General features: G+C 36.1%; 2 protein-coding genes across 4 annotated transcripts; one reads left to right on the top strand and one right to left on the bottom strand.

The window, feature by feature from the left end:
* Positions 1 to 758: 758 nt before the first annotated feature.
* LOC5572296 lies at positions 759 to 29,557 on the bottom strand. Of its 3 annotated transcripts, XR_002500144.1 has the most exons (3): positions 29,400 to 29,557; positions 29,185 to 29,321; positions 759 to 1,414 (listed from the first exon to the last, which is right to left on the bottom strand). XR_002500144.1 is itself a non-coding variant. In XM_001653934.2 (2 exons), the coding sequence occupies exons 1-2, from the start codon at positions 12,903 to 12,905 to the stop codon at positions 1,320 to 1,322; spliced, it is 378 nt and encodes a 125-aa protein (XP_001653984.2). In that variant the 5' UTR covers positions 12,906 to 13,035; the 3' UTR covers positions 759 to 1,319. The 3 variants fall into 3 exon arrangements, 2 of the variants coding, with proteins under 2 accessions (XP_001653984.2, XP_021698719.1); XM_001653934.2 differs by lacking the exons at positions 29,185 to 29,321; positions 29,400 to 29,557 and adding an exon at positions 12,623 to 13,035; XM_021843027.1 differs by lacking the exons at positions 29,185 to 29,321; positions 29,400 to 29,557 and adding an exon at positions 1,487 to 2,213.
* Positions 29,558 to 33,549: 3,992 nt separating this feature from the next.
* Positions 33,550 to 41,266, top strand: LOC5572298 (origin recognition complex subunit 4). The gene is made up of 4 exons (XM_001653936.2): positions 33,550 to 33,964; positions 35,459 to 35,804; positions 40,292 to 40,443; positions 40,510 to 41,266. Exons 1-4 carry the CDS (start codon positions 33,776 to 33,778, stop codon positions 41,194 to 41,196), a joined length of 1,374 nt encoding a protein of 457 aa, XP_001653986.2. The 5' UTR covers positions 33,550 to 33,775; the 3' UTR covers positions 41,197 to 41,266.
* Positions 41,267 to 60,948: the final 19,682 nt, after the last annotated feature.

The raw sequence follows: 60,948 nt of genomic DNA, 5'->3' as shown, positions 1-60,948 counted from the left end.
TAACTTAGATGGTTACAAGTTTCGAATTCAAATCCCAGATTCCAGACTGTTTACCTATCATACCATAAATCGCACTCGCTCACCGCGCGTGTCTAGTATATATGAGATGGATGGATATGGGTTATGAAAAAAATCTGCGTGATCTGGGAATTGAGTTATTGGGTCACCAAGTGGCTCGGAGGCTTAGTTGGTAAAGCGCTATTCAACAAAAACACAGTGAACACATTTTCGTCGAATAAATTTCGGATTTTAAGGGGGCAGGATCCATCATCAATTTCGGAGTTTTCAAAAACAGTTTTTTCGTTCAAAATCAAGAAAAATTACTAGAAAATGTGTTCAATGTATTCAATTCTCCAACCGCAACACAGTGAACACATTTTCATCGAATAATTTTCAGTTTTGAACAGAAAAACTGCTTTTGAAGTTTCGATGATAACGATGATTACGATGACGGAGCGTTGATCGTTAACGGCAGAACTGATGTTGAAGTTTCGGTGATGACGGTGGTCATTATTCTGGCAGCACTGTATCTATCTGTTCAGATATCGGTATAGAAGAGATAAATGACAAGCCTACGACTGCCCTGCCCAGGGTCATGCATAGGCATGTCCTTCGTGTCCAACACACTTCTCGCACCCTTGATGATGACCACATCTTTGTGACCATCCAAAGCAAAGTTACCTACACATATTTGTTTATATAGCGCTAGATTATGGGATGTTTCGGATTTACAGAACAATTTATAGAACAGAAGGGAATCTCCAGGTATATGATGTATTTCGTATCATTCGTCATTTCAAAGAAAACATACATTAATTGCAAAGTTAATATCATAAACAGATACCTTGTTTGTCTGGCATTACATAGTTGATTTTGATTACCGTCTTGTATTTAATATAGTTTTGTATATAGAACTCATCCGAATAAATTTGTTTAACATCTTTTGATTTAGTTATATTTTGTATAGTTTCATTCTGACCAAAAAAGTTCAAACTTAACAGACAAAAGAAATATGTAGTTTTGCAGTTCACCTAACCATTCGACAGATGCCCTTCAACATTGTTAGATCTTCGCTTGCTTATGATAAAATTGCAGACATTAAACGAAAAGTGGTTGTAGTAAAATAGCTATCATAAATATTACTATAAAGTCTCACTTGATTGCGCTTCGTAGAAGGAGGTGGTGGGCGAAAACATTTTAAACTTTCATCAAATTTAGAAGCTTGTGGTAGTTTTTCGCCCATGGAATGTTTTTGTGCTGATGGTGGCAAACCGTCCGACTGCCTCTGCTGATTGTCTGCCACGCGGGTTAACAACAGCTCACTTTTTCTTCTTGCTCTGCTTGGCTTTTTGTTTTTCCTGTAGTTTACGTTCTTTCTCCGTTAGAGAAAGATATAGTTTATAGCCGAAGAATACTGAAATGAAATAAAAAAAGATGTGTTAAGTCAGTAAGTATCAGAATTTTAACGGAAATATTTTCAACTGACCAACAAATAACAGTATCAACAATCCAAACGCAATCATCAAATAAAAATTAAGTTCTTCATGTAGGACTTCGTTTGCGCCAAATATAGGAATCGATTTCATATTTTCAGAATTTTCCTCGGACAACTTCTGTTGTTTTACCATCTCCGATAACCCTTTCAGTTGGTTTATGAATTGACCTTTGAACTCTTTGGTAAACTGTTGCTTCTCCTGATCGGATAGTTTACTGAACATATCCGACAATTTTCTCAAATTATCGGCCAAATTTTCTGCCATTTCTTGTTTATTCTTATCATTAAGAAGCTCGTTCAATGCATCGGACTGCAGAGCCTGTATGAACGGGTTTTCCTCTCCATCACCAACGTTCATGTTTGCGATTTAATATTCAATAAACAATAAAAAGGTGCTAATTCGATCTACGCTCGACGTAGGCCCGAGAATGACTGGATAGTTTCTAGTTGAATTCGCGGTTTGATGCCTCAATGGTCGCGCGCGCACATTTGGTGTGTGGGAATTCTATAAAAAAACAATTGCTTTTTCGGAATTTACTCAATTAGCGTGCGTGTCGCCCGTTAAAAGCTGAATAAACTCGCGGCATGAATAGCCCGCGATATCAAATTTGATACTGAACGCATCGTTTGTCGAATCAATCGGCCTCCCCGGGAGCGATAACTCGGCCGGGTTGGAGCTTGAAGGTGACGTGGTGGATTGCATGCTTTCATCGCTTGCCAAAGTGAATACGCTAGAAATGGCTTAACACTTGAATGGATTGTCGTGCACCTACCTACTCAATAGTACCCACTTATCTGTAGGTAGGTACTTTGATTAGATCTCGTGCCAACGTGGACTGGGTGATAAGAAATCCCTACTTCAGATAAGACGGGTGGTAAAATATCCGATCCACAGAAAAAATGTGTGTATTTTTTTGACGACAGGGGCCCAATCAAAAATTTGTGCCTATTATTTTTTGTACTCCTAATCTTAATATCTCCAAAATTATCAATTTTATTGAACATACATCCACGTCTCGAACCAAATGTTTTGTGCAGGTGAGACCAGGTAGACATGATCCCGAGAAAATTTGATCCCAGATCCCACCCTATTTTATTAGATATTAAAACAGTTTCATTCTAAGTAGTTTTGTTTAACATTTGTTCTATAAGGAAGACAATGTTAGAGATGAAATATATCAGTTGGTACAACGAATAATACCTTAGGAGTAGTTATCTGTAATCACACGACGCGACGCGAGGCAGGACATAACACTTGTGGTTCTTACCAACGTTAAAAAAACATATAAATCACCTTTACTACCCATATTCGCATAACAGTCCCATGTTCTATGGGATTTCCTATAAACGTGGGACTGTTATGCGAATATGGGCAGATTATATATTAGGTAATTTAGATGTCCTTCTATCGTTTGTAAAAACTAGGGCAAACGCTCCCTTAGTGGAGGTAGCTCCAATAGTGGAGGTAGTGTGTTTTGGCATGTTACGCAGTAATAAATGATTATGTGAAATTTTTCTGTGATGTACGATGCGAAAATGATATAAGTAATCGAATAATATTCATGAAATTTAACCGTAAAGCTGTTGAAAACAATCATTTTGCTTAACATTTTTGCTCCTTATCACCGATAGTGGTGCATAGTGGAGGGTCCCATTTGAAATCAATGGATTGCGCCACTAAAGGAACCATTCTTAAAACATACCTCCACTAAAGGAATAGTGTTCCTATTATTGGTGTAAGGCTTTTTGCAGGAAAATTTGAAATGAATCGTTATTTTTATACATTTGATTGACAGAAGGATTTGAAATCTATCGACTGATACGTTAAAATCATATATTTTATGATTTTATCACCGTGTTTTAGCAGTTTTCCCTTAGGTGCACCACTAATGGTACATTTGCCCTATAAGCGTTATGTGCTGTTTCGCGTCGCGTGATTGTGATACAGTTCTTACGTTGGCATATAACTCAAAATTATGAGCAGGTAATATGTACTAATTCAACATGTTAAAATTTCAGAAAAACCCTTGCAACCCGAACCTTCTGCCGTCTACAATAGGCGCATTTCAAATATTTTTATTCCAACTAATCACACAAGCAGATAAAGGGGAATCAAATCTACCTGTGATTCCGAGAATTTGTCGACAGAAGCACATGTTAGTACAGTAGCGTTTCGGTTTTAGTTCGGTTCGGTTTTCCTCGTATGAGTAAGCGAAGAGTTTTAGCCCAATCAAACTGACCTCTTTTCTTCTGAAATGTCTGGAACGCATTATCGTTCATCACATCCGTGATGTTTATTTGACAAACACGACTCTTCATGTGAATTAACATGCTTACCAATCTGGAAAGTTCGCAGTGACTCTTTTATACATAGTTGTAGACGATATCGAGAAAGTATTCGCTCAGAAGTAATCCTGCTTGGGTGTTTTCCTGGATATTGAGGGTGCCTTTGATAACATGTATTCCGATGCCGTATTGGAAGCCAAAAAAAGACACCGACATATTAATGCTTCCAGCCGACGATTTGCCCTTTGAAGGTAGCACCACACTAAACACCAGACTAGCATGCAACGCCCAGAGGCACAGTCGAAATACATTTCTGACAAAAAGTTTTCCGCACTGAAGCGGGAATCAAACTCGCACCCATTGACTCGATGCGGCTAAATGCTTGGTAACACTAACCGCACGGCCACGAAGCTGCACAAAACCATGGGCTACCTACAATGATTACCCAATTGGATTCATCAAATGCTCAAAACCCGACATCTCTTTTCGACATTGCGTCAAGCAGCGATTCGAAAACTGAGTGTTTGCGGATGCCCCCAAGGGGGAGTCTTATCACCACTTTTGTGGAATCTCGTAGCAGATACGCTATTGAGGCAACTCAATAAAAGCAGTTTTCCAACTTATGGATTTGACGACGACTATCTTTGATAGTTGGTATGTGCAAAAACACCTATTTTGACCTGATGCAAAGCGCTTTTCAGGTAGTCGGTGAACCCGAGTAAAACATCTATTGTTCTTTTTTCGGAAAGACAAAACCGTGATGGAATTCGATCTTAGTGTCTTTTTGGCTGTGAGATTAATGTGATTGATCAGGTAAAGCACGTTGGAATCATTGTAGAACGAACTTTCCACATTGACATTCACATTGATTTCAAAGTAAAAAAAACTTGCATTGCCTTCGGTGAATTTCGGTGAACCATAAGTAAAACTTGGGGCCTTAAGGTGATTATAGAACGAAGCCACACTTCAAATTTTCAAGAGCACAAGACTTGAGAACGAAACAGCGCTCCGCGTAGAAAATCCATCCCATTGGTCACCACCAGCAAGCAAGCAATGTGATTGGTTTTCAACGCGAACTGTTGTCAGATTCTCTCGTCTTGTGCTCTTGAAAATTTGAAGTTTGGCTTCGTTTTATAATAACCTTAAGCCCAAGTTTATCAAATGAATTTACACAACAGTTGTTCGACCAATATTGGCATATGGATGTCTTGTGTGGTGACAAATGGGCAAAGTGAGAACAATCCAAAGCAAATTGGGCCATCTCCAAAGAATGTGCTTGATTGCGATGTCTGGGGCGTTCTCTACGATTCCCATGTTTCGATGATGTGCCACTATACATACATCTTAAACAAGAAGCACTTTCTTGCTTTTACCGTTTATGGGTACTTTGAACTCATGTTTGAATTTTTCGAAAATTTTCGTGCTTCTCTCTTGAAGAATTCTGTCAAAAATCTCTTTAGGAACTCAAAAGGGCCAATTATCTGCCAAGTTATCTTGAGGCAAATTCATACAAGAATGCTTCGAAGAGTACGTCAAAAAATGTAAAAGTAGTAGCTCCACATATTCCCCAGGGATTCATCGTAGGATTTCAATATTTTTTTTTAGATTTTCCAAAGATTTCACCTATAGTCAATCCAGGTTTTATGGTAGAAATCGTTCCTCATACCTAGTAGTTGAAGATACTGCAACGAATCGTCAGCAATACCTTTTTTCCTTTAGAAATTGCACTTGATTCATGAATAACTCTATGATCTCCTCCAAAGATCTCTATGAAAATTCCTTTTCCTAAAATTCTATACAAATTTTGAATGACCTTCAAACTCAGATTAATGGAAAAATTTGATCAGGGATAGCACTGAACACATCTCCAATAGCTCTTATTTCTTCACAAAATTTACATCAAACTCAATTATCTATCTATGATTATTGAAGGATTCCTTCTGGAATTATTCCAGAAATTTTTTGGATAATTAGATCAGAAATTTCACTAGGAATATCTCCATCAAAAGATTATTCAATTTAATTTGCCTCAAATATTTTGTGTATACTATTGAAGGAATTTCTCCTGAAAAAAAATATCGAGATTCAAAGAAGTTTGTAGAATATCACCAACAATTGGAATATGTGTAGGGGTCCTCAAGCTATCATTCTCGGATTGTTCTAGGATTTACTCCAAGTTTTACATATAAAAATTCTATAACGATTCCTACAGGCATTTTTCGGGCAGTTCTTTGAAAAAAAAAACAATACTGTAAAAGCTTTCTAGAAAAGTTTATAGTACAGTTAACTCTCTCTTACTCGATATTCTTTAACTCGATATTTCCTCTAACTCGATGGAATGCGCGGTCCCTTCAATTAGCATACATTGATCCCTCTGTAAGTCGATACCTCTCTAACTCGATATTTTCATAAAAAAAATTAAATATCGTTCAAATGCTAATAAATTATTTAAATGTGTATGTTATGATTATGCTCATAGTAAAATTAGGGGGCTTAACTTGTTTCAGGGTAATTTTTTTTAATTTTTTGTTAACTGTTGAATATGTGTAAAGTAAGTGAATATGTCAAAATTTTACAATTTAACATTTTAAAATAACTGTTTTGAATGTATTCTGTAAAACTTACGAAAATTTAAAATTGTTAACAATATGTGTTCTGTATCTCGATACCTTCCTGGTCCTTTCGATATCGAGTTAGGGAGAGTTGACTGTATATATAGAAACTATCAAATAATTCAAGAATTTAACTAGAAGTACCTCAAACTAGAGATGGGCAAACGGCTCATTTTGGTGAACGGATCCGATCCGAGTCACTCATTTTACTGAACCGGATCTTTCGAACGGTTCAGTGGCTCAGCGACTCGCAATGGAGGAGCGAACTGAACCGAACGAATGGAAAAGAGCAGTCCTCTCCCTATTCCCCGACATGCGTCATACCTTTCGTTTCTTTCGCTCTCTCATTCTTCGTACCGTGATGAATCAATACCCGGACGCTTAAGCAGTGCCAAATAAATCATTTTCCGTTTGATTTTCGCAAATGTCGCGAATCGTTTGGACATTATTCTTCATGAAAATGACAAAAAATCTAGTTAAAATAAAGAATTTAATACTAAAAGAACGATATCACTTACACAAGTCTTGTTTTTAAATCCGGACGTATGAATCAAAAAGCCGGACACTTTTGAATCAAATTCCGGACAATCGTATTCTAGCTAGTTAATTACCGTGCTGCATCAATATCCGGACACTTAAGAGGCACCAAATGTTTCAACTCCATTTTCTCCACTTCATAGTCTCATCACATTATAGTGTGCTCTTCAAACAATTAGTTTAGACTTACAACTTCATAAAAACGACGAATATTTTTGCAAAAATTGCAAAAATACCATGAAAATCGCGGAAATAATGAAGCATATCGTGTCTGTAAACCCGGACACATGAATCGATATGCCGGACACCTAAGAATCAAAATCCGGACAGCTTTATAGAAATTGACAATATCTATAAAAAACTCATTAAACTCAATTTGTATACTATAGGAAATGACTTTTATGAGAACGTAGTACTTGCTTTTGCTAAATATTATACTATGAAAGCCCAACTTTGTGTGTAATTTATTTTTCTAACCTCCATTCCTTGCTTGCAGTTTGATTCGAAAACTGTGTTGATGTACTATTGAAAAAAATCACGTTTTTATCATTTTTCCTGTGAAGAATCATTGCCATATCACTGATTGTATTGATTTTCAACTCTAACTTTCAGTTTTCTACAAATATATTTGAAAAATATCCGTTTACACTGCAGATATATGACGATATCACCTTATGTCCGGCTATTGCACCCCTGGCTCACAAAATCGGACAGCATGTCTTTGCCCTTGAAATGAATAAGTTGCACATAAAATCACCATATTAACCCATTAAGCTTTATAATCTATCGTCTCATTCACTATTCTGGACAAAACAAGTAAAATAAATAACATTTATCAACACTTCCGCAAATGAACCAGTGCAGGTAAGCTCGTCCAAAACTACACAACTAAAACTTGCATTTCAAAAAATTTTGTTAGTATTAATTGCACTCGTCATATACGTCAAAATAGTGGAACATGATTTAGAAAATTGCTCATATCATAGGGTAAATACCATTGCTCATCTAGTTTTTGTAGCCTTTCTTACGCAATTTTTCCTCAGCTTTCTGATGGTGATCTCAGAATTCAAAACTAGCGGTGCGCTAATGGTGAAAAAGCGATTTTTCTAAAAAAAATCAAAATGGCGGCCAAATTCAAAATGGCCGCTAAAATTTTTTCAAGTTTAAATGAAAGCTATATCCTTTCTCTATACGATGCCACTAAGTTTGCTATGTGTTCCAAGCGAAATATGAGACATATCACGTGAAGAAATACCCAAGATTTATCAAAAAATGGGCTTTTTCGCAAACTGTTCAGCTAGCTGGCGTACAAGGGGTCCACCAATTCGAGAAAACCGAAAGGACCACCCTTAAGTTTTATCGAAAACTAGCGATCAGTGACATAAATTGGAATTCTAACGATGGGTGCCGATGGCGGCCTGGTTTCAGCGAGAATTGGGTTGTTTAGTGATAAAAAATTCGCAGTTTTTCGTAGCTTGATCGAAAGAGCACAGTTTTCCAAGTGTAACACGATTTTATAATATCTTAATTTTGATATAGTAAATGATTAAAATAGATTTAATTCCGTCGACTCAATGACATTTCCATTTACATAATGACAGCTCGTCCCGGAGTAAAATTTGCCGAGGGGTGATTCAAACGCGATTTCCATACGAAATTCAAACGTGTTTTAAAAATAGTTCCAGGGCACGGAAAATTATGAAACTTTGGATTCTGGCTCAGTTTTTAACGTAGAATCAGAATATGTAAAAAACAGGATACCCCTAAACAAGCCAATTGCTCCACTATGAAAATACGTTGTCAAACTGTTTTTATTTTGATTAATTTTCTGTCAATGATTACTAGATGAGAAATAGTAAAGTGACAAGCAATGTTACAAAAGTCAGATGTAAATATTTAAAATCACATTATTATTCAAATTTATATGAAAATCAATTAATGTTGTCGGTGTGTCCGGATATCGGTACCGTCCGGATTATGATTCATCACGGTATACTCTTCTCCAGAAACGCACGAACGGCTCCGTTTTTTTTTTTTTTGATCATCTCTACCTCAATCACATAATTTGTCCAGGAATTAATCCTGTGATTTTCCAAGAAAAAAGTCTAATGATTTTTTCTATGAATCCTCCAATATTCACACAGGAATTCTTACAAGGATTATAAGGAATAATTTCAAAACTTTTTGCCAGTTTTTCATTTTGTGAATACCTCTCAGAACATCAAAAATTCATCTGCAGAAATAAAGTAAATTTTTCAGACTATTTCTCCTTGTTTTCCATAACAAATTCATGCAAGATTTATGGCAGAGTTAAAAAAAAAGAACCAGAAAACCAAAGAAATGTTGAGGATATCTCAAGAAAAAATAAGAAACTGAACAGAGCTTGAATTGATTCCTAGAAAACATTGGCAATTCAGGAAATAATCTACTGCTGTGAAATTTTATGTATCATTATTTAAACAGTTGGAAAAACATTTAGAGGAATTCAGTAAAAAAGAAAATCATTAGAGTAGTTCACGAAGGAATTTCTGCAATAAATGTTAGTATAAAGCTCAGGAACGCATACCTTGTGTCTTTAAAGCAATCAATTCAATACAATACCCTGAGAAATATTCTGGGTGAATAAAAACGCAATACGCAGAAGAAAAACTTAAAAAAATCCAATAACTGGATAGGACCTTTAGCAATCGAATCTACAGACCTTCACTTTGCTCACTGTGGAAGGGGAAGGATGTGGATGACCTTCAGAGTTTACCTCTTCGAGCAAAAAGTGTGCAGAAGTTGCGTATGATGATCGTTTTGCGTGGATTCTTTAAATGATCTTTTGAGATGGCTCGTACAGCCCCCCCCCCCCTTGGACGAAATCCTGGCTACGCCCATGGACGTCTGCCTAATTGGAAAGAAGTATATCAAACAATATAGTATGTTACACTGATGGCAACTGCACGTAATGGACAAAGTCATATACTCAAGGTCGACGCTGTCGAACTCAAATTGAGGAACTGAATTCAGTCAACTCTGTAAATCTTATATGGGTACCTGGCCAATCTTCCATCGCTGGGAATTAATTGGTTGATCAGCTAGCTCGCAATGGAGCATCGCATGACTTCATTGGCCCTGAGCCAGCTATTCCGATTTCGAAGTGCTGGGATCTATTCTTGAGCGGCAGCAATATTGGAATAGTTTGGAGTCATGTCGTCAAACAAAATTGTGAATTGCAGTCTCTTGGTCAAAGCCTTTACTGGCCACTGCCGACTCAACTATCACATGGCAAATATTCAGCGTGCTGACTCATTTGTGTGTGATAGCTGTGGTACCGATTGCTGAACTTCGTATTACCAGGTATGTATCTATCCAGTTTTCGCACAATTGCAATTGCGATTCCGCTTGCTTGGTAAACACTTATTAAGTGAAACTGATTTCAGAAACCTGAATTTTCTGGACATTCTGTTTTTGCTAACCCGATGTGGTAATGAGCTATAGGCTATCTTTACGCTCATGCGTTTTGCAGTGCCATTTTAGGGCGCTGTTTGAACCCATTGTGGTATGGAGCTACATGCTCTCATTTCGCTTAACCCTCTAATACCCAAATTTTTATTTTAAATCTAAATATCATTTTTCGTTATCTAAAATCGTTCTAAACACGTTTTGGGCAATGATTTATTTTTATTTGCAAATTTATGAATTTCTATTTTTGATTTTTATAATTTTTGTTTTTGAACATCTCTATCCTTTTTCATTTTTTCTTGAAACCTCTCCTGATTACTGATTTTTGGCAATAATAAAAAATCAAATTTTTACGGTACTTTTAAAAATATATTTTTTTAAATATTTTTCTGGAGCATATTTTATTTTCCGTGTAACTAACGAAAAAACAGGTTTGAAATTATTTCAATACCATCAGGCTCTTCTTCCATGATAGGTTGATTGTAGAAAAATATTAGAGATACGATTTTTTATATGACACTTTAAATTAACCCCAGGCATTTGTAGGTTATATAAGAATACAATTTTTCAAACATTTTTCAAAAATACAAAATAGTTTCAAAAGTCATAAAAAACTTCTTTTATATGCGTGTTATGAGCCGAGGTTTAAGCCAAAAATAAAATCATTTTGATTTCCGAGCTACAAAATAATACACACAATTGCAAAGTGTACCCCGTCTAAAGGCGGGGTTGGGTATTAGAGGGTTAAGCGATATTCCCTCTTCAAGGGACCCCACTCCTATTTCCTCCCATCTTTCCCTTCCCTTTCCTCTCCCATCGGGTAGATGATGAAATAGGCTCAAACATTGCGATGGCACAAATCTCCCAAATGACGGGTAACGTGCTGTAAAAATTTTATTTGAAAAACTTTGTTTGTGAAATCAAATGTCTCTGTTTTGTTCTGAATGATTTTAAAAGTTTACGCATTAGAGGATAAGAACACATATTTACTAAAATATACATGTTTATTTTCCACTTCTCAAACTTGACCATGGTAGGTACCTAATAGAGAGAAGAATTTCAAAGCCGATTTATTGACACACAAATATTGCATGTTTGATAAAGTAAAATTTTATTTGAATATTTTTATTTCTTAGAAATGCGATGTCTCTGACGATAAACAGTATTATGGCATTATTGCTTCGCTTGACTTCAGTGCAACTCAAATCACCGGAAGTCGTGCGGCCTCCATTCACGGTGCATAAATGCACTGCCGTGTGATTCAGTCCCATCTGCATTTTCGTCAAAATTGATTTAATATCAGATTTCAACAAGTCTTCCATTGATCTTTTAGCTGCGCTAACAAGATAACATATTTTATTCGGCAAAGTTGAGAAAAACTACCACTATTCCATCACGAAAAGCACTCAAATGTCAGTCCCATTATAGATTTGTGAACTATGAAACACAAAAAGAACAATATTTTTGTAATTTTAACAATTGTTAAAAAAAAATCTTCAAAATAATGACGATTCCTTAGAAACGCAAAAAAAAAATCTTTTTTGACATGTTAACAATAAACTATCAAATTTTGCATAGTTTCGTTAGTGTTTTCACTGTATGGCCTTTCAAAAAGCTATACCTATTTCGAGTGCCATAGCGTGCGGTTGGCCTATATCTATCGACGCCCTTAGCAAAACTTTAAAGGAGACATACCTTCTTATCTAATTAGAGCGCCAGTTTCGATAGAAATTTCTACAATGAACAGAGGAAAATGGAAGAAATTACTGAAGCGTAAAGCTTCTCATATGAGTGTTCTAGAACTTATCAATATAAATTCGTTGAACTGTAAGGTATTAGTTTTTTAATTTCAAAATTTTGTACACGAGTATGTTAAACAGCTATATTCTACACACTCTTCTTCAGAGCTCTAATACCCGTTATAACTACTTTCCACATAAAGCTTGTTGATTGAAAACTTCTGAGGTTCAATCATATTTTTTTATTTTTTACCGAACTGCGGTAGCTGTCAGACCAATTCGACTTTAATATTGCAACATTACCGGACAGGCCGAAAACTCAGTAAAAATAATTACCGACTACCATCAGTGCACCAGTATCCCCTCATGCCCCTGGCCAAAACCGGTGCTTCTATCCTAGTTTCTAAAAATAGCCTAATTGGAGCCTAGAATGATATTCGTAGTATTTTTGTGTTTTACAAGTATTTAAGTCTGTAAAAGAAAACAAGATATTGATCAAAGCTTACCAAACACCGAAGCAATCAGTAGCACCATTACTAAAAACACCATATAGTCAGAGAAGCCGGTTTCAATCTTTCGTGATCCCATCGAATTTTTCATAACGTCGAGTTTCAGTTGTTCTTTTTCCTCATCGGACAAATTATCCATATTTTCTAGCATCTTGATGAATTCTTCCATGCTAGGCATTTTGAAGTTGCCGGCGCCACCAAATGGAGGCATTTTTGGCAAATCTTGACCCGCCTCGCCGCCCGTTGCTTCCGAGATGACCTCTTCAATCACATTTTCCATTATGTACGATTTTCAGTAATTGCTACCACTTTGGGACACGTTGGAGGTCCACGTCTACGTTCTGTTAAATTACGCGCGCTTCAGACTATCTCACTCGGCTATGAGCTGCAATGCACTGATCCAAAATACAAGTTGAAGAAATCGGACAAGCTTCCAATAGGTAACATTGGGGTGATAAGGAGTAGCCACCTTCATGGAATCCTTATCAATTCAATGAGGTTGTAAAAAATATGATGCCAGACCAATTCACCATTGGTTTTTAAAAGATGTTCGAAAAGCTCAGAAATAATTGAAATATGAATGTATTGTGTCCTGAGGTGGCAAATTACGTGTCCTAAATTTGTTTGTATTTTCTTTATAGTATTGATGAAAGTGGGTTTCGAATGACTTGAGGACTTCGTATAATGATGAAAAATTTACATAAAAAAAAATCTAATTTAATAATCAATAAAAAAAATCAAATATTATTGTAGGTAGGGGCATAAATAGTCGTAGCAGTAAATGCGCTGTTGTTCAGCAAGACCAAACTGAGGGTTGTGAGTTCGTATTTACACCATATGATGAACACATTAGTTGGACGATTTTGAATCGATGTTCCGAAAATCGATGTTTTCATTCCGATTAATCGATTTTTTGAATAGATGTTTGGAGCACCTAAAGTCGGGTGAATCGATTCTCTTCATTCGGTTTTTTCGATTCGATTCATTTTGTTAAAATCGATAAATATTTCTTATTGAGTTGGTGAAAAAGAAATCAAATTTTGAAGTAGTAAATCTGCTCGATTGATTTTCAAAACTGATTTGAATGAAAGACGTTGAAATCGAATGCAAATGCATTAATTTTCGAAAACTTATTCATATAGACTCAAGTAAAAAAAGTATACAAACTTACTTTATCGATCCTACGTGTTTCTCAAACGAAATTATACACGTTTCGCTCTGAACCAACTCGATTTTTTACGTTTAGAACGTTTAATTTTTGAAATTACAAAACGACGAAAGTAAGATTTTCAATTTTCGCAACCTAACCACTACTTTCGCCGCCCCGCTATATGGAGAGACAAAGTGACTTAACCACGAATCAAAACAAAACACTACTTGAGTCGATTTTACACTGGTAGAAAAACGTCGCAAGTAACTGAATAAAACGGCTTATCAATTTGTCATAAAATACTTGTGTGAAATAATAGAAACTCTATAGTACGCGAGCTCATTGTATGCAAAATTCAAGAAATGTACACGTCGAAAAAATATTAAAGAGGTGATTCATTTTAAAACAGTTTTAGAGGACAGGTTGTAATTCTTCTGAATTGATTTTCTCAAAACCGTATGGAATTTACTTACGTCGAATTGAAAAAGTAATCGAGAATTGATCTAATGTCTTCTTCTTCTTCTTCTTTCTGGCATTACGTCCCCGCTGGGACAAAGCCTGCTTCTCAGTTATTAACTGAGAGCTTACTGTGCAATGACCATTTTTGCATGCGTATATCGTGTGGCAGGTACTAGAGTGTCCATCCCGGGACATCCCGGGACAAGAAATCCCAGGATTTGACAAATTTCGGGATTTCCCGTTTCCCGGGATTTTATTTCTGATATCCCGGGAATCCCGGGATTCCCGAAATGTACGTAGAATTTGATGAAAACCACTAAATTTCAATTGTTAATGACATTTTTCCTTACTATCAACCTTATTTGATAAAGTAGAAAAGCATAACGGAAAAGAGAATAAACGAGTAATTATTTTCATGAAAATATCTATTTACCAAGTAAGGAACACATAGTTTTATTTGTCTAGTTGCAATGTTTTAATGCTTTTCTTTTCAACATTAGCCATTTTTATAAGCCTATGCTGAGATAACATATTTGAAAGTACGATTTGTGATAGTTTACAAATCGCAAGTCGGTACCATCTGTAAAAAGTAGGCACTGATAAAATTGACTGAGAAGTTTTCAATCTCGTTTTCCATACAAATATTCATAAAATCCAGGAGATTGGAACATGTTTCGATTTCAATGAAACTTTCATAATTTGCTTTTTACTCCGTGCAGTGGGACTTACATGCGTTTACTTTTCATTATGGGACAATTCGACTTGGTGTTCTTTCCTTATTTTACTGAACAAAAAGTGATTTCTAGTTAGTGCAGCTGAAAGATCATTAGAAGATATAATGAAAACTGATATCAGCTGAATTTTTACCAAAATACAGATGGCTCTGACTTGCGATTCAGGGCAATGAACTTCAGCATAATCTACAATAACTTCAATGATCTTTGATCGTTTCTTTTGTTCTAAAGTTTTTATGGCTTTTCAAATGTTTGAAGCCAATTGCTTTAATATTATGACTTAAGTTTTTATCATACTTGCGTTCATAAATGTTATAGAGAATTTGAAAAAATCCATAGCAAACCCGTAATTAGTCCAGCTAAGTTTTGATTTTTGTTAGGTTTCTGCATCAGAATATCTGAAATGTAATATGCTATAATTAAAATATTAAAATTTACATTATCTGTTTGTTTCATTGAAAAAACATTGTATTGTTAAATTTGAACTTCCATTTCAACCGAAATGCCAGTTTTATTAAAAAATTTATTAATCCCGGGATCCCGGGATTTCCCGGGAAAAGCATAGAATTTTGTCCCGAATCCCGGGACGAGAAAAATGGTCGGGAAATGGACACTCTAGCAGGTACGAAGATACTCTATGCCCTGGAAAGTCGAGAAAATTTCCAACCCGAAAAGATCCTCGACCGGTGGGATTCGAACCCACGACCCTCAGCTTGGTCTTGCTGAATAGCTGCGCGTTTACCGCTACGGCTATCTGGGCCCCGTCTAATCGTCTGGTCTAATGTCAAACTTTATAAATTTCAATTTCCATTCGATTCGAATCGATTCAAAAACATCGATGCAATCGATTTGATTAAATCGGTGAATCGATTCGGCAGTTCAAATATGAATCTATTCAGTAACATTGATGTTCTGGACAAATTTGCCCAACGCTAGTACACATGCAATAATGTCAATTGGCAACGAAAGCGATCAGGTATTAACTATGGAAGTATTAAAGAACATTAAGCTGATAAATAGGCTTTGTCTCAAATTCAATGAAAACATAATTTAGAATTATACCATTTAAATCCTATTAGAGTTCGTATCCTTTGACAGATACGCGAAATTCGACCTAAATTGTAAGGTCGTCTTCAGTATCGTGAACTAGAAGTTGAGATCTAGTACACGACACTAAAAACGGCCTTACAGTTGGGTTGTTAACATTGTTTTTTTTTTATCATTTCATTTCTTTAAGGCTGTTCAGCTCATTCGGTAGAATTAAATTATATATTGCTAAATTCGGTTTTAATTTATTGATAGGTATTCCACTAGGCAGCTCGAAAATTTATTACCAAATTTGACGTAACGCCAGAAAGAAGACGATATCTAATGGACTACATTTTGAAAGTGCTCAGTGAGGCCGATACGAACTTCACTTTGACATATTTCAAGAAGGCCCACATGGGCATACACCTATGCGTTGCATCGAATCAGTTATTTTTTATCAGGTTAGGTAAGTAAGATGAGTCAGTGGGCAAGATAGGTCAGTGCCATTTTGAAGCGCATTTTATATGTTTAGGAAGCATGAGTAATTTCATTAGATGAGTAATATGTAGCAACATATGGGCTACGTAAAGACTGGAACGCCTTCCTTAGCCGAGTGGTTAGAGTCCACGGCTACAAAGCAAAGCCATGATGAAGGTATCTTGGTTCGATTCCCGGTCGGGCCAGGATCTTTTCGTTTCCTTTTGATTTATTTGACTTCCCTGGGCATAAAGTATCATCGTACCCGCCACACGATATACGAATGCAAAAATGGCAATTTTGGCAAAGAAAGCTGTCAGTTAATAACTGTGGAAGTGCTTACAAAAAGACTAAGCTGAGAAGTAGGCTCTGTCCCAGTGAGGACGTAATGCCAAGAAGAAATCTATGTATTTCTATTGAAAATGCATGAAAACCCCCTGAAATGCTGCATTTGAAAGTTGAGTGTATGTAAATTGGTTTCTATGATGAGTTTTCACCTTTTGCTCTCTAGTTTTCAAAATGACGTGCAAGTAGGAGGGACAGCGTGTCAAAATTTTTCTCGCACAGCAAGAGAATTTGACGTTCTCGCATGAAACTTATGCGAAGGCGGATTTCAAACAGCTTCCGAACAGGAGTTTTATACCGCATCAGCAAAAGGGAAGGTGGTCAAAATTTTCAAAACTATCAAAATTTCCGAAACAATACCTAATTTGGCATGCCATAGGCACGTGTGGTCTAAAATGTGATATTTTCATGACTACAGGAACATCAAACAAGAGACCTACTACTAGGAGTGCCTCGAAAAGCGACTACTACCATTCCTGAAGTAATAGACATGTGCTGTTCTGGCCAGACTTGGCGAGCTGCCACTATGGGAAAAAGCAATCGAGTGGTACGATGCGAACAACTTGGTTTTGGTATCCAAAGACCAGAACCCTCCCAACAGGCAACAGCCCAGAGCTCCACCTCATCGAACGGTATTGGACCTTGGTCAGATGTAATTTCAATAAAATTAATAAATTCGTGGAGAACGAGTAGCAGTTCATATGAAACTGACGTTTGGCGGCAAATAAGGTCGATGAGACCACTGTGCAAAATTTTATGGAAGGGATTAACCTGGAGGCACGGCAGTTCGATTTTTTTTTCAGTTTGGTGACCTAAAATAATAAACGAACATTTTTCCCGAAAATATATGAATTTTTACAAGCTATCACAAGAAAAAAAAAGAATGTTTTTTGATTATGAATTTTGACTGAAAGATACGACTTTTTGTCGACCAGTTTTTGCGCGTTCCAGTCTTTATTAGTTGTATTTCTTACGTTTCAAACTTATGAAAATTAAAAAAGTGAAATCATTTAAAATACATTCATGAAGTTGCGTCACCTTGCTTCATGAATGTATTTTAAATGTTTTGTCTTCGCTTAGATAATCCGCCATTGGCACCGGCACCATCATATATTTCTTTGGTAAAGTATGATAATTGTTTCAAAAACAACTAGGGTAGATTGCCAATTAAATGGTGTCCCAGAAAGTATGGGCACGACTTTACCATACTGCCATTTCAAGACTAGTGCAGATAAAAATCTGATTACACACATTTTATTCTTGCACTTATCAAGAGCAGAATTTGAATTTGGAGCTATTTTTTTTCGCTACATGTTTGTTGATGGTGTTACATTTCTGAAAGCTCTTCTTATCAGTTTTGCATAAATCGCGTTATGTTTGAGATATTTTGTTATACGATGTTTGTGCTAGGTCATAAAGTACGTGTAATACAAATCTGAAAAAGTATCTTCATCATTGCCGATACGATAAATGATCAAACTATCACTTGTTTAATTGGAAATTAAAAACTTATGTATATGAAATTTCAATCGAAATTAAAAATCTAATTTCAGCTGTGGTCGATCTTTAAAACGGTCAAAACCAAGTCCTTGTATTTCCGGTAAAACGCGTAAAAACATAAAATTTTTGTTGCCTGTCCAAAACTATAGATATTAGACATAAGTAAATTTAAAAATAAATATTTTTTATTGATATTGAAAATTCCTGAAGTTATCTTATGAGGAGAGAAAAACTAGCGATTTTTAAGAATTTTGCTATCTTGACAATTTGTTTCTTAGCAAAGTCAAATAAAATTTTAAACAAAAATTCTTCGAACCTATTTTTTTTGCGTAAAATAGGGTGAAATTAAGTACTATAGTGCGATTATATTTTATAATGTCTTGTGAGTTGCATCATCCAAATATTTTCTGAACCTGTACCGTGATGCATGTTCTTATACTAATATCTATATATTTGCGTCAAATTTGAATAATGTACTACCGAGACACGGATCGATTTGACTTTTATCTTGACGAAAATAACTAGTTTTCTTGTTAAAATAACGAATATAATATGAAAATATTGATTTCAATTACACATGTCTTGGTTTTAAATCCGGACATGTGAATCAAAAGGCCGGACACTTTTGATTCAATTTCCGGACACCTGTGCTTTAGCAAGCTGAATTCAAGTAAAACTAAGGAAATTACATTTAAAAGTGGTTATTATATCATAATTTTTGATGTTAAATACAGGGAAGTTAATAATAACGCTTTTAAAAATGAATTACAAAGATTATCTTGTGTTTCGGTTTCTTAAGTACATCTGTTGATTATAGTCACATGCCAATAATCTGAAACAATCATTATTAGTAAATCAATTTTACCACTACAAATAAATTTAGCACCCGACCATTCCCTTTTTCTAACATTTCTTCAAGGTTTTGTCATATTTTTATTAAAAAACTGGCTTTCACTGATGCAAACTATAAGTTGAACGTATAGGGTCCGGTTTTAACAACCATGTTTCATAAATCCGGACAGCACTTATCTTGAGTAAAATTTGTCTTTTCACTCTGATTTTCACAGTTTTGAAATGTTTCAATAAATCATTTAACATTTTTAAACACAAACTAAAGTTCGCAACAATTCGCATACAACGTTATTGAAATCAAATATCTGTAATTTGATCACTATTGTATGCTAGTAGACTTGAACCACAAAAAGTGCACTGCAAATGAAGGGTGTCAAACTGAGGTTACAATTTTGTTTTCATTTTTATTAATTATTTAACATCGGCAACTAGATGAAATTTTGTGGTAAAATTATGAGTAATGTTATAAAGCTCATATGGGAATCATTAAAGTCACATTATTATGCAAATTCACATTTAAATCAGTTGATCTTATCAGAGTGTCCGGACATTGGTACTGTCCGTATTTTGATTCATCACGGTAGTGGTGGGATGCTTAGCGTGATATGTAAACGAAATTTTGACAAAATATTTTAACAAAGAAAAAAAAACATTTTTTGAAAACAGAAGTTTTTATTCCGCAGTTAAGTTCATCAATTACTGCGAAATGTTTCAGAAAATGAAGAGATGAAGTGAGAAGCATCACTAAATTTGGGGTCAATGATTCTGAATCATGTGTCAAAAATTCTCCAACTTGATGATTAATCTTTCAAATTTGGAATTGAATTTTGCTAATTACATAATAAACCACATTAAACGCCTGAAGGTAGACAATTTTCTCTGAAAGTGGTAACATGTTCACAAAAAGAACTTTTATCTGTAGAAATGATTTTTTATCTTGAGGAACTGAGTAAATTCAGTTGCAGAAAACAAATCTGGAATGTACTAAATAGTTAATTTCTGAGAGAGACTCGCGAAGAGGAAAAATATTAACATCATATGCAGCCCAGATTCCGCTGTCACGAAACTTCAAATGCAGCCCGTCGTTTTTATAGCTGAAAAAGTGAAAAGTATTGTATTCAAAATAAACTATTATTAAAAACCTCAGTCAGCGGAGCAGTTTTTCCGCAGATGCTGATAAATTTAAACACAAGACTAGTTATTTATAATGTCTGCTACGTTTGCAGGCATTAAATTCCACTCAAAATGCCGTTTATGCTTCGGTGTGATACAAACGCAATAGTTTTTTGGTAAAATGGCCACGTGAGAGTTTGAACGACTTGCGCAAGATTGAAGTACACACTGAGTAGAATAAGAAAAAAACTCAGCAATCGCAGAAAAAGAAGACCGTCTCAGCGAGTCTCGTCTCAGGTTTATTTGAATGGTGTCCTTATGCACTTCCCCTTTCGATAGCACCATAGTGATATGGACAAGAGACTTACGTATGTTTTAAAGCGGTGAACCATTTAGATTTTCCAAAAATATCCGTTTTTCCAATTGAATTACATTGAATGCCAAACCAAATTTAGAAAAATCAAGAGGAGCTTTCATATTCATATAATGCGACATCATAGAAAATTTGATACAGTGAACTCTCCTTTACTTGATATTCTGTAATTCGATATTTCCCCTAACACGATGGAATGCGCTGTCCCTTCCATTTAGCATACTCTGATCCCTCTGTAAGTCGATACCTCTCTAGCTCGATGCGTTCTGTTTGAGTTTCCCATGCAAGTTTACCTCTCTAACTCGATATTTTCATAAACAGTTTCAAATACAGTACTGACCCGATTTTGTCAGCCCCCGATTTTGTCAGCCTATTTTAAATTTGTCAAAAAATTGTTATCGTCATGTTTTACCACGTTTACATTAAAAATTATGATGATCTTTGATGTCATGCACGCACACTGATAAAAATCCACACGCTCGATCTGTGTGTTTAAAATTATGGATCGATTCATGAACGTCCATATCGATTTGCTATGATTTTCTTGCAAACTTCGTGTGTGTTACACATTAAATTCCTGTGTTTTGCTTCATGGATTGCTTCATCAACCGACAACAGGGATTCCATATTTTTTCCACATAAGTTCCCGAAGCTTTCTCTTCAGATTCGTATGTGTCAACCTATGGACGCATAGATCATCACTCCAACACGGATTCAGTGTGTTTTGCTTATGGTTATCTTGTGTCATAATCATCATGTTCAAGTTGGTTGATTCATTGATTTGCGCAATGAGATTGTTATGATGAAATCCATGAGCTATAGCTATGCTATAATAATAATCCATTTATTTATCTTTTGATAATAACATTAATTTACAATAATAAACACATACAATTTCAAGAATTTCCTTATCTATACTTAAGTTTAATCCATGTTGCACAATTTTTTTTTGAATTCTGTGGCACATCTTGCATTTCTTATTTCAACTGGTAATTCATTAAAAATCCTTATTCCATTGTAATAGATTGATCTTTGGGTACTAGTCATTGTAAACGGCACAACACGTAAATCATTACTTCGTCTAGTTCTATAGTTATGAATGTTTCGTCCTCGTAAAATAATATTCGTCAAGTATTCCGGCAAGAGATCATTTGTCAGTTTAAAAATCAGAGTCAGCACATTAAAAATAATACGCTCTTTCACAGAAAGCCATTGTAGCGCTTCCAACATGTTTTTAATTGGTGTGTACCTGCCACAGTTCAAAATGTATCTTAAAAATTTATTTTGTAATCTTTGTAATCGTTTTAAGTGAGTATCGCTTGCTAAGAATAACACTGAAGAGCAATAGTCAATATGTGGCGCCACTAATGTTTTATACAAAAATATTTTGCTCCAAAACGTCAGTTGACTGTTTAAACGAACTAGCATACCATACTTTCTTGCTACTTTTTTTATTACGTTATCGATATGTGCTCTGAATGTCAATTTTTGGTCAATTAGGACTCCAAGGTATTTGAAAACATCTACTCTTTCTACTTCAATTCCTTCAATATCAATTCTTAATTCTGTGTAGTTTAATTGCTTCTTGTTACTAATCGCTATCGATTTCCATGTTCAAAGCTTCTAAATTGTTTGTGATCAACCCATGGGATGCATAGTGCACTGAATTGCGGTTGGACCTCGTGTCGAACGACAGTCATCATCATGCTTCCAAAGAGAAGAAGCAAATTTTGAAGCTGAAAGTGTTAGATGAAAATTTGTGAATTCGATTTTTCTTTTATTAGTGAAGTTGCCCGATATACGAGAGTTCTACCTTTCTATAAGAAAACATTGATTATAATGTATAGTTTAGTAGAAAAATCGGATTCCACTAACAGATTTTCCTGGCTTTCAGTTTCGAAAAAAATGGAATATGCTTATCCCTGGCTTCCCAAATTATGGATTTGCGGCGCCCCGCTTGTTGCTGGCTCACGGGTTTGAAAAAAAAAATCAAGAGAGCTTGCGACAAGCAGAGGAGCCTCGGATCCATATTTTGGGGAGCAAAAGTTTTTCTACCAAATTTCTTCTTTCAGTCCCTTGACATTTATGTTCTATCACACATGACTATCTAAAGCTACTACATTTCGAATTCAATAAGCAAATCAGTTGGTTTTCATGATTTAATATTTGGAAATTCATGTTTTTTTCACATGACAACCTAATGTTGATACACATGTTATTATACCGTGAAATCAATGATGAAATCCATATGGCTACCACACTCAAATCATGTGGTTTTCCTCATTGCGCAAATCTATAAGTAAAACACACGACCTTGACGTGTAGATTTTTCTCAGTGCATGGGCGTAGCCAGAGGGGGCAATGGCAATGCCTTTTATTAAGTGTTAAAAATCGATATTACCAATATAAGGGAGGGGGAGCCCCTGATTAGAAAAAACTGGCTACGCCCATATCCATCGCCCTCTTAAAAGTCCATGTAACCATGTAACACGTCAAAATTTGAAAAACAGCTACAAAATAAAATGACCCGATTTTGTCAGGTACTCCATTTTGTCAGCCTTCATCGAGGGGCTGACAAAATCGGGTCCTTACTGTATCCTCCAAATGTTAATAAATCCATAAATTTGAATTGGGTTTAAAAAAAATCAGGTTCAAGAATTTCTCCAAAGTAAAATAATGATGAATTTTTCATTCTGAATGTTTTTTTTTTTCAAAGCGAGGAGTTCGGCTTCGAAACACTTTAACATAAAAACCCAACGATAAATATCGAAGTATTTTTCTCTACATTAAAAAATATATTTATTCTAAACTAGTGGTCCCGGCAAACTTCGTCTTGCCATGAAATAGGCTGTCGAAAAATGTCGTAAAATCTTCCATACAAAACGGTACATTAGTTTTCTCTCGTTTTCCTGCCTATTCCGAAAACTTTCCTAGACTTTTCCCCCGCACAAACACGTCGCATCCCCTGTCGAATATAACAGTGAAAAAATATGCAAATCCGTTGATCCGTTCAAAGGTCATTTCGTGACATACAAACACCATTCCATTTTTATTTATATAGATAGAAGATAGATAGATAGATAGATGTGTTAACAATTTAAGAAAAAAATGTGACCTTGTTTTAATTTCCACGAAAACTAAGAATTGTTATCAAATGAACTGAAAGTGTCTTCAGTCAGATATTAAGAAAATATTGTATTTGAACATAATCAAAAATGTCTTCTACCTTGAAATGGGATTTAGATTTAGGAACATCAGCGATGTACCCTGAAAATGTTTCTGGGAATCGTTTTGTATATTTTCATAGATGGTATCTTTGGGACACCAGGTCTGGTAGTGACGGACCGGCTTGGAAATAACAACTTTAAAGAAGGAGGTCCTTGAAAAAAAATCAAACAAAAAAAAAAGCTAACAGGAATCACTACATGAGAATTTAATTCCTCTTTTGATCTGATTAACATCACGACAAGTATAACTACTCTTTTTGTTGTAGATTTCTTTCATATATTACTCTGAAGATCTCTTCACGTGTTTTATTTGTGATTTTTCACGAATTTTCAAAGTGATTCTCCAAATAATTTCGTTTTAGATAGGGAGCCGGATCCTATTCTTGGCTCTTTTGATTCACTTCGGGCAGTAGGGTTTTTCGAAAGCTACTGAGCTCATATTTGGCTACAATATGCGTCATATTGAAATGCTCCTTATTGCAAAGTTTCAGCCAATTCGGTGGGAAAAACCCCACCTCCCCCCACCTTGCCAAAGTGAATCATGGAAGTGCGCAAGTAGCTCTGCACCCTACCTTCATGAATTCAATCTGGATTTTTTTTTCTACGGATCAGGAATTTCTTCAAAGATTGTTTCATTTCAAGAAAGTTCCAACTTCTCCAAAAAATTATACATTGATTTCTCTATGACTTACTGCATCATTTTCATTTAGAGCATCTCCAAAAATTAAAAATTTCTTCAGGAATTCCTCAATTGTTTCTTAAATGTCTCAAGGAAATCTTCCAAACAAATTTCCAATCATCCAATCCATTCCTCAAGGGATGTCTCCAAGAAAATATTGAGAAAATTGTGAAACAAATCCACGAGGAATTTCTAAAGAAAATCCTAGAGTTATCCCTGATGAAGCTTGGGTGAGCTCCAAGCATGTCTTGATGAATTCGAACGATGATCTCCAAAAATTCTTCTGGATTATTGATGAAATTCTTTTTGGAATTTCATTGATAAATTGCTAAGATAAGCCTTGAACAAATTCTGAGGAAATTTAAGTTTAGTAATCTGAACCATATAATATCAGCAAATGTGCCTCTGCGAAGACCAAGTGCGAAACCAATTTGGGGCAACGCACGCCTTCGATACTTGAAGCGTTTAAGGTCCAAAGCACTACGGAAGTACCTTGAAAACAAAAACCCGTTAACCAAGCAATCTTTTGTTCTTGCAAGCAATGAATACCGCAGCTACAATCGTTTCTTGTACAACGGCTACACTAATCGCATGCAGGATAAACTTCGCAGGAACCCAAAATCGTTTTGGTCATTTGTGAAAACTAAAAAGAAAGAGGATGGTCTCCCTAGCGAAATTTATTTCGGTGACAAATTCGCTGCATCAGTGGTTGATAAAAGCAATCTTCTAGCTGAACGTTTCAAAAACGTGTTCAACGACTCGACTGCCGCTGAATCACAAATAGATATGGCGCTCAGTGATACACCAAGGGATGCGTTTAATCTCAGCATGTTTTCTGTCACTCCGGATATGGTTGAATCAGCGATTCGTAAGCTAAAGCATTCAAACGAAAGTGGCCCAGATGGTATCCCACCAAGCATCTTGAAAAAATGCTCTACCGAACTTATTCTGCCTTTGACGAAGCTGTTCAACGCCTCTTTGCTCCAAAGATTGTTTCCAGAGCGGTGGAAGTATTCTTACATGTTTCCGGTATTCAAGAAAGGAGATAAGAAGAATGCGGAAAACTATCGAGGCATCACATCACTCTGCGCCTGTTCCAAGGTTTTTGAAATAATTGTCAACGATGTCCTACTCTCCTGTTGTAAAAACTACATTTTACCTGACCAACATGGTTTCTACCCCCGAAGATCGATCTCAACTAACCTCGCTCCCTTCGTATCACTGTGTCTGCAGAATATGGAAGCAGGAGTACAAGTGGACGTTATTTACACCGACCTCAAAGCAGCGTTTGATCGCGTCGACCACTCCATACTACTTGCTAAATTAGGCAAACTTGGTGTATCGTCGGATTTGGTTCACTGGTTCCAGTCATACCTAACGCACCGGAAGCTTTGTGTAAAGCTAGGTTCAGCAAATTCGGGCTACTTTACAAACACCTCGGGAGTTCCCCAAGGCAGCAACCTAGGGCCGCTGTTGTTCTCCATCTTTCTCAACGACATTGGATTCGCTCTTCCTACTGGATGCAGAATTCTGTTTGCTGACGACATCAAAATTGTTGTAGTTGTTCGCTGCGAGAACGATTGTCTGGTGCTACAACATCTAATCAACGTTTTTTGCGAATGGTGCGATAGGAACTTCGTCACCATAAGTGTTCAGAAATGCAACGTGATCAGTTTTCACCGCAAGCAAAAGCCAATTATATTCAACTATACCATTGATGATCTGCCACTACATCGTGTAGATACTATTCGAGACCTAGGTATCACGCTAGATTCAGCTCTAACTTTTAAGCCCCATTATCTGGACACTATCGCCAAAGCTAATAGGCAGCTCGGATTTATATTCAAAATTGCGGATGAATTCCGTGACCCAACCTGTCTCAAAGCGTTGTACTGTTCCCTTGTGCGTTCCATCATTGAGTTTGGATCCGTCATATGGTGCCCATACCAAAGGGTTTGGATAATGCGACTGGAGACTGTACAAAGAAAATTTGTGCGCTATGCCCTTCGGCATCTGCCGTGGAGAGACCCCACAAGTCTGCCACCATATGAACATCGGTGTCAACTGTTGGGTATTGACACACTTGAGAGCAGAAGGTCTACAGCTCAATCAGTGTTTGTAGCTAAAGTTTTGATAGGCGAAATTGATTCACCGGAAATTCTTGCCAATCTGTTAGTATATGCACCAGAACGGCCACTCCGTACAAGAAGTTTCCTACATCTCCCTGCTCGGACAGTTAATTACGGATTACATGACCCTATTCGATACATGGCAGCACGCTTCAACGAGCACTATCACCTCTTCGATTTCGGCTTGGCAACTTCTACATTTCGACAACGGATTGAACGAGTGTTACGCGATGAAGAACGGGAAGATATTTGATATTTGTTCGACGCATTTTTAAAGTGTTAGAATTAAGTTATTCGTTGTATATGTCTTCAATATGCGTTTCAAATAGTTGATTATATTTTTTTTACCTTAATTGTTCATTAAGACACATAGTCAGATGAATTGACAAATATACAAATACAAATACAAATACATCAAAATGTGTGGCCTTTTCATGATTCTTATTCCGGACGCTTCCTCACTTTTGCCTCATATTCCGGACACTTTGATTCGAATTCCGGACAGCTCATGGTAATCATTAATGGAACAGTCCAATCATTAATTGAAATCGTCAAACCACTAATGAGACATCTAAGGTAGTTGGGCATTATAAATTTTCAATGATATTTATGGAAAATGCTTACTAAAACGAGCCTTGAAATCGAGAACTTTTAAATGGCAAAAATTGAAACATTTCGTGTGAAATGTTTCCCATACAAAGTAGAGTGTCCGGAATTTGAAGCTGTCCGTAATATGAATCAAAACGGTATTAGAAATGCCGGAAGAACTGTCTGCATAAAATGAGGAATACCAGGTCAAATTTATTTAGGAATTCATTTGAAAGTTTATAATAAATTTCATAAAAAAAATGCCTGAGGGATTTTTTGGAGCAATCCCTGAGAGTAATCGTAGATGAGTTTTTAAAATATTCATTTTACTGATAATGCATGGAAAAAAAATCGGCGTTGAAATAATAGTAGGATTTCTTAGAAAAAATGTAGAAACGATTTTTTTTAACTCAGAGGATTGTGGAAGAACTTCTGTCGGATCTGTGGGAAATCTCCTAGAAGTAACAACTGGAAAAATCGCTGAAAGAACCAGTTAAAAAAAAAACAAACATCTGGATTAATTCCTAGGATAATCGATAAAATATCTTCCGAGTAATCTCTGTTAAAATTACTGGAGGTAGTAGCGAATTCGTCATGGATGGAAGGGCACCTAAATAAAGATAAATAGTATTAAATGAAGGTAGTAGCATTGGAGTGCTCTAAGATTTTTTAAACCAAATGCTGAAGAAGCATCCCTTGACAAATCGCTGATCTAAAAAGACACCTGCTTACCTAAGAAATGTACTATTTTTCGTAACCTGTTGTATTTTTCGCTTTTTTCCTACCAAGTTTATTATTTTTGTAGAACAAACGAAAAACTATTTTTGTAACCGTAACTGGGAAATGTACTTGCCTTTACCAAGTTGGCAATTTTAAGTTATGCTTCAATGTCTAAACATGTTTTATGCTAACTAAAAAAATAAAGGACTGAACATCGCAAGAAGCGTTTTCATTGCATTCTACATACCATGTAATTAATAATTCAAAATAATTTCCCTGATTGTGGCTGAAATGCCCTGAAAATTCCAGTTTTTTCAGGTTACATAAAATTCCCTAATTCCATGTTTTCCATGAGATAGGCACCCTGTTATTAAGTATTTATTTCATTTTAACTTATTCATTGTTATTGGTAAGATTTTATCTGTTTAGCATATTTAGCAGCACTTCTCTGTACTGTTTTTGTTGGTGGAAAAATAAAGCCGTTATGTTGTTGGCCTTCCTTAGCCGAGTGGTTAGAGTCCGCGGCTACAAAGCAAAGCCATGTGTAGGAATAAAAATGGAGTAGAATTATTAGTGTACTTTGGTTAAATTTCGAAAAAATTCTGCAGGTAGGTATCCGGGTTCGATTCCCGGTCAGTCCAGGATCTTTTCGTAATGGAAATTTGCTTGACTTCCATGGGTATAGAGTATAATCGTACCTGCCAAACGATATACGAATGCGAAAATGGCAACTTTGGCAAAGAAAGCTCTCAGTTAATAACTGTGGAAGTGCTCATAAGAACTCTTAACTGAGAAGCAGGCTCTGTCCCAGTGGGACGTAATGCCAAGAAGAAGAAGAAAATGTTCATTGTTTCGATAAAGAGAAAGCTGATATTCAACAAAATAGCAAAAAAAATGCAATTCCGTTGCGGTCAAAATACAAGTGGCGTTTTATTTTAAGTGTGAATCCTATTCTCAGAAGCAAAGCAAAAGAGTTAACGTAATTGATGGAAGTAGCTTCAGTAAAATTTCGCCTAGTGGCAAATCTTATCTTTATCGCCCACGAATAGGCATTTCCAGAAATTACCTTTATCAGTTTCAATTCAGTGGCGCACGAGCCTTGGTCCCATATGGAAGCCAAGTCTCTCGTATCCACAATCATTACAGTTATTTTAATGAATGGCGAGATCGAAATCAACACTTACCGGACAGTCCCACCACGACGATGGCCGGAAGGACGAAAACAATGTTGGGAAAGCCATGCTGGTAGAGGTCACCGCTGGAGCTCAGTTCGACCATTTTAAGTGGAATTTGGAGAAACCTTCGATTGCAAAGCTAGCAACTGAAAGAAAGTGTATAACATTTTGGTGAACTCCTGTTTCCCTTCAATATTTACCGTTGCCCAATCATTTAAACTTACCAGTTACAAACTGCTCGTAGTAAAATGGTTTTTATCAATGAAATTTGATCCCGATAAGTAAAACTACGAAAATCTGCCAGATTTCCATTCACAACACGTAGGCAGTAGAGTTGTAACTTTTGGATTGGGCAGATTTGGACTAGTGTGCGTGTCATCTTTGCGTTTGACGTTTTAGTTTGTCGACTTTTTAGAGGTGTTCAAAACTATTGACATCGCTGCATAGAACTGCACGGAACCGCAAATCGACCTCAGGTTTGGCTTTTTTCACTCAATGATGAGAGAGTGACGTCTGTTTGTCTGTGATTTGAGTTTTGTTAGTTGAGTAAGCGTTATATTTAAAAATAAATATTGTTTGTTATTCTCAGAAATTAACTTTTGAACTGTCAAGTTTAACCATGAATCAGACTCCTCATAAAAATAAGTTATTTAAACTCAAATTTGGGTAGACTGCATTTAGTTTTTACGGTTTATGGACAAAAGGTCGAAAGACAAAAGGTCGAAAGGACAAAAGGTCGAAAGACAAAAAGTCGAAAGGACAAAAGGTCGAAAGTGATTTGCTTGGTAGAAAATTTTCCCTTCTTTGAAAAAAGATTTTCGACCTTTTGTCCCTTTTTTTTTGTTCTTCGACCTTTTGTCCTTTCGACATTTTGTCTTTCGACCTTCTGTCCTTTCGACCTTTTGTCTTTCGACCTTTTGTCATAGATTCGTAAACATGATTGGGTTGTTTAGCCTCTCTCGCAAAAGCAATGTTTTCAAAAACAGAGAGAGACGCACCGACCCAATAGAAGTTCAATAGAATAAGCCAAATTGCACTGAGTTGTTTTTCGATATTGTCAAAGGAATACTACCTAATGAGACATAACATGTCAGTTTACCCAAATTTGGGTTATCTCACGGAAGAGCCGAATTAAGCGAATTAAGTCAAAAGAAGTCAAAATAGGGTCCTAAAGCCCTGTCTCAATTTTACTGCCAATCGCTTAAGGTTAGGCCAAAAACACATGTTTACTCAATTTTTTAACGTTTTTTGTTTGTTTAAGTCCAAAAACATTGTTTTATGTTTTTCTGCGATTTTGTCACACCCCTAGGCTTACACTCAAACTTTGGGTGTATTTTGTTTTCCGTGTCCCTTCCGAAATGTCCGACAGGAACAACCTCAGTGTTAAAACTTAAACTCCTGTGGTGTTTTTGTTGACTAAGCGAACGTCAAACATGATCAAAAGTGTCAAGGTTCATTTATCGCGTAATCTAGGATAACGCCCTAAAAGCCATTGGTAACCACGTGTGTAGCTTGTTGTTTCTGAGCAAATGAACAAATCTGGCAACTTTTTTCAAATGGGCGAATCTAACAAAAGTAAACAAATCGAGCTTAAAGCTTTACTAGCATCAGTTCGCTACATAGTTTCATAAAAAGCTGAAAAATCGTAAATTTACTTGATTTTTTATTAAATAAAACACAAAAACAAATAGTCGTAATTGAAATTTGGTTTGCTATTTCTTACAGTGCTATTGCGCCCATTTTCCCGCACACCCAATAGGGTAACCCCCTAAGGAAGCGATTTTAGTTTTTTGTCCCAATAATTGATTGCACAACGTAACCAAGTCAAAGCACATGTCAAAATGTAGAGAAAAACTACCTCTACGAGAAAAAAATCCCATACGGTCATGCAGGAATTAAAAAAACGTCGAAAATAATTAAATTGTTAGGCACTATTTTTCATTATTTTGGACACACCAATTAATTTTGGACCCTAAAAGTATATATTTTGGACCCCCGGCATTTTTTATTGTTTGGCGATAAAGCCCACGACACTGGTTGTATAATATGCTTGCCCATAGTCTAATCAATCAATTGACAATGGAAAACCGAAGAAATTCTACGCTTTTAGTTCAGAAATTTGAAAAAAGTTTTTGTTTACATTTGAAAAATTTCTGACGGCTTCAATTGCTGCGTGTAACGTGTTGTAACGGTTGCATGGATGAACCGATTAAATTAAATTAACTTCATATAAAACAACCACATTTTCTATGTACAAACGGTTGGTACAAGTGCGGAATAGTCCTATCTTTCCAAATGGTATGCGAATAGTGTTGGTCTTTCGATTTAAACTGGGAAATTCGCAGGAAAATGTCCCAGGGGGTCCAAAATATATAGGGGTCCAAAATATATTGGTTACCCTATATGGTGACAAAAGGGCTAATCTAACATCTCATTTCAATTTTGAGCGTTTCATAAAATTGCCCCAATTTTGCGTTTAAATTTACTCATAATTGATGTCAGTAGTTTGTTAATGATAGTTAATGTGCATACCACTATTAGCATTGCTTAAAAGACCCCAAAACACATGCTAACTTAGGGAACAGACGGAGAGAAGGCTACCGTCATCCGATAGTCTACATGTTTACCACCTACACATTTTTGCAGCTTCTTTATGCTAATACAAGTCAAGTAGAGGGAGGGCTGCTTGAATACACCTGGTGTTTGCATTGCACTTGTCATAAGGAGGTTAAAAGTTCGTCATCATCGAAGTCATCAAATCGATGCAATGATAACCCGTACTCTTTTACCAGTATCAGATTTTCAAATGCACACATTTTAAACAATCAAATAGTAACATATTTACTTACCGCACTCTGCTAATCGCTGATGAATCGAAACATAATGGTTAATTATTAAACCAAAACACCAAAAGAACAACGTTCGGCCAGAATCCAATCACCCTAGCTGGAAAGATTAGTGTCGTCGACAATATAAACAGGTTTGATGCTTTACAGTGACGATTTTCTTACCTTTAGCAGAGTCAGATCTTCTGAAGCAGCAAGAGACGTGATAATATCAGTGAACAGCATTATTTTTGATTGTTAAATCACTGATAACACCGAAAATACTAATGCGTGCAGAAGGGCGCAATTGAATCTACTAACAACAGAAAGTCAAAACAAACAGGCTCAATTGACAGCTGACATTCCAATTGGACTCGCCAGACGGGCGAAATTGAATTCGAGATTTCACAGAAGGCGAAATATTTCAAGGGCGCAATCACAAATCATGTTCATTAAAAGGCGCAATTTTATTTTCTTTAAATTAAATGTACAATATCAAAGTAAATTATTTGGGTATTGTTAAACTTATAGAACTACTGCTATTCAATATGGTGAATGATAATGCGGATCAAAAATGCACACCATAAGAAATAGAGAATTGATTTTCATTGGGTAAATTTCATTCTTCGATTACTCAATTCAACGTTGATGTCAATATCGCCCTTTTGAAGAAAGCACACAGAAATAGGCAATCAAACCAACACCACCGGCATGTAGATAATGATCCTTTCTTCACCATACGTTGTTAAATAACGTGTAAATCCATCCAAATACTCAGAAACACCGAGCTACACACATGGTTACCAATGGCTTTTAGGGCGAGATCATAAGTTATGCTAGATTTATGAACCCAATTTTTAAATTAAAGTTTTAATATGATATAGCCGTTATTTGAGCGGGAAAAATTGCTAAAGTAGTTACAGTAACATGCTCTTTCGTGCCATTGAATAAAAACAAGATTTCATTGAACATTTTAGGATCCTATTATCACAGACAAGCAGACGTAACACTTAGAACAAATCTTGATCAAAATCATAGTCACGAAGACATGTACGCCCTATGCTAAAATCGGTGTGTTTGGCTGACGGGCCAACAGATGGCGGTAGCACAGACAAACAGACGTAACACTTAGAACGAATATCGATCAAAATCATAGTCACAAGGACATGTACGCCCAATGCCAAAATTAGCGCGTTTGGCCGACGAGCCAACAGATGGCGGTAGTGTGTAAACGTCAAACGCGAACAAAAATGATGCGAGCGCTGCGGGTGGTGGATTGGCCACTTACCATATTTTTGAAACGACCGTTAAAAAGGTGGTCGATGGACATTGATGAGAGTGTGACGTCTGTTTGTCTGTGGCGGTAGTGTGTAAACGTCAAAAACGAACAAAAACGATGCGAGCGCAGCGGGTGGCGGATTGGCCACCTACGATATTTTTGAATCGATCGTTAAAAAGGTGGTCGATGGACAATGATGAGAGTGTGACGTCTGTTTGTCTGTGCTATTATGATTTGTGGCTCCGTGTTGAGTTTTCAAACATCGAATCAAAATCGCCCAACGCTAATTGGTGCTAACGGTGGTGATGGCAATGGCTGGTGCTTACGATTATAGTCGACATTGGCTTTGTTTTGTTTAGCGTTTAGGCGCAAAAATATCCTGGTGCTTTGAACGTTGATTGTGAACATACTACTCGAGTTCAGGACATTCAGTTTTAGTTTTATTCAGATATTGGTGTTCAAAAGTGTTCATTCATCATTAGAACAAGAGTCAACAATGCCCGTCCTGATGAAGCAAGTTGGAACAACACGAAAGCTGTTAAAATCTCGTCTTCAAACGGATATTTCATTTCGCGGGTATGCATCGGAATGGCAACACATTCGAGACCTGCTGTTCCGCACGGCAGAACACGGAGAATCCAACAGTGCTTTGCTGCTAGGTCCTAGAGGATGTGGGAAAACCACGGTGAGTATAGAGCATTCTGGATTTGCAGTTGAATAAGGCTGATACAAATATTAAATTTCTTTTATGTCCGAGACTACTTGGAAGGTACGAGGGGGGGGGATAAAAATAAATAAGGAACAAAAAAATAAAACTGAAAAAAAAAAGTTATTTTTTCGAATTTTTATTTTCAATGATAGTTGTTTTTTTTTTTTTTACCAATCGTTTATTTGTTAGGCTCATACGGTTTCTGAAACCTTTGCGGAGCCGATTATCTAGAGAATAACACAAGAATTATTCCACAATGTCTTATTTAGCTATCTATCATCCCTTGCGTGAACTTTTCTTCGGAGGGGCGCGGTCGACGGATCCTGAAGAGGCAAACTGGGCTCGACGCTGGCTTGCCACTAGCTTTTTCTTCTGCTCTTCCATTACGGCGTTAAAGTTATTCACCAGTTGCGTGGCATTAGGAATACCATACGTCCGATGGATGTAGTCATCGTCGATTTCCGGTTTTTGCTTGTTTGTCTGCTGTTTCTTTCCGGTTTTTTCCTTCTCGACTTCCAAAGGCTCTTCAAGTATTTCCTCTTCAATAACTTCCACAATGTCCTCCTCGGTGACGATCAATTCCTCTTCCACAGCTACCGCTTCTTTTGCTTTGGTGATTGCAGCGTACGTAGTTTTCCTCGTTGGACAGGCATTCATCCGATGTCCTCGAGACTGACAGGCAAAGCACTTGTCCCTCAGACCATCGTAATAGACCTTTGCCTTCCGGTTCATGATTCCAATCGAAGACGGGATTTCCTTTTCCACTTCTATGTGTACACCCCGCACACCATTGTACACATGATTCAAGCCAAGATTGCTGGGAAACTTTTCTCTGTCTATCCTATTCACCTTTCCGTATGGTTGAAACGCTAGCGACACGTCGTCATCGGAGATCTCCGGTGGCAGGTCGAATACTCGAACGTATTCAATATTGCGACCTGCAACTACCATGCAAACTTTCACTGATTTCCCGGATGCATATAGGAAATTTTTCGGTTCCGAATTTACCCGCAAAGCCTCTAACATTGCGGATTCAGACTTAAACTTGATGCAAATGCTACGATTCTCAGTTAACTTGTAGACAGTTTCCACATCGGACACATCAGTTTGTAACTGCTTCACAAACTCGGCAATCTCAAGCCACGACGGCCGGGGGGCATCAGTCGAGAAACGAAACTCGACAGTGTTAATAAATATATCGCACATGCTGAACGATTTGACTGTTCTATTCGCACAGCAAAAGCAAGTCTGCTGAATGATAGTTGTTAAACTGTTTTAATCGTCCTCTGGATCATTATTTTACTTGTATTTTACTTTGTAAATTGAAAAAACCTAACTGATGTCAAAAATATGATGAATCTTTTTTTTTCTCCCCTTCAAAATTTTCGGATTTTTGAAGGGGGGGGTGACATAAAAGAAAATTAATATTTGTATCAGCCTAAGTATTACTTATAATGTCGTGTGTTCTAGCTGGTGGCATCGGTGCTGGCAGATTTGCTTCCGAATGAGGATTTCTACAAAAATACGTTGATTGTGTACCTAAACGGATTACTCCACACGGACGATCGATTGGCTTTGAAGTCAGCCACAGCACAGATGAATTTGGAGAACGCCGTCAATGGTAAAGTGTTTGGATCGTTTGCGGAGAATCTGGCCTTTTTGCTGGAGTGCCTCAAGGCGGGGGACAAAAAACGGTCCAAGAGTGTGGTCTTCATACTTGAAGAGTTTGATCTCTTCTGCGCTCACCATAATCAAACGCTGCTGTACAATTTGTTCGATGTGGCTCAGTCTGCTCAGGCTCCGATTTGTGTGCTAGGTAAGATCATATTATCCAATTTATGTTAGGGTTCATTCATTTATTTCATAACGCTGAAATTGGCCATTTTGGGCACCCACCCACCCCCTTGTAACGCTTTTTGTATGAATGTTATTTAACTTTTGTATGGGCCGTAACATCGCTAGGACACCCACCCACCCCCTTTAGCGTTATGAAATTTGTGAATGGGCCCTTAGAAGTTTGTCGAAAACATTGTTCAGGGCTGGTAGCAGGTCTGCCTTTTGAAACTTAATCTCCAATTTATTGCAAGTTTATCAAAAATCTCAGAAGGTCTCTAAAGTCTTTTTTTTCTCACTATTTTCCTGTTTTCCTTACTTGTGCATAGTTCTAGTGGCTTCAGAGAAACATTGAGAAATTTATGCGGATATTCTCAAGGAATTCCTTTTCAGATCCTCGAGGAAAACATCCAAGCATTATAAGATTCCTGGCTAGATTTTTTCTCTTCTAGAGCTAATGATAGCTATTTTATGAATTCCTCAATTTTTTTTACTTGTAATTTCGCTAATATTGCGTCCACGAATTACTCTTGCGTTTCCAAACATTTCTCGAGTAATTTTTTAAGCGAAATCTCCATGGATTCTTCTAAATTTCATTTTAACTTTCTACGCTCATGGTGTCTGTGCTCTATCACTTTTCGACGAAATCATCATAAACCAATTCAGTTCCATAGAGCTCATAAGAGTAGTGAAATAGTCTACTTATTGGTTCAATAGTGTAACTACATTCCAGCATTGGAAAAAAAAACATGGGCTGGAAGGGGTTTCTGATGAAAAATCATTGTCAGATCATAAACAAATTCGGTTCTATTTTAAAGTAGTTCAGAATTAACAGAAAGCTATAGAATCCCAAAGAAACCCAACTGGGATCTCTATCGTTTCCATTTACGAATAAGAATTTGTTGAACGGTGAACAGTTTACGACTGTTTAACAACTGGAAAATGCCTCTATAGGGATCATAGATCAAATGATCTCATCTTATCATGCCAGCTGTCTTATTCAACAAAAATCATCTAGCAGGGATGTGCCTTGATGGAATGACAAGCTGGCAGGATTGAGAAGGAAATCCAGGCGGTTATTCAATAGGGCAAAGATAACTTCAGATTGTGTTGAATACAAAAAAAACCCTAAAACGATACAACATCTTCCAGAAACCATCAGTGCACCAGTATCCGCTCAAGCACCTATTTCCGCTCACTAGTGCTCTAAAACCAACATTTTACGCACAGATATATTCTAGCAATATTTACAACTTTCAAATGAAGTCGTCTGACATTATTTTCATTTGATAAAATAATTCTATATTTTGAAAACACAAGACCTCGTGAGCGGTTATTGGATCAATTGGTATTTTTGTGTGTTCATGCAAAAAATTAAACATTTTTTTAAAGAAATGTCGATTCTAGTATACAGCTTCTTTATTGCAGTAGACCATAAAAATATCAAGATAAATAACGAAATTCGAATTATTGCATTTTTTTAGTAAGTTCGTCACGAAATCTGTTTACCGTGAGCGGAAATAGGAACACTTAGATGCAGTAACAAATGCAATTAAATAATTTTTATGAAAGTTTTTCAAATTATTTTTATTTTGTCACTGATTACCTATACTTGGAGCTACATTGTGACATAAAAATAGTAGTGATCGACACAATAGTTATTTTATAATATACATTTGAATACATAACTTCCCTTAAATGAGCAGAATCTGGTGCACTGATGGTATTTAAGGTGATTATGAAAGGTAGCCAAACTTCGAATTTTCAAGTGCACAAGACTAGAGAATCTGACAACAGTTCGCGTTGAAAATCAATCAAACTACTTGCTTGCTGGTGGTGACCAATGGGATAAATTTTCTACGCGAGGCGCTGTTTGGTTCTCAAGTCTTGTGCTCTTGAAAATTTGAGGTGTGGCTTCGTTCTATAATCACCTTAAATAACGCTTCTGTCAGAAGTTCCTCTAAGGATTTTTTCTAGAGATTCCTCCATGAAATCCTACAGGGATATCCCCATATTTTTCTAGGAGTTTCTCCACGGTTTTTCCACGAATCCATCCAGGTATGTTTTCAGTATATCATCCAAGCATGTCTCCAAAATTCTTGAGGTTATTTCTAATACGAATACTGGAGAAATTCACGAGGTAATTTCAGAAATAATTTCCAGAGAAATTCTTAGAGGAATCCTCGTTAAAAATGGATATTCAAGACAATTCTCTATAAAAAAAATCTGGGTAAATGCCTGGAGAATTATTTTTAAGTTATTTATCAGAGAGAATTCATGGAGGAAACTCTTGAGGAATTCCTTATTATTATTACTTGTATAATCCTTGGAGACATCCATGTAGGAATTCCTGGTACCTGGAGCAATCCCTGCAGGAATTCCTAAAGAAATCTCCGGAATTATTCCTGGAGTAATTTCGAGAGTACTACCTGGGGAAAACCCTGCAAGCATCCCTGGAGGAATTTCTGGAGAAATATCCTTAATAATCCTAAAGAAGTTGTAGGAATCCCTGGAGAGCAGCCGAGCAGTCTCCGAAAGAATTTCATGAGAAATCTGAAAAATTCCTGGAGAAATCCCTGTACTAGCTGCTAGAGGAATTCTTGGAGGAATCTCATTAAAATATTGCTGGAGCAGTCTATGGAGGAATCTCTGCAAGCATTCATGCAGGAATTCCTTCTCTCAAGAGATTTTCCTGGACGAATCTTTCGCATTATCCTTGGTGAAATCCTGGAGGAACTCCTACTAAAATTCCTAGGGAAATCGGTAAAGGTACTCCTGGAGCACTATCTGAGCCGGTTTGAAAGAATCTGGTTGCGATTGCAAGTTCTTCTTGGAGGAATCTATGCCAAAATCTCTAGTGGAATCTCTGGAAAAGTCGCTGTATTGATCACTGTTTATATTATCTTGGTGGAATTTGTGGTAGCACCCTGGAGAAATTTTCGAAACAAATCCTGTAGATTTTTTTTCCGACTTCAATGTTCGTACATTACACGCACAAAGTTGTCACAGCTTAAGTTATGACCTTGTTCATATGAGAGTTCCAGTTCAGTTTCTTAACCAAAGTAACCCCAAAGTGTTTAAATTATTCAGAAAATTAAATTTGAATTCCATTCAAAGAAAGCTGTGTAAGCTTAACCTTTTTTCTTGTTGTAAATGGCACGATAACAGTTTTCGAAGAGTTTACATTTAACTCCTCGCATCTACACCATTTCAGAGATATGTTGACCGCAGTTTGCAACCGATCGGAAATCGTGTTATCAAACTTTCCTCGAACCACGATGATCGCATCATCTGCGTATCCAATTACCTTCTTCTTCTCCTTCTTGGCATTACGTCCCCACTGGGACAGAGCGAGCACTTCCACAGTTATTAACTGAGAGCTTTCTTTATCAAAGGTGTGATTTTCGTATTCGTATATCGTGTGGCATGATCGATGATACTCTATGCCCAGGGAAGTCAAGGAAATTTCCATTACGAAAAGATCCTGGGACGACTGGGGATTGCACCCAGACATTCAGCATAGCTTTGCTTTGAAGCCGCGGACTCTAACCACTCGGCTAAGGAAGGGCCCTCAATTTCTGAAAGTATCCTCAGCGAAATTCCTTGTTGAAACCTGTATAAACGGAACCACAATTTCGAATGAAATCTTAAAAGATCAGTGAAGGCTTCGCTGGAGAAATTAGTGGTTGAACTAATGATATGCCCTGATGAATCCTAGCGTAATCGATGGAAAAATCACTTCATGAACTCATGAAAGGATTTTCTTGAAAAAGTGGAATAGCTGAAATAATTTTCAAACTTTATAAAATTCCACGAGGAATTTTTAAAGGTATTTTAGACGAAACTCAGAGAGGATTTCCATAAAAAAAATAAATGAATTTATGAAAAAGAAAAAAATACCTGAAGGGAACTGTGGAAGAACACCTAAATTAATTTCTTTTAAAATTCCTGGAAAATATTGATAAAATGCAACAGTAATACTTGTCGTAATGTCGCAATTCTATACTAAAATGTCTGGCCGGATTTTCTGAAAAAATCTTATAAAAACGCGAATTTTCTGATTCCTGTATATTTTATTCCTTTTTGGTCTGTTTTATCAAGTATGAGGTCTCTTAAGCTCCTATTTTCAAGACACTTTGTCGCTACCAGCCCTTTATTATTCAATCGATGACGATCGAGATAATATCTTATGTATGTGTAATGCTTAAGGCCGCACGGGACGTCATCATAATCACCCTATCCATTTCAAGAAGCAAATCCCAAGAACCACTCCATATATCGGTGCGAAAATGTATCACTATGATTATGTACATGTAGTGCACAATCCGATAAATTTTCAGCTTCATCGGTTCACTAAAACTCGAGATTTGCTTCCACAAAGTTTTGATGATTATTGTTAGAGTGAGACGAAAGATAGGGAAAATAACACGGTCTCCCGTGTCCCCTTAATACATTTGAACACTTCTATAGGAATAACTGCCCGCCTGGACGTCATAGAACTATTGGAAAAGCGAGTCAAGTCCAGATTCTCCCATCGTCAAATATTCATACTTCCTAGGGAAGACGATATAGAAGAACGAGTGGAATTATTTAAACTTCTGCTGAAACTGCCAACGGATAAAGTTAGTTTGGAACACATGCCATTGTAAGCTACAGCTACTTATTTCTTTATTTATTTGCCTTTTCAGGAGATCAAGGAATACACAAAGCGTAATAAACCAATCCCTTGGGAAGCACTACAGAATGATGAACTTCCATTACTGCGACGAGTTTTCGCTCCTAGTGCCTATTCGTTTGAAGCCAAATGGGTCTCTCAATGGAACAAACATATTGATGCACTTGCTGGCAATCCCAAAGTGGTATCCGTTTTGCAAAACATGTATGATTACGATGTTTTGGAAGCCACCTTTAAAACGTTCCTGTTTGAACTAGTGTCGCATTTGAGTGAAAGTGATCCTTTTATAACCGTTGAAGACATCCAGCATCTGGGTCAACAGTTCGAATGTGACGATAAGATCAATTTACTGTGCGGATTGTCAGTGTTGGAGCAGTGCTTGCTGATTGCTATGAAACATCATTCGGAAATCTACGATCGAGATCCGTTCAATTTTGAAATGATTCTGACTCGATACAGCAAGTTTGCCAATTCCAGCTCTACGATGCAAGGCATTGATCGTAGTGTTGTTCTGAAAGCGTACGAGCACGTGAAAAATTTGGAAATCATAGCCCCAGTGTGTGGTTCCAGTTCTAAAGTTCAGAAAGAATATCAGTTACATAGGCTACTCTTGACTTACGGTCAAATTAATCAGGCTGTGGTGAAAACACCAAACCTTCCCACCGAAGTGAGTCAATGGGCACAAAGTTCTTTAGTATAGTATTTTGTACTAGTTTTAGAATCGTTGCAAATTGTATTCTAATTGTAATAAAAGTTATTATTTATTTTAATAAAAATTGTGATTGTTATTACTGTTGTGGGACGCAATGTGAAAAATATCCCTCTATGACTGTTGTGCCCTATCACCCAAAAATAAACCTTGTACATTTTGCATTATCACCTGTGGCTGGATATAACTGCATATTATTATTTATTGGGATCATTAGTTAGTCCCCATAAACAGTAATAGGAGTATTTATACACTATCCTCCAAAAGGGACGGTACACAAATTATGTCACTCTAAATTGGGACTTTTACGAAACCCCCCTCCCCCATTCTCACGCTTTTTATATGAGACCTCCTTGGAGTGCGACGTAATTTATGCATGGTTCAAAGTATGGACAATGTCAATGGACATGCAAGACTTGATTTGAATATTGCAACACTCCCGCAAAGTTTAGAATCACTTCAACAGTAACTTGTACTTACCGGTGATTCTAAACTTTTAGGAATGTTGCAATATTGAAAGTGAGTTTTGCATTGCTCGGTGATCCCATCCTTTTGGCGGGTAGTTAGTGTATAACGATAACGAATAATTTTTGAATTTTCAATCGCCAAAAATCACGTTTTGCCGCTCATTTTGAAATTTCTTAATCAATTTTGTATTGAAATAGATCTGTTAGTTGTTAAACTGATATTTTGAATTAATTAACTCATTACGCGTGGTAAAGATGGACAAATTATGGGTGAAATTATGAAAAAAATGCTTTACCAGCTAAGCTACCGAGCCACTTGGTGACCCAATAACTGAGTTGGTTACAAGCTAGGGGTGGGACAGCATTGCACAGAGCAACTCTTTGAATCTTATTCTTTTCATTAACGTCACCACTGGGGCAGAGCCGGCTTCTCAGCTTAGTGTTCTTATGAGCACTTCCACAGTTATTAACTGAGAGCTTTCTTTGCCAAAGTTGCCATTTTCGCAATCGTATATCGTGTGGTAGGTACGATGATACTCTATGCCCAGGGAAGTCAAGGAAATTGGTATTACGGAAAAATCCTGGATCGACCGGGAATCGAACCCAGACACCTTCAGCATGGCTTTGTAACCGCGGACTCTAACCACACGGTTAAAGAAGGCCCCCAGTTTTAAATGTTGGATTGGTTGAATTAAGCTTGAGTTTGATTGGCCGCCCGTGGTTGCTACTCCAGAATCGCCAGATCAGCTGCACTTACACAAGGAACCAACCAGATGACTGCTTGGGATTAACAGACACCCTCAGTGTATAAGTGATCTTCCAAGTGCCACGTCAGAATGCTGACAAATGAGGGGAAGGGGGAGGAATTGATGATGCATTAAACTGGCTCCCACAGTAGACCGTATATACCACTGCGTCTACGCCAGTTCATGCGGGAAGGGTGAAGGGGTGGTGTAATTTTTATGGCAGAGAGGCTTGCTGGTTTGGTTAGCAGACTGCCTATGTATCAGGCGTAAGGAAAGGCGTGCTATAATGATGAAAGAATGGAAGCGTAGGGAAATAGTTTATTTCTGTCCGTCTCGAGTTCTAGCAAATGCTATGAACTGTGATAGATCAACTTTGATATATTTAGGGTGGTAAGCTCCACTGAGGATGATACGCCAATTGAGTATTATCTTCGATTTTGTTAAGCACCAAACGATATTATCCTTGATTTTAATTCCGGTATTAACTTTAGTGCTCCGATTTTGGAGCACTAAGGTTAATCCGAGATTAACATAAAAGTGGCTACGTGCTTGATTCGGATCACACGCACACAAATGAAGCCTTTATAGAAACGTCAAAAGTGACAAATCAAAACAGTTTTGTTTGATTTCTCTAGCGGTTTATCAGCATCACCCCTTAATTATTATCTTATCGGATTGAACGAATAGGCAGCGAGAGAAAACCAGAAGTTGCTGTACGGTACAGGTCGAGCAAAGGATTTTCCTTTTCCATAGGACAACATAAAAATCACTGAAGACTGCACGAACCTACAGCGGGTTTGTTCTTGTTGTATCAAATATGATAGGTACCCGGGCCGGGGCAGAAAGCTTACCATCACACGGAGATGTAGCTCAATTACAAATGCCGGGTGCTTCCCCATCCCAAAGTCCCACAGTACTGAACTGGACTGACACACTTTTGGCAACTGGAGTAGGTATGTATTTTCTACGATAGAACCGAATTGTTGATCATCGCTTCCAGGCCAACTGCAGCACGGTCAGAACATGGAGCATGTGCAATTGATCTGTGAAGACGCTTGATAGGTGGTGACCATTGGTGAAGTATGCCCCGAAGTACTTTGCCAGCTAATGAAAGAAATTTATCAATGCGTGATTCTACCCCAAACAAACAGACGTAACACTCGTTCTATTTCCTTCTTACAGCAACATAACTACTATTTGGAAATAATTCTACCATTTCGAGTTTGACGCTCTACCGCCACCTATAGTTCCCGGTTCAAAAAACAATATTTTTGGCATTGTGCATATTAACCACGGGACTATGTTTTGAATATATAATGGTTGTAGTTGTTGAGTCTGTTTGTCTGTAGATCTACTGATTTTGCACCATTTATCGAATATACAGAGCATTGTCTCGAAAAAAGCGATCCCAAAGTATGTAATTAAATCGTTTTGATATCTTATGCGTGATCATTAGAGTATGACAAAACTCAGATTCATAAGGGCTGGTGATAAGTCACTTTTTTGTGACTTGATCGCTTTTTTCTAAAAAGTCACTATTTTTGACAAAAAGTCATCACTATTCTCGTGATATGTTGATAATGAAATTTAAGGTGAAGATGAAGAACTCAAATTTTCCAGCCAAACCTCAAATTTTCAAGAGCACGGATCTGGACACCCATTTGAGCTGAAAACTTAATCGATTGGCCACCACCAGCTAGTGATCAATCCATTAAGTTTTAAGCCAGAACGGGTGTTCGGTTCTCCAGATTCGTGCTCTTGAAAATTTGAGGTTTGGCTTCGATTCATCTTTACCTTAAAGCTGGATCAGCTTTCTGGTTAACTTTCTGCAGGAATTTAGGTGAATTTTTCGTAGACATGTTTAATGAAAAATGTAAAACTAATCTTGCGGTGATTTTGAAAAAAGATCCTAGCAAAACTAAGGATGCGACTTTGGGCTGAATTTTTTGCCGAAATACTTGAATATATTTTGGTGGAATCCAGGACTTGTTTAATAAATTACTAGTGAATTTTCTGCGGTTATCTGCATATATAAACGGAATTTAGTTTCTATAATGAATGCTCGAACATTGTAGGTCAATAATAATTGATCAATCGTGATACACTGTCCATGAAGGCATAACTTGCCCATATGGTAAAAGTAGGCATTGAGAAAAAAGCGCTCAAAGTTCATAATTTTATAGTACATTCCTGCGTACCATTTTCATTTAGAACCATCGCACAGATATGTCATATAGTTTCATATTACATCTGTTATTAGCAAAAAAGTATGAACTTGAACACAATTCATATTTTTCAGTTGCTATTTGAGTTGGAAGTTCACAAAGAGACTGTTATGCCTATATTTTTCAATACGGGACTGCACCAACTTCATATTTTTCCACAATATTTTGAAACAAAGTGTGTTAATTTTTATAAGCATGGTAAATTATATATTAAAACATAGATTTTTCGATGAAACCAGGTGTTGGTTTGAAATAATCTAATAAATAAGGATTTCTTAAGAAGCACGATGTCAGTCGTTTATTGTTTGCACCATATTTTAATTGTTGTCATTTTCAAAGTCCTAGAACAGTAAAAACGTGAGATTACGTCTCGTCACTGAGTGAGATGATTGTTTTCAATAATTTTATGTATTGGAACATTGAAAAGTAGATATTTCAAGTACACATGGAATTATTTTCTAATTACTTATGCACAACATTCATCTGATTTTGTTTAACTCGAATCTGACAAAAATTTCTATGAAGTTACTGTTCAATTTTACAGACAGCGTTTAATTTTACAGAAATTGTTTTTGAATTTCGCATTCTTCTAAGAATTTTGTTATTGCATATCCTGAAATCCATCCAAGATATTTTTTAGGAAATCTGTCATAATATTGTCTAAAACCGAATATTTTACCTCGATTTGTTAAAAAATGCTTCAAGTAATTCTTTTTGCACCTCTACTTCAAAATCTTTAATGAATTTTGGCCAGTAGTTCCATATTACCAGGAGTTTTGCAAAAAAAATATATCACTAGTTTGTTTTTCGGAATTCATGTATTTGATAAACGAGTTTGCTTCAAAAAAGTAACCTATACCAAGCTAATATTCGCCTCGAAAAAAAAAGAGGTAAGATGCCATTTTTATGAACCATTTATGGCAATCAAGTCTTATCTCGAATAAAAAACTATTGAGAAATATATAAAATCCATACAGTTCTAAATTCACTCAATATGTAGTTTGGTTAACGTCCCCAAAGAACGTATTTCTAGTCATTTTTATGACTAATACTTGTAGTTCTGAAGTCACTTATAGGTAACTTTTTGGTCATTATTTTGATCATTTTGGTCACTAAAGTCACTATTATTTTGCAGTCTGACCGCTACTAGCCCTTGATGTAGTCTGGTTTTTGAAATGCATTAGGGTCCCATAACTAGAGATGGGCGACTCACTCACGAATCATTCAAAAGAGTCGACTCACAAAATTGAGTGAACGAATCACGGTTCTTTTCAAAAGAGTCACGATTCACAAACACCTCATTATTTGATAGATGAGTCTTAAAATTAACCATGGATTATATTTTTGAATTGGACTTTTCATTGTTTCTGTCTAGTTGATGTAAATTTATTAAAAACTAGTGGTCCCGGCAAACTTCGTCTTGCCATCAAGTAGGCTGTTGAAAAATACTATGGATCGTCCCATACAAAATGAAAGTTTCGTCCACTCTCGTTTTTCCGACTTTACCGGTGAATATCTGGTGATTTTTATATACACAAACACGTCCGAACCCTTCACGAACAAAACGGAGAATAAATCATTCAAAGCCGTTGACCCGTTCGTAAGTAATTTCGTGACATACAAACCATTTTTATTTATATAGATGATCTCGTGCATTTACATATTGCCTTTCTCATACGGAATACATGATTTAGATATGATTTTTTTAAATGAGTCACTGAATCGATCTATAGAATCGATTCACTTTTGTGAGTGAGTCATCTACGATTCACTCCTTAAATGGTCGGATTTCGCCCATCTCTACCCATAACAACCGCGCAAAAAAAAAAATTCAGCTCGATCGGTGAAACTATAATGGATAATTAAAATAACCAAAGTGTCGCAGAAAAGTAATCATTGTTCGGATAATTTGGAATTGTTTGCTTTTGTTGGCTCGAAATTCGTCCACGAAAGATGCATATCCCTTTCAACAACCACGCTAAAATGTTTCGCATTTTCAAATTCCTAAAAACGTCCACATGGTGGGGTTTTTGCATTTATTATAATAATTTTTGTTATTTTAAGATTCTGAAAAATAATAAATGCTTCAAAGATTCGTTGAGAATCGAGTATAATTTTGATTTGTAATAGACTTTTTACATGGATATTTTATTTTATTATCGAATAGTTTTAGTAGGTCACAGGTTCTCCGATTTGCATGAAATTTGGACCAGACATACGCTGCCCCTATTTGCATAATAGAATATGTTATGTGTTTTAATACCCCTTCCTGCCCACGACTTCTTTCAATGTTTTGGATGGGAATAATGCTCTTAATCAAAATTGTCCATATGTATCAAAATCATGGAAAAGTTTTAATTGAAAATCAACAGTTATTTGATTGTTCTTTAATCAATAAGTACGATGATTGAGTATTCTAATAAACTATTAATCTTATTTCCATACCTGCGTTACAATATCGAACTGACTTATGTGGGGTACGTCTAAAAGTGATGAGCGTTACAGGGTTATAAAACCTTTTTCAAAATAAGATGAACATGTAAAAAACCTTGGTATTTAGTAAGAAAACAATTTCAAATCCTCGCTCCTGCTCCTTTGCACCAGTAATAGTGGTAAGTTTCTAAAATATTGAGTCTTATGGGACATCAATGTAAATCACTAATATAGGAATAGAAGTTGGCAAACATCACTATTGCTAAAACATGTTCCAATAATTGACCGTGTTTTTTTTTCAAATATATAATGATTTTATCTTTCTAAAATGACTTGTTTACGTTATGTTTCAAGAGCTTTTGAATGACGTATCTAGACATAAAAAAAGAGATTCTGTTATACATATGTTTTTTTTTTCTCATCCAGCTACTTATTGTATTTATTGTATGTAGTCACAGTAAATTAGTATGAAATGTTTCGTGTCTAATAGAACATATTCACAAAATTGAGCTACATAAATTATTCCGTCGAAATTGCTTTAAAAATTCGAAGAAAAATATCATTTTCCTTATAGTTTAAGGTGAAGATGAATAGAAGCAAAACTTCAAATTTTCAAGAGCACAAATCTGAAGAACGGATGTTTGCGTTTAAGCTGAAAACTTAATTGATTGATCGCTAGCTATTGGTAACCAACCGAATAGGTTTTCAGCTCAATCGGGTATTGGGTTCTTCAGATTTGTGCTCTTGAAAATGGATAGTTTCATTAGAAATCAATGTGATTGGCCAATTTGGGTATCTAATTTGAAAACTGCTTCTTGTGACCTATATTGACCATCGCTATTTTCAATGTGACAATAAGGTTGCGGCTCAGTTCCGATACTTTTCATACATAATATGGATTGAAAGCTTTAATTTGGCATATTTGCAGTATAGGTAGGGCATCTCATATATTTTCTTTATACAAGTTCATTTAAGCTGGCCAAAACCGGCGATTTTACCCTGCGCGTATTAAGCATTCAATTGAAATATTTGGTAGTTGACCTCGTATCACTTTTTTTCGTGTTTGATGTTTGTACACTTTCACTATCTATTTCCCGGTTGGCCCAAGACTGTTTCTAGCATTAGGCGGTAAAATTATAGTAATCCTTTCTAACGTAAACAACCACATGAGCCTCTGCATGCCATAAAACGTTTGACTTTTACTGTGCGCCCTGTTTTCAAGTTGCCCGTGAGAGAGAGCGAGACAGCACCAACACACGGCGCACAGTAAAAGTCAAAAGAACAAAGGAAATTATGGCACGTACAGAGGCTCATTCGGGTTTCACGAGTTTTTGATGGGTTTTGCGGCTGAATCATTTTTTACAGTTTGAGTTTATTGAGTGATTTTGCATCAAAACCTCGAGCGAGAGATTTGCGAAGCAGATCTCTCATGAGTTTACTCTCATGGAAGAGCGTATTTGTTGAAATTTGAGTGTGAGTCTATCAACACTGGTTCTGACTTCGGTAAATCACACGACAACCGACGGATTCCATGTCAAATCGGTCAGTCACAGAACTCCACCATCTTCGATTTGGATTAAATTTTGCACATGTTTTTGGTGTGGTAGAATAAGTGTTATCCATAAAAAATAGATCATTTTGACTCAAGTGTAACTTTTGAAAAAGGCCTATAAATTTTCGCATGCAACTTTTTTGAAAAATTCTAACTCCGAAACTGTTAATTTTAGGCAAAAATGTTTACGAAGAAGTTGTAGTAAACTGATTGGACTATAAGAAAAAAATTTACACTGAAAAAATGTTTTATTTATTTTTATTGAAAAATCAAAAATAAAACTTAAATTTCAAATTACACAAAAACCCCATTTTTAATATTTTTCTAATTTTTACCATAGAATCTTGATAGTAAAAAGAAGTTTGAAACAAAGTTTCATAATGGTGAAATTTTTAATAAAGAAGTTTTTCTCAGAACAACTTTTGGTCGATTTTTAAAATTTTGATATTTTTTCAAAATTAATACGTTTTGATGATACAATAATCATCTTGAAATGATTCTAAGCCATAATGATTATAAAAATAATTTCTCTAGAAGTAGCCATTTTCAAATTATATCGAGTTTAATGCAAAAAATATTGTTTATATATTAAAATAGGCCATTTTCATTAGTTATTCGCGTTTCTCCATTGATAATAATACGTTTTCGAGAGCAAAGACCATATTTCTTTCCACTTACTAATTTTACTTGACGGAGAATCACGAATAACTAATGAAAATGACCTATTTTAATATTTAAATAACATTTTTTGCATTAAACTCGATTCAATTCGAAAATGGCTACTTCTAGAGAAATTATTCATATGATCATCATGGCTTAGAATCATTTCAAGATGCTTACTGTATCATCAAAACGTATTAATTTTGACAAAATATCAAAAATTTAAAAATCGACCAAAAGTTGTTCTTAGAAATACTTTTTTATTAAAAATTTCTCCATCATGAAACTTTGTCCCAAACTTTTTTTTACTATCAAGATTCTATGGTGAAAATTTTTTAAAAAATATTGAAAATGCGGTTTTTGTGTAATTTAAAATATAAGTTTTATTTTTGAATTTTTTATGAAAATTAATAAAATATTTTTTCAGTGTACATTTTTTTCTTATAGTTCAAACGGTTCACTACAACTTCTTCATAGAACATTTTTCTCTAAAATCAACAGTTTCGGAGTTAGAATTTTTCAAATAAGTTGCATGCAAAAATTTATAGGCCATTTTTAAAAGTTACACTTGAGTCAAAATGATCATTTTTTCACTTTTGTACCATACCAAAGCCATGTGCAAAATTTAATCCAAATCGAAGACTATCGAGCACGATTTTTATTTTTTTTTTCGACTCATTATGGATGGAATTCGTCAACCGAAAGTTTAACCGTCCGGCTGTCGATTAGAGTTTTCAAATTTCCCGGGATTTGATTTCCCGGGAAACGGGAAATAAATTTGCCATTTCCCGGGAAATCCCGGGATCTCGGGAAATTTGCAAAAACGTGAAAATGAAGCAAATTTGATGATTTTTTTAATTATTCGTATTTTTGTTATATTATGTTCATACCAGTGAACTTGTATGGTACCTACATTCTCGTTTTGTAAGTAATTTATTTATTGTTCTTAAATAAATCCATTGATTTCGCTAGGCTTCAGATCAACACAAATTATGATATTGAGTCCATGTGAAGATTATTCTTGACAAATCGTATGAAGTTCAACTAATATGTACAGGACGGACTTGATTATCCGGAGTCTGTTCTTTGATATTCTTGGTTTTGAGATTTTATGCATAAATTTGAGATAACTTGGTATTGCGATATACAATATAAATGGTTTTGCAGCTTTGGGTGTAGGTTAAAAAGGGGGTTTGAAAAATAGGTTTTTTGTATGCCGGTCAAAATAATTTCTTCCCACAGTGTTGAGAAAAACTCAATTTCTCATAACTCACGCTTGAGATTTTTCATGCGTGAGTTGTCAATCACGCGACTCAGCAATCAAAAAATCATGGATGAGTTGGCTCACCTTTTTGACTCATCATCTCGTATTTCCACAGTTTACTCACACATGGCAATAATTTCTTGTTAGTCTTGTAAAATTATGGTAATCCTTTTTAACGTAAACAACAACATTCGGGTTTCACGAGTTTTTGATGGGTTTTGGACTGAATCATTTTTTACGGTTTGATTTGATTGAGTGATTTTGCATCAAAATCTCAAGCGTGACATTTGCGAAGCAGGTCTCTAATGAGTTTGCTCTCACGGAAGAGCGTATTGATTGAGATTTGAGTGTGAGTTTATCAACACTGCTTTCCAAGACCCCAAATGTTCATGAAAATAATTTCTGGCTACGCCACTGCATTATATAAATAAAACAACGAAAAAAGAATAATATTTAAGTTCTTTTAATGCAGATTTTAATTTTTCTTCTAGTGATTCGATTTTTAGGAAGATTCGATTATCCGGAGTGATAAAAAACGATACAACGGATAATCGAGTCCGACCTGCACCAACATTAAATCAAACCTTTCAAGCACTAGAATAAAAACGAACTAGAAGCTAACAATAAAAACTTTATGAGCGTACTCAATTCATGGATGATCCCTCGAAAAATCCTGTATATTGTTTAGCATATAATCTATTGTGGAAAAAAACATCGTCAAAGAGCTATCCATTTCATCAACAACTATTTGATTACAAAAAAACAACAAATCAATATCGAAGTATAACTAGTGATCTAGTAAGGTCAGTGGTTAGAATGATATGAAAAGTAAATTATACGATGGTTTTGGTTTGAAAATGGATGGTCAATCCTTTTTTAATAGAAATACCAGGGAAATACGGGAATCCCAGGAAACAGGAAATCATTTCCCGGGAAACGGGAATCCCGGGAAATCTCATTTCCCGGGAAATGTTCCCGGGATTGAAAACTCTACTGTCGATTGATTACTGTTAGAACTAGTTTCTTGTTGTATGCGATAAGCGCGATTTTTCTCATGTTTTTTTTTTTGGGATACTGCTCGAGTCCGGTGTGTCCGGTGATGATGATTTCTCTTATAAGAATTCACTAAAGAAATCCATACATAAACTTCAAGTCATAAAAGGTCCGAAAAAAATAATTGATCAAATAGACAAAATTACTAAAGGATTTATTTCTCAGCAATACATGGTGGGAATTTTTGTTTAAAATATTAAATATAAAACCTTAACTACAAGGAATTTGGGCATGAGCAAGTTTTCTTCAGATGAATGGCTAAACAAATGTAACAAAATTGACCATTGTGTTATATTGCAGCAATAAATTCTATGTTCTTTTTTTCTCTAGAAATTTTGTTTCAAATCTCTGGTTTATTCATGAATTGAAGAGATTTTTTTTAATCTTCAAAGTTAATTTGTTGAAATACCCGATGAAAACTTTTGCTTCCAAAATTAGGACAGCGGTAAAGGAATCTGCAGAGATACATGTAACAAAATAACTGGGAATGAGGAAAGGATTTATTAGGATATTCATAAAGCAGTTTGTATTGATCTTCCTTAGAACACTTTTTTAGAAATAATTTTACCAATTATTGCTAGAAATCATATTCTTGGTTTGAATTTTTGTGCGATACGAGGGCGGATTTTCTGGGGGCTTCCTGACAGAATTCTAGAAAACTAGAAGTCAAAAAAATGGGTTCTTTCTACATCAATATGTTCACTATATAGTATCATGAAACTTCGGAGTTCATACAAAATACTACCGTCGATGGGGGTGACAATGGTCTAGGGGGTGAGATTGGGTCAAAACGGAAAAATATGTTTTGTGAAATATTTCAGCTAATAACGCTGATATTACTAAAATTAATAATTCATATGTTAGGGAACATATTATTACACATAATTCATAACAATATGCATTTTAAGAAATAGTAGTTTTTGTTTACTACATCAATAAACTTGCATGTTGAAACTAGATAAAATTTACAACATTAAATTTCTGCTGTACAAAGTATCACGCATGTACTCAAGCCTCTATCGTTGTATTAGTATCACAGGTATTTTCCGGAATCTGTTTGATTTTCCCACAAAAAAAATATTTTTTTCGGTACGATGTCTAAAACATTGAAAATGGGGGTGAGATTGGGTCAAGCAAGAACGATAGTAAATGAAATTCCAAGTCAACTTTTTTGACATTTTACGGTGCCGGGTGTTCTCTTTTTTCATTAAGATGTGTTCATTCTTTCTAAATACAGCATCTCTGAAACATCAAACAAGTCTACTTGAGTATTCTGTGCATGGAATAACAATACAACGCATTTTGACAACTTCTCAAACCAGCAACTGTGTTTCGTGCGCAGCAACATCGTAAATTTTTATCAAAAGGGTGTTTTTTTCTAAATTTGATTATTTATCAGTGTTTTCATATTATAGAAACATCTCACGGAAGTACAAATGAGTTGGATCTCTGAAATACTGGGATTATGACGTCAACTTCTGCCTGAAATGTATTGATCGTGGAATGTCGCACCGAAATTTAACTGTTTGCGAAGGTTTTAAATAATCACTGTTTCAGTACACCTTTGGGGAAACTGAATGGGCTTTATAGCAATGAGGATGAGACTTTGAAGACAATTTGAGAGAAACACCAAGAAAATTTATGTAAACTTGACGATAAATGTTGGGTTTACATATTTTTTCTCACAGCTCTTAAATTTTCAGTATAATCTTTCTTTTAAGTGGATAACTTGTGAAACATGTTAGATATCTTTTTGTCTTGTTTGCATCGTTTTTTATCAATATTTTTCAGTTGCGAATGGTTTTGAAATCATATTCTCAAAAACAAGTTATTTCAATTACAGTGACCCAATGTCACTCCCTCTATAGGGTGAGATTGGGTCATTTTTCATTTACTTGTGGTGCCGCTGTGAATGAATATATGTCTTTAATTTTTTGAACAGTTGTTAATGTACCATCAAAGTACAAACACACCAAATTTGAAGTTTATTGGAGTTAAATTGCGATAGTTATTCAAAAAATAAATCGCACATATCCCTTTTTGACCCATTGTCACCCCCAACGATGGTATCTAAGATTTTAGTTACGAATATTTTCAATAAAACATTCATCCGTTTTTACACCGATCATTTTCTATTATTGAATTTAGTTTTTTTTTCCAAATTATATTTAAGCTGCAATTGGGTCCTAAAATGTTTAATGAATTCTCGTTTTTATTCAATAATACGAAAGAGCATGTTCTTGCAACTACTTTAGCAAGTTTTCCCGCTCAAATAACGGCTATATCATTTTTTAACTTCAATTTTAAAAATGGTTTCAAATATCAACCTTGACACTTGTGATCTTGTTTGACATTCATTTTTTCGACAAAAAAGCCACAGGGCATATAGTTTTAACACTGGGGTTGTTCCTATCTGACATTTAGGAAGGGACACGGAAAACAAAATATACCCAAAATTCGAGTTTAAACCAAGGGGTGTGACAAAATCTCAAAAATCATAAAAAAATGTTTTTTGTACTTAAACCAATGAAAATTATTTAAAAATTGAGTAAACATGTGTTTCTGCCCTAAACTTAAGCGTTTGGTAATAAGATTGAGACAGGGCTTTAGGACCCTATTATTGAAAAAAAAAACAACAAAGTTCTTTTAAACCCTTTCTGTATGTGTTTCTCATGAAATCTTATATGGAGTGATTCGTAAAGGAATTTGTAAAGCAATCCCTAATAATATTGATATATACATAGTACCCAAAAATTAGAGAGTGAATAAATTTTATTTATCAATGTTATTAATGAAAGAATTCTATGATAACCATTCGAAAAAAAATGGAGAAATAATACTTGATGGAATTTCTGAAGATTTTTTGTTTTGAGAAGTTCAAGAATGAATTGCAAAATCTTAGTAAACCCTATGAAAAATTTTCTAAAAAAAATATTTTGAGAATTTCTGGGGGATTTTTTTTTTGAATTTCGTTAGTGCGGTTTGAAGAAAAATATCTCTGGAAAATACTTAGATGAATTTCTGATATTTTTCGGAGGAACCTTAGGGAAACAATAATATACTTCCTTAAGGAATCCCTGAACAAATTACAAATTTTGAGTACTTTGGTGGAAGAGTTTTTGAAAGAACAGTTGAACGTATTCCACTAGGAACTTTATAAGAATGCTAGAATTCTTAAAAAAAATTTGCATTTTGTGACCGACATTTCATCTGTATATACTAGCCCCCACCTCTAGGCCCCCTCCAGAAAAAAAATCTTAGCTACGCCAATATTGAACAAATAACTCTCCTCAAATGAGCGGAATCTAGTGCACTGATGGCATGTTTTATCAATAACTGATAACGGAAAGTACGTTCGCGAGCAATTTATCAATACTCCTTTGCTAAATGGAAGGAATTTGATCAAGTTCAATGTTTTTTCATGAATCTGATACACGACTGTTATGCCAAGTGACCGTTATGACAAATTATGCCAAACAGCTATATGCCACACGGTACATGGCATTATACCATTATAAAGCCGGTGGAGTGTATCGATAATCAAAAATCAGTTGTTCCCGGTAAAATCAAATATGATATCAAATCTGAATCTCAATCTGAATCTGAATTTGATATCATTTTAATAAATATAAATTTAAATTTAGTACACGACACTGAAGACGGCCTTACAGTTGAGGTCGAAATACGCGTATCTGTCAAAGAATACAAACTCTAGTGGAATTAAATGGTATAGTACTGAATTCGGTTTTTTCATCTACTAAATTTAAATAGATATTTTATTTGTTTATAAAAACTCATAGAACCATAGGTGCTGTTCATTTATTACGTTAGACAATTTTTCGAATTTTTCAAACGCCCTATCTAGTGTTAAGTAACAGTCTGTGCAACTAAAGATGGTGTCCGTGTCCATTTTGTCTATTCAATACCCTATGTCTTCGACCCCGCTATCCCTCGTTATGTAGACTGTTCAATTTAGAATTGAACATTCAAAAACGAAATTTAACAAAATCTCAACCTTTCAAATCTGACTTCTTCATTATGCCACGCTGGGGTGCTTATTTTGCCCCGCCTACAATCTTCGATTAATAATAAAACATGTTTCGACAAATGTGAGATTCCACGATTTCAAACACATTTCTTATCATTTCAATCGATAGTACGCAAAAATGGAGTATCGTTAAAGAAGTTAAGGATGCAAAAATACATCAATATTTAAATTAAATAACTAATTGCGAGTGGTAATAATAAAAAAATTAAGCGTGAAATTGTGAAAAAAAACCACAGGCTCGGGTGGGATTTGAGTCGAATCCACAAATTTTGTGTCGATTTATTCTACGAGTGTCGTTATCAGTTAGTCGGCTCAAATGACCCGACCCCCTGCAAATGTGAGATTTGTATTTTTTATGTGTGTCTCGTTTAGCTAGGTTACAACGCTCGAGTCGAGTATTGTCACCTCGCTATACGAGACCGAGATCTTTCACATCACTCGCAAAATAAGCTGCGATACTATCCATAAGCACATAATTATCCAAAGTGAATAAGAAATCCACCAAACATGGAACTCACATGCGATTATGAGCAGTATAATGATAAATGATATGCATGACTTGGTTTATATACAGCTATCCTCCTATGGAATCTATGACAAAAGGTCGAAAGATAAAAGTTCGAAAGAACAGAATATCGAACGACGTCCAAAAACCGCTGTTGTCCATTAACGCTCAACGCTCCTTCATCGTAATCATCGTCATCATGGAAACATCAAAGGCAGTTTTTCTGTTCAAAACAAAGAATTGTTGGATGACAATGTGTTCACTGTGTTTCGGTTGAAGAATAGAATACAGTGAACACATTTTCTTGATTTTGAACGAAAAACTGCTTTTGGAAATTCCTAAATCAATGACGGATCCTGCCCCCTTAACCCCTTCCATGCGGGTCGATAATTGGCACCGCGTGCGTGAAAACCGCGTACGTGCAGTACAGTAGTCACACTATTACGGATCATTTCCATTTTAATTGCATGCAGATCAGAGTGGCTAATAGTCGTGTAAGGTAACCCATAATAGTGTGACCACTGTACACGTAGCATCTGCGATTTTCTACAACCATAATACAACTATTCCCTGATGTAAGCACGGTTTTTATGTAGGACGGTCTTGATAATTTCCATGTAGGACAAAACCGTATAGATGGAGTAGCCAAAACTAATGGGATTTGAGCCAATTGGTTTGTTTTGTCAATATGTGAGCTATCATGCTTCTGCCCATATGCTACGGATACCCATGTATACGGTCCCAAATACCGTCTTATATTGGGAGGCTGTATGTTTACCAAAACGAAAAAGAATTGTGGAAGCACGATAGCTCACATTTTAACCAAAGGAATTAATTAGCTCAAATCCCATCGAGTATTCCATCTACGCGGGTTTTCTCCTACATGGAAACCACGTAAATAAAGTACGTCTACATCAGGGTCTAGCTGTAAAATTTAGGCCTATCTAAAATAACACTATACGCTTCCAATCCTAGGCGTCCAGCCGGAACCTTGGGTAGATTAATGTCCACCAGAGAATCCCTTTTGTGTTCATCACCAATAAGAATCTCCAACAATGTCTTTCAACTTCCACCGCTATCCGGTAGGGCGTATGGTTATCCTTCACAATGTTAAGGCTCCACACATTTAAATTCCTTCATCACTCAGCGATCTACAAGTGTTCGTCCGTAGAATGGTATCATTTTTGCTGTAACTCAAGAAATTACTGCGCAAGTTTACCATTATCCGACGTAGTATCATGCTGGATGTAGATACTGTGCCGAATGATCTCCTGCGCGCTGCAAAATATTATTGTAAGTGAACCTGTCGCTCACGGTCCGGGTGCCCTTGCTGGTTCTGCGTTTCCGATATTTTGCACCTCTATCTCCGTCGCCAGAAAGGAACTATTCCGTATTCTGGTCCCTAGTTATGCTGCTGACAATGCTGACACTATTTACCTGATCAACTATCTCTTTAACCGCAAACTCCAGAAATGCATCTTCTCCAAGTGGCAAATCCTAGACTGTTATTGCTGCTGCTTCCTAGCGTTCCTAGCACGCACCATCGCGTCTCAGGGCTGATTTCTTTCCCAAGGGTCGCAATTTTTCACCCATGGACTGCGGTTACCGGAATCAGGAAGCTGATGCAGACAAACTATGGGGAACTGTGGAAATTCAAAACAGCGAATTGCGTAAACAAAACAGAAAAAGCGATAAGAAATGTCATTTTTTTTCATTCATTTTCGCTGTTCTTCCTCACACGCACACTTTTAAACGTGGTTGCGTTCTGTTCGTTTAATTTCAGTTTTGGTGCTTACCGAACGGAGTATTAATTTTAATCCTGGATTTTCGAAAATCCAGATTAAATCTAGTATTAGCGACCATGGTGCTTACCACCATTAGAGTGGTAGATAGAAGCTAGTGAAAGATCCAACTACAAAGTACGAGGAAAGGGACGGGCCTGGGATTGAACCCATGACCTTCTGCTTATGAAGTAGAAGAGGTAGCCATAGGATCATCCAGAATTAAGGTGCAAAATTAATGTGAAGTTCCAACCCCTTGAAACCAAGAAGGCAAACAAAACTAATATACGTTTGGAAATATGGATTATGTGTTGCTCGGTATTTCAGCAGTGAGCCTCCCTATTACACGGCTAACGTTATTATCAGTCGTCAGCTAGGATCCAAGGTAGACGAACTCGTCGACCTCCTCGAACGTATCACCATCGATCGTAACACTGTTACCTACCCAGACCAGTCTTGGGAACTGTGACCACAATTCACCACAGTTCATCGATTCTGCCATTCAACCAAAACACAAAGCAGCAGCAGCATCAATACCATCAGGCGTTGCGCTGCCAACGGTTCACACACTGCTTGACTGTTTTTGTCTCTCCACTATGACCGTTTTCGGGCAGCCATTCCAAGGTGAATGATTGAAAAAAGTGTTAAATCATTCAATCGCTAATATTTCGCTAGTGTTTTCAACTAATTGAAATCTATTAGCTCTAACAGAAAGAGCACAATCATTCCGTTGCGATACATATAAACAATTTCATGCTACCTTTATCGAGCAAAAATGCAAAACCCCGAAAACCGCATCGTGTCACCACTGTGCTCGAGTCATTTCGCATTCGGGGTTGAAAAACGTTAGGAAGAAGAAGATTACAGTTTTGAAGAGCCGTGACATTTTTTGGTTTTGTACGGTCATGGTTTGCTTTGGATTTTGATGGTCGGGTAGAAAGATGTAAATGTAGAGGCGGTAAATGTTTGCTCCAGTACTTTTCTCATCACTGACCCAGGCAACCAAAATGTACGTATTGTGAAATCACCGTTCGCGTTATACGATGTTTATACGTGCAATGTTTCATGTACAAGATGTCGCGAAAAGGCCTTAAATGTGTAAAACTGGAGGCAATATATGTGCATAATTTACATGATGAAAAATGGCATACAATGCGAGTGTATGAATTTTCTCGTCGCGAAAAGGCCTTAAATGTATAAAACTGGAGGCAATATATGTGCATAATTTACATGATGAAAAATGGCATACAATGCGAGTGTATGAATTTTCTCGCGAACCCATCTGTAATATTATGCGGCTTAATGTATGATAACAAATGTTGATTTAACAGCTGCTACGGATTGATTCGACTTATCTTGTACGAGTATATGGGACGAAAAGAAATGTAGAAATTAATTGTGTAGTGCGGGTATGATGCAATTTGTATGAATAAACGAGTAATAACGTAGCTAAACCGTTTTGCGACTTCTGATTGTCTGGGTCACCCTGTCGTGCTCGACTTCACCAACTAGCATCATCCATGAAGCAAACAAATTGACTGGATCGCGTAAAAGAAGAAGAAGCGTTAAAATCGTACCGGCTCTCCGCATGACACCTTCTAGCGTAATATTGAACAACAGGCACAAAAGTCCATCACCTAGTCGTAGCCCCGGCGGGATTCAAACGAACTGGAGCTCCTGATAGAACTTACGTGTTTCTTGAGATCAGCACAGATGTTCCATCTCCTCGCACGTCTAAAACGTTCCACATTCTGCCTGGTCCCTTGCTCCAGCATGATCTCCCGCGCTGCAATTTTCTCCTCCGAAATCTGCCTACATTCCTCGTGGTACCAATCGTTCCGTCGACTCCGTTCAAAGATGCTCTCAGCTGCATCGTTGATGGCTGCTTTCACTGTTCTGCAGCAGTCCTCAAGAGGGCATTGTTCGTAAAAGTTAAGCATTATTTTTCGTAAAACAAAAATCCTAATATTTTTGAACAAATTGTATGTTTGTATTCTTTACTATTCTATTAAAGGTATAGCTATAAAAAAATCATTTATATTCCACCATTTTCTGACATTAAGTAACTTTAGTGATTTATCCATTTATGGCCAAATTTGCTGATTCACCATCCTTTCACTCCCAGCAAAAGAGAAAAGTAAAAAGCGTGTTCAAAACTAGTTTGGTTTACTAAAGAAACTATATTGGTACAAATGAGAGCTAAATCGTGCGTTTAAACAATAGTCTTAAGTACAAATTTTACTGTTTATGGTAGTTTTACTAAAAAGTCTCATACTTTTAAAATCGTGTACGCATATGTATCGATCTACAGCAAATTATAAATGGTTTTCTCCGAATATTTCAATTGGTAATCTCAGAATAACATATTATGAAAATAATATGTGGAAAATAAACTCGATTTTATTACAGCAGTGTTGCCAATGTTGATGATTTGTACTTTGAAAAATCTTCAAAGAATAAAGCAATTGTGTTTCTATTGTGCTTTAAATGTGACGTGGGGACTAAATAAGTACTTCTATGAAGGCGTAAGTTATTTTTCATATTATAACTATATTAAAACTTCCGTCAGGACGTATTTTCAACCAAAAAATTCTACTCATATCAGTTCCCTTCAAATTTTAAATATTTTTTTTCTAAAAAATATATGGGAAAAATTATATTATTATATCTGTAAAACTGTTGTTACAAAAATAACTTGATTTTTTCCATCAGGCTTCTGATTGATGATGCTTCCGAAGAACCTGTTTTGAAAATAGAAAAATATAAATTGTCGAATTTTCCACCCAACTTTTAACAATCATTGATTTTGATAACCTCCAAAAATCGCCCGTTCTAATCGTTGTTCCATATTCGTGAGAAATTTAATTATTTTGGAGATTTTTTATTATAACAACATTGTACAATACTAGTCGAACGATGTGCAGAAAACCGATTGAAATTTCATTGATAAATTAAAAAGATACAGCATGCACAAGGTGTCCACTTTATAAAATGAACGGTCCTTGCTCG

Source organism: Aedes aegypti, chromosome 2, assembly GCF_002204515.2.
Source record: "Aedes aegypti strain LVP_AGWG chromosome 2, AaegL5.0 Primary Assembly, whole genome shotgun sequence".
In the NCBI taxonomy this organism is placed as follows: domain Eukaryota; kingdom Metazoa; phylum Arthropoda; class Insecta; order Diptera; family Culicidae; genus Aedes; species Aedes aegypti.
Note: the sequence above shows the minus strand (reverse complement) of the source record. Positions and strands in the feature narration are given on the sequence as shown.

Excerpts from the sequence above, each read along its gene's own strand:
- LOC5572296 (XM_021843027.1), bottom strand. The coding sequence starts at position 1,853 with ATGAACGTTGGTGATGGAGAGGAAAACCCGTTCATACAGGCTCTGCAG. Across the intron at positions 1,415-1,486 it reads GTTGATACTGTTATTTGTTG|TATTCTTCGGCTATAAACTA; the intron begins GTCAGTTGAAAA and ends ATTTCATTTCAG.
- LOC5572298 (XM_001653936.2), top strand. The coding sequence starts at position 33,776 with ATGCCCGTCCTGATGAAGCAAGTTGGAACAACACGAAAGCTGTTAAAA. Across the intron at positions 33,965-35,458 it reads GAGGATGTGGGAAAACCACG|CTGGTGGCATCGGTGCTGGC; the intron begins GTGAGTATAGAG and ends CGTGTGTTCTAG. Across the intron at positions 40,444-40,509 it reads TGAAACTGCCAACGGATAAA|GAGATCAAGGAATACACAAA; the intron begins GTTAGTTTGGAA and ends TTGCCTTTTCAG.